This window comes from Cygnus olor, chromosome 2, assembly GCF_009769625.2.
Source record: "Cygnus olor isolate bCygOlo1 chromosome 2, bCygOlo1.pri.v2, whole genome shotgun sequence".
In the NCBI taxonomy this organism is placed as follows: Eukaryota; Metazoa; Chordata; class Aves; order Anseriformes; family Anatidae; genus Cygnus; species Cygnus olor.
The window spans coordinates 130,196,923-130,269,011 of record NC_049170.1 but is presented as its reverse complement, the minus strand read 5'-3'; the positions used below and the strand labels follow the sequence as shown (position 1 = coordinate 130,269,011).

Below are 72,089 nucleotides of genomic sequence, written 5' to 3'. Positions count from 1 at the left end.
ACCATGGGTACAGCAGCAGTTAACCATACAAGCAGAAAAGGCAGGGAAGGCTCTGTTCCAGGGCCAGTGTTTGGCAAGAAGGGCATGTCTTCTGTTTGGGGTTAATTTGAAGTAACCTCTGTTTTTCATAGCTGCATTTGTGCACATGTGAACAAAATTAAAAAGAAATGTAAAGCGATATGTGGAGGTCAAAAGGAGGTTGGAGGCCTGGAGAATGGAAATTATCTAGCACCTCTAAATATGCTCAGGCAGTCTGTCATGTTACAGAACAAGGACTCATTTGTCTTCTGACAGACCAATGTGACCTTTGCAATTTACCCTATGTATTTAATGCTGGAACAGATTCCAGAATAGGAGAAAATGTGTTCTGGAAGGCCAAGGAGAATATTATTAGTTGCTTTGAATTTTTGGAATAAAATACTCTGCGAGCAATATAATAGGATAGCGGTTCTGGGTGTACTCTGCAGAAATATAAATATACAGTATGACACTCTATAAATTTCTGTCTTGTTTATGGTAGGACCAACTGATTGTAATCGGGATTTTGTTGCTGTTCAGGGTGGTAATTATGCATGCTTCTCATGTGAGGTTCCTATTTTGGATGCTGTGAAGTACAAAGACAGTAAATAAAGTAGCAAAGAAAAATTTAAAGAATTCTAAATGAATAATATGGGATGAATGTTTTCTTCAGAAATGCTTAAATCTGGGCTGTATTGAAATCTTGTGTATCTCCTGGCACAGCTGCAGTGACATTTTGTACTTCTGTCGAGTTTGCTCATTTGGCCAAGTGACACACACTTCCGCATTGAGTCCAGGCCCCAGCTGTTCTCTCCTGCCTTGCTGACTACTCTGCCCTTCTCTGGTCAATACTCGGCCCCTGGGGAGCAGCTAGTCACCTCCTGCATGCTCTGTGCCATGGGGAGATCCTCTCACCTCTTCAAGGTATTTTTAAACTTTTTTTTTCCCCCCCCGCTGGTCAGAAAGCTCTTGAGAATGTAAGAAGCAATCATCTGTAGTCCATAAAACATTAACAAGAACATTAATTTCTACATGTTTCTAAACTAAATTCTTTAGCACACTCTGTGCAATCTCTGCTTGTTTATTTAAACTTTTCTGTAAAGTCTGGAAAGAGTTGTGTGGAGCATAGATCTGTTTGCATCATAATATCATCAAATTTTTTTAAGCTTATGTTGGGAAAACATACCATAATACCAACTGAAAATATAAAGCATATAGAGATTGCCTTCAAATAAAAGATAAAAAAGGTAATTCACAGTTCCCCAGTTTTTTCCTAATTATCCTCTTAGATAAAATGTACCTAAAATGTTAAAGATATGGTGGTGAAATGAAAAAGGTGAAAACCATAAAGGATAAATTAAGAGTTAATGAGATGCCTCAGCTACTGACTGTGACAAATTTTCTAGTAAATTAAGAAATCAAAGGGCTTTAAGTTGTCTGAATCCAATTTTTAACTAATAGCAGGTCTGGTGGATGTGAATTCTAATTCAGGAAACCAACACATTTTTTTGTGTTGCTCATGTTTTTGTAAGACACCTGTAGTGATTCTAAGCAGAATTTTCTGTGTGAGAATTGTTGGAAAAATTTGGATTTTGAGGTTATTCCATACTTGGAGAAGTGACATTATTTGACAGAAGTAAAATTGTATCTGTGGACATAAATGGTCAATCCTCATAGTCCACCATGTGGACAAGTAAGATAGACACATCGTTTGTTATCCATGTGGTCAAAAGATGTCCAGACCCTGAAGGCACAACCAGGCTTTAGTGGTCCTGCCCAACCTCCCCCCATGGGCCCAGGAGCCCCATAGGCACCAAATGTTTGTTTGAGCTATATTTTAAGTAAACCTGTGCCTAGTCCTTGTTCTCTGGACAGATGTTGGACTTGCCTCCAGCCCAGTGTTTGGATCCATCTCGTGCAGCTATTGGTGAGAGTCCCTGGACAGACCCGCAGACTCATTCATTATTCTGTCAGGAACTGTTAACCAAAACTCTCCCTGCCACTGTGACCGCAGTCCTATGCAAGCCCCCTGGGACTGCTCCCTGCCTAGGTAGAGCACTGCCCTGTCTGTTGTAAACTGGCAGTGTGCAGTGTATACTTTAATAGCATGTCTCATCTGAGCTTGGCCATCTTCCTCCACTGTGAGTCATCAGTGAGACAGCAGTGACTTGCATGCATGTGTGCTCCTGGAGGATAAACAAACATGTCATGATCTGACCCCAAAAGCTATGTTTTAATGAGCTATTGGAAAGCCAAGGTTTCCTGCTGCAATACATGATATCCTGTATAGCATTCCAATGGGCAGATGTTTGTAAATTTTAGGGGCATAGTCCCAAAGATTGCTTTAACATTAGGAGACTTTTCTTCCTGAGCTTCCTCTGTAGTAAAGGGAGAGGAAGAGAAGTTGCTGGATGGCTAAAATAGGCCTCTGCTCTGCATTGCCCTTTGGAGGATCTTCCCTCTTGACAGTGTTTGCTGGAAGCCAGGACACAAGGTCCTTGAACTGAAGAACTTTTTGAGTCTTACCCTTAGTTGTACCATTAACACACCATATTAGGCCTGGGGTTGAGTGTCTCAGCACCATTTTTTGAATTTCAGTACAGTAATGGCAGACTTTATTCTGTGTTGTGTTCAGTATTGTATTCAGTTTTGGGCCCCTCGCTACAAGAAGGATATTGAGTTGCTCAGGCATATGCAGTTGCTCAGGCAATGAAGCTGGTGAAGGGACTAGAAAACAAGATTCATGAGGAGCAGATGATGGAATAGTTTGTTTAGTCTGCAGAAAAGGAGGCTGAGGGAAGACCTACTCACTCTCTACAGCTTGGCTGCATTAGGGAAAATATTACCAGTAGATCAAGAGAGGTGATCCTTCCACTCTATTCAGCATTGGCAAGGCACTTCTATGAGGAAAGGTCAAGAAAGCTGGGACTGTTCAGCATGAAGAGGGGAGGTTCAGGGAGGATCTCATCAATTTGTATAAATACCTGAAGGGAGGGTGCAAAGAGGATGGAGACATGCCATTTTCAGTGGTGCCAGGACAAGAGGTGATGGGCATGAACTGAAACGCAAGTGGTTCCTTCTAAACACCAGGAAGTACTTCTTTACTGTGCAGGTAACAGAGCACTGGCACAGGTTACCCAGAGAGGTCATGGAGTCTCCTCCTTGGAGATCTTCAAAAACTGCCTGGACAAAGAACTCCCTTCTCCAGCTGTTCCTACTTGAGGAGGGGGTTGGAGCAGATGACCTCCAGAGGTCCCTTCCAACCTAAACTGTTCTGATTCCTTGAACTACCTAAAAAGAGGTTGCGATGAGAAGGGTGTCGGTCTCTTTTCTCAAGTGACAAGTCATAGGACATGAGGAAATGGTGTCAAGTTGTGCCAGGGGAGGTTTAGATTGGACATTAGGAAGAATTTCTTCATGGAGAGGGGTGGTCAAATATTGGAACAGGCTGACCAGGGAAGTGGTGGAGTCCCTATCCCTAGAAGTATTTAAGAGATGTGTGAACATGGCACTAAGGGACATGGTTCAGTGATAGGACTCAGTAGGTCAAGTTAATGGTTGGACATGATGATCTTGAAGGTCTTTTCCAGGATAGATGATCCTATGATTCTATGACTTTTCAGTTACATCCACAAATCATAGTTTGTTTCCATGAGCAGCAGTTATTCACAATCTCTGTAACATAAACAGTGTTCCTAAGAAGCTGTTTACTTCAGGTCATCATAGAAAGGCTACAAGGGTGGATTCAACAGAAATGCTTGCAATGATTGCAGTGCTGCCAGGTCTTGTCCATCTTCAGCATACATTGATGTGAACAAATACATTTTGTGGTTGTTGTGGTTTACCCCCGGAAGCTAAGTGCCACACAGCCACTTGCTCATTCTCCCTGGGAGGGATAGGGGAGAGAATCAGAAAAGTAAGTGTGAGAACTCATGGGTTGGGACAAAGACAGTTCTCTAAGTAAAGCAAAAGCTGCGTGTGCAAGTAAATCAAAACTGTTTCCCATCAGCAGGAAGGTGTTCAGCCACTTCTAGGAAAGCAGGGCTCATCACACATAATAGTTTCTTGGAAAGACAAACTCCATTGCTCTGAACGCTCACCCCCCCCCCCCCCCCCCTTCCTCTTCCTTTACCACAGCTTTTGTTGGTGAGCATGACACCATGTGATATGGGACATCCCCTTAGTCAGTCCGAGTCAGCTGTTCTGGTTCTGTCCCCCTCCAGCTCCTTGTGTACCCCCAGCCTCCTCGCTGGCAGGGCAGAACAAGAAACTGAAAAGTCCTTTACATAGTGCAAGCACTGCTCTGTAACAGCTAAAACATCGGTGTGTTATCACCACTATTTTCAGCAAAAATCCAAAGCACAGCACCATACCAGCTACTAGGAATAAAATTAACTCTATCCTAGCTGAAACCAGGACAGTGGACCACAATTTCTCTGGCAGAGTTAAACTCTTAAAAAGGATGTTAAAACAAATAATGACTCTTGGCATGGTCACAAGCTGCTTGGAGTGTTTTCAGTGCTTTTGAAGATATTTGCTATGTGAGTCTAAGACCTTTGCAAGAAACACTCAAGAGATTTCAGCCACATCAGCAGCAACCAAGGAGAAAGTTTGCTTTCACTGTGATGTTCACAGCTACACATGCATTCAGTATGACTTTAAACAATAAATTAATGTAAATTCCCCTTCTTCTCCTTCCAGGGACATCTCCTGATCTCATGGTGATCACTCACCTGATTTATATCATCATGATTTTGAAGCTGTTCTGAATTTAAATGTAAAAAACAGATTAAAATGTAATCTATATGTAGTTAGGAAAAACTTGTCAAGAAAATATGCAAATAAATTTACTTTGCTTTATGAGGCAATCTATTTATTCACTGACTAGAAAAAATGTATAATTGATATAAAGGGGCCATAGATGGTATTACTTGGAAAACTTAAACAGTAAGTGTGGAGATTATTGGACTGAGTCCAGAAGAGGGCCATGAGGATGATCAGAGGGCTGGAGCACCTCTCCTGTGAAGACAGTTTGAGGGAGCTGGGGTTGTTCAGCCTGGAGAAGAGAAGGCTCTGGGGAGACCTTACAGCGGCCTACCAGTACCTAAGGGGGGCCTGCAAGAAAGCTGGGGAGGGACTCTTTGTCGGGACAAGGGAGAACGGCTTTAAACTGAAAGAGAAGAGATATAGATCATATGTAAGGAAGAAATTCTTTACTCTGAGGGTGGTGAGAAGCTGTCGTGCCCCATTCCTGGAAGTGTTTAAGGCCAGGCTGGATCGGGCTTTGAGCAAGCTGATCTAGTAGGTGGTGTCCCTGCCCGTGGCAGGGGGGTTGGAAGTAGATGGTTTTTTAAGGTCCCTTCCAACCCAAGGCATTCTATGATTCTATGGAGGGTGTCCAAAGAAGGGCTACAAAGCTGGTGAAGGGCCTGGAACACAAGTCTTATGAGGAGTGGCTGAGGGAACTGGGGTTGTTTAGTCTGGAGAAGAGGAAGCTCAGGGGAGACCTTATTGCTCTCTACAACTACCTGAAAGGAAGGTGTGGGAAACTGGGGGTCAGCCTCTTCTCACAGATAACTAGTGATAGGACTAGAGGGAATGGCCTCAAGTTGTGCCAGGGGAGGTTCAGGTTAGAAATTAGAAGACATTTCTTCTCAAAATGGTAGTCAGGCATTGGAACGGGTTGCCCAGGGAGGTGGTGGCGTCACCGTCCCTGGGGGTGTTTAAGGAAAGGTTGGATATGGTGCTTAGGGACACGGTTTAGTGGGTGATATTGGTAGTAGGGGGATGCTTGGACCAGATGATCTTGGAGGTCTTTTCCAACCTTAATTACTCTATGGTTACATATAGATGTTTATAGGAACCTCATGCTCATCACTCTCATGTACCTCAAACTAAACAGCCAAAATCCACTTCTAAGTGTATTGCAACACATTTGTAGCCACGTAACTTTCACACCTTAATAGACTTATGTCCACTGTACAAGGTTTATGCAGACAATTTAGTGAAGACATTTAGCATAGCTAAAATTAGAATTTTGTTCATTAAGTTCATTAAGAAACCTCTTTAGGCAGAGGAGAAAAAAAAATAAATATCAGTAAGACTATCCAGGAAAAGAAATGCACATAATATGTAAGTATTCACCAATGCATTCCATTCAGCAAATCTGTACATGTAGAAGATGTTAGAAAAAAATGGAAGAACCCCACAGACTTAAAAAAAAAAAAAAAAAACTACAAGATAGAAAATTAAATTGCATTGTTGTCTGAGTATTTCAATTTATTGCATCTTCTGGTAATGTTATATATTGATGAAAACACAGGAATATGTTCATAGAAAATGCGCTAAGGGCTCCCTCAGTCTGCATATACAGTGCTGCAGGTTGTCACAGAAGAACGACAACTTTGCTTACCACAAGCCACATGCATAAATCACAGAGTACTGCAGCAGTGAGTGTTTCTTGTTGAATGCTAATGTGTTTTGCTAAGAAGTCATGATATGATATGTGGAATCAAGCTGTATCTTGTAGATAAAAAAAATAATTTTGCATAGTAATTACTTCTTGTGTTACTTTCACTTGAAAGTCACCAAATTGTATTTTGAGAAAACTAACCTTAGTCAGAAGGCCAACAAGCCATCACTGGACATGGGAAGTAGATGGTGTCTATCCATTTTTCATCTATTGTTGTCAAGAGGCAAAGCAGTGCGAAAGGAGATAGAAGAGTTTGTGAATTAAAAAACAATCAAACAGGGAAATTTAAAGTTTGTTTTATGTGAAGAATGGTAGCAAAATAAGTTACTAATTTGGCTTAATGTTTCTCACTTGGTTGTCTCACTTAACTATTGAAGAAAAAAAACATCTTTTGAATGTGTACAATAAATATTGTGCACAAAGGACTGTTTTAAATGAACACACATTACAATACCTGCATTTAGAACTTTCTAAATATTTGTAGAAAATAAAGTGATTAATTTATGGGAATTATTCAATCTGTTAATTATTTTTATTTTTTAATCAAAAGGAATATTAAAATGTGTAGATACTTTGCTGGTATATTTGCATTACTTTGCATTACTAAAGTAATGCAAAATTTAGAAAAATCAAATGAAATGGCATTTAAAACTAAAATGAACACACCTTTCATTTACAAAATGAATAGAAAAATATGAAAGTTATTCTGACATGGTCCAACATTTTTTTCCTCCTTGATTTTGTTTCAAAATGAAACGCTACTAGAACCCATGGCATTTCTCTAGGTATTTTAATTTTGACAGAAAGACATGTATCAGTGGAATTGGATTACGTTCATTACCTTTTCCTGTTACAATTCAGATTACTAGGGTGTGTTCCTGATTGTGCAGCAATGCACCTATTGTATTGTGTATTCATTCATATGTACATTCATATGTATATTTAGAAAGTGCACTTTAGATGATCCTGTGTGAAATTAGAGATCAGAGTTTAAGGCTATTTGTTTTAAATGATTATTTATGTATGGTAAAAAGTATTTACAGTCTTTGTGGTCAATGTTATAGAAACCATTAAATGACAGAGAAATAGAGAAGTTTGAGATTACATCGTTATCCACTATGTTTTCATTCTGAACTGTTTTATGTTGTCTCTGGGGAAGTGTTATCTCAGAGATAAATCTAGGTTATTTAAAAAAAAATAAAGAACAAATACAATAAAAAGATTAAGATCATCGTCTCAATTAGTGGAAAAATATTTTATGTCAGATCACATAGAGTGTGATAAAACACTGATCTGATCCAGTATCTGTCTGCAAACTGAGGCAGAACAGAATGTGTAATGCCTTAAGCAGAAATAACAGATAGATTCTAACACAGCTTTACCAAAAAAAAACCAAAAACCTCCCAAAAAAACCACCACCAACAAAAAATTGTTCTAATGAAAAAAGTTATGTTATAAATAGCTTATGACTAAACATTAAGTATATCTATGTATAGATGGTTTATTTATTTAGTAAAGCAACTAGATAGTGAGCCTATTTTCAAATCTTTTTACTTTACAACTCCATTTTTGTCCCTGAAGCCAGTGTAATTTGAACAGACTGAACTATAATTTTAATTGTAACTGCCTTTTAAGAGGAATTGATTCTTTCTTCCTCTTGCCCTCAACTTGACTTCCAGTGCAGCTACTATGAAATGCCATAATTTATGGAAACTGCTAGTGTGGCCCATTAAATGGTCTGCACCAAACTGTTTGCTAATGACACTGAGCCTTGTTTGCTGTTTTTAATGATTATCTCAAACAGTGTTTGATAGTCTTCTCACATTGATCACAGCATTGTCTCCTTTGTTCTTCTGGCATCAGCTGTGTTTGTCCTCTCTGTGATGCTTTCCTCCAGTGCATATTATGCACTGATGGAAGGTGGTCACCCTTTTCTGGAGTGGAGAATAAATGACCTCTGCTACTCACCTTTTCAGCAATAATCACATTACTTACATCTACATTCATCAGATAGTTTCTCCACAAGATTGACAGTAATTTTTTTTTACATGGAAGAACGAGCACTTCAAATCAGCTCTTGAAATGAGGATCCATATTTAGAAGACCCTGGTTGACTGGATGAGACTCCGGGTGACTGGAAGGGGTGGCAGTTGCAGTTGTATGGACAGTAGGGGAAGTATTGGCCTAGACACGAGGAAACCTCAGGAAGTAGTTTGTGTCAATACTTTACTATTTGGCTTTGTTTGGACCCATCCTTGAAAGAACTCACATGTTAAAGCTCACAAGCTAGTTTCTTCCTTTTTCTTTCTGGTATTTTATATTTTGAAGTTGTTTGCTGCAAGTGCCACGGCTGACAAGCTGCTTAAGTTCATGGTAGGCCTTCTACTCTTTCTTATACATTTTGATGAAGCTGGTGCATTTAGTTTGAAGTTTTTTATTGTTTCTTAGTTTATTGGAGGGTGAGAGAAATGCAATTCAGTTCCATCATTCACAGAAAGAGTGTTTTTGTTTATATGTTTTTTTTTGTTGTTGTTTGTTTGTTTTCCCAACAAATTTATTTCTGGAATCTTCATTGCTTGATTTTAGTAACCAATCTGGAGACTCATCCACAGACACTCCAGATGAAGCTGCATAATGTTTTTGGAAGTCATTTGTCAGCTGTTTTGTTCATAACCCAGTCCCACTGTCTGTGCAGATCCACAACAAGCTTACAAGACTTCCGTGAAACCAATACCCATAGTGCTCAAAAGTATACTGAACTCTTTCAAGAACATAGGCAACATAGTGTACTGAAGAGTTCTCGTTGAGGACATGGCTGCTTAAAAAACATCTTTTGTACTATGATGAACCTATCACTCTGTCGTTCCTATTGACTTCAGTGGAATTCAAGATCAGCTCCTCAGGGAGTGTTTAATACCTCATTTGAATGAGCCTTTCAGATTTAGCAGGGGCACAAGATGACCGAAATTGAGATAGAAGGGCTCTGTCACTTTCTTCTTCCAGAAGTCAGTGGAAGTGGCATTCAATTTTCTTGCTCTCTGCTGCTGGATGCAGAGGTGCAAAGTGACACAGGTAGGGGATATCTTCTATAAAAGGTAGTGTTTAAATATTTTTCTGTACAATATCATACAAATTGATGTAATTGTCTCTTTTTCTAATTGAGATTCATAGATGGTAGTCTTATTGCCAAATGCTTTATGAATTAATTCTGAATAAGCCCTTCCTAGGAAACTGTAATAGATCACAATAGGCAATTTCCTATTATAACTAGTTTTTGCAATAATCTAGGACAAGTGATACATCAGCCTTTTAGAATCTATTTCTAAGTTCATGACGAATAATCCATGTGGTTCTACAAACTGCAACACTCAGTGATATTCAGTAAACAGAGTATGATTATGACACATGTTCTACGTGAGTATCTTGCTGATCTCAGAAGCACAGTAAAGATTTCTATCCTAGTAAGGGCAATTCTTTAGGAGTGAGTTGCTTATCTGGGAGAGATCTGGGGCAGAGCGGGGGAGCTGCAAAGGTGGCAAAAAGAAGGAACAAGTAAGAGAGAAAGGGATAAAAAGGTCTGCAACTCCTGTGTCTGGTGCTGCCTGGTGATATCTGTCAAACAACTTTGAAGGAGGACAATGACCCAAACCTGTTGTTCTGACTACACTGTATGGGTCAAACCTGCTTCCACGTGCCTGGATGACCATGGGTGGGGAATACTTTCACTGACAGCAATAGAAAACCTGGGTGAATGTACTGAATGCCCTTGTGTCAGTGCCTCTTTCAGGCCTGAGAGCACAGGCAACTGCCTGCCACTTCGAAAAACCTTCCTTTTATCTGCCCTGAGTATAGAGAATATATATTATTTAAGGCGTGAACAATTCAAATGAATAGCCTCTTTATGAAACAGAGAATGAAAAGAGGTTAAAGCAATACAATAGCATAGGATATGTAATCCTTCCTCAAAATATGCACATTTAAGATGTATAATGTTGTTTTGTTGCTGTTGTTGTTGTCTGTTGTTGTTGTTGTTTTTCATGGTCCTGTCAAGTATGATATGCAATGAAGCTGAGAACACATCATTCTCTGGAAGTGCCTACTACAGTATCTACTGTTCTTTACAATTGATAGTGATGTTGCTTTTTTTTTTCTTTTTTTCTTTTTTTATTTTCTTTCTTTTCCCCATAGATTCAGACCCTGGTGGTTAAACCTACGTGTACTGAATCACTGCTATGATGGTCTCATGACCTCTATACTTTAAAAGAGTTTATCATTTTTTCCTTTGATGAAACATCTATTAATGGTAATTCTCATCTTCCTCGACAACACTTATCTGTATGATATGCTAATGTTATCCAAGAACACTGTATTCTGAAACATTTAAAGGTAGGTCATGAAATTTACTCCTATTCTAAGAAATGTTTTATTCAGCATTCATCCACATAATTCATTATACTGTTTTGTCCTTTTGAGACAAATCTGATACTGACTATACAATTCATAAATGAGATGTTTTGCAAGTCAGTGGGATAACTGACTGGAAAAAAAAAGTCAAAAATCAAAATGCACACACCCCCTCAACCTCCATATGAGAGAATTATATCAAAAAAAACGTGATTTTATCTATGTTTGATGTTTTATCTTGTGGTTTTTGGTTTTTTTTTTGGCCAGAAAACAACAACAGCAAAAATGCTCCAAGAGAAATATGCACAAACAATGCAAAAGGAGCTTGATCCAAAAATGAATAATTTATTCCCATCAGTCTGTAAATAGAACTGACATCAATATTCACATGATTTTTAAAAAATACTACTACTTTTTTTTTCTCAGTAAACTCCATTTAAATGGCAAGGTAACATACCTCGGAAGTGAAGCAGAAAAAAAACTGTCATGTTGGACTTAGCTGATTTATGAACATATTACTGTTTAAATATGATATACAGAAAGTAAGTTGGCTTTAACTTCCTAAGCTTAAAAAATTGTTATCCAGCCACTGGACAATTATCACTCACTTTTTGGGAAATTAAACAGAACTTTTCTCAGATTCATGATCACTGTGAATATATGCTGCAGTTTCATAACACATCATTGAGATAGTGAAATATCTCAAAAATATTTTACAGAAATGAAATATTATGTTGTTTTTGTTGATAATACTCTTTAAATGATCTTTGCATTTGAAAATAGACTTTTAAAACCTCTTGAAGATCCTAACGATTTGTGATGGAAATGGAAATCACTATTTTGCGATGAGTTGAAGACTGAAGTGATCTGGGAAATGACAGGTCTATGAAGAAGAAATGACTGCCACTGTTTACCAAACATATTTCTGAAGCAAAGGCCTGAATGTTATTGGCCAAGGAAATGAAGGTTTAATAAAAGGTGGCATAGGATATCCCATTGGCAGTAATGGAGACTAAAAAAGCAAAACAAAACAAAACAAAAACACACACAAAAAAACTGGAAGTTTTTTTGTTTGTTAATTTGTTTTTTACCTATGTACATATTTCTACACATGTTTTTGCCTGTGTATGTAAATATTTGTGTGTTTGTATGCATATACATGTACAAACATCAGCTGACTCACAGAAGCAATGTATTGCTTATTTCTTTGGAGTATGGAATCATGGACTGAAATGCAGAATCATAAAAGCATTAATACCTGTTTTAAAGAATCTGGAACTAAAATAAATAAGAAAAACTATGGTACGTTACAATGATGTGTTGTTCCAGGAACAGAACACAAGGAGCTCTTCAGAAGAACGAGTGACTTGCAATTCTCCCCTTTTACTGAGCTGTTTATTTTCACAAAACTTTTAGGAACTTAATTATCTTGTAGACTTCTGTCCTTCTTTCACAATTCATTAAAATTGCCTATTAGATAAAAATGTCAATGGAAGGAACTACTTCTTTAGGAAACCATGCTGAAAAAATGGATTTAAGCTGTCTAATTTGTGCACTTGAGTGGAATAATGAAAGAAAATTGTTGCCAATACAAATTGACAATGTTAAGAATAATGCATTAAAGTGGAAACGTATGGTCCCTGAACAATCAAGACTGTTTTCTAAAATATTTTGAGATTATTTTTTTCTTAGGGATTGGCAGAGAATAATGAAATCAGTAGGGGCAAAGACTTGAGATCTGTGATTATGACCCAACAACAGGTGTATAGGTCGCCCAAAGCTGTGGGTGCCTCATCCCTGAAAGTGTTCAAGTCCAGATTGGATGTAGTGAAAGATGTCCCTGCCCATGACAGGGGGTGTGGACTAGATGATCTTTAAAGGTCCCTTCCAACCCAAACAGTTTTATGATTCTATGATTCTACAGGTGAAAGGGCCTTGTAATCTAGTGCCCTATCTCAAACAAGGTCTATTAATATGATTAAGGAGTGAAGTCCAGGATATCACAAACCTTTCTGTCTGCTCATCTAGCTTCTTACTCCTGCTTTAGCAACGAGATGATGTGATAGAGGGTCTCACAAACAAAAGTTGTGCTGTGTCTCTTTCTTCTGTGCAACAAATGGATATGGGAAGAGCAGGAGAACAAATAAGATAGAAAGCAGATACAAATTATCCATCTCTGTCCACATCTTTCTCCATTCCTGGGAGACAAGAAAAAAACTGAAAGAGCTCCTCAAACTGTTTGTCTTGTTTAGACAGCTCTAGAGTTTGTGAAAGCACTTGAAAATGTACATTTTTGAAAATAACCCATGAACTTGTAAGAAAATTTCTCACTTCACTGACAAACATTCTTTCCTCAGAGCCAGACCTCTTTTCAGGAAATCCACAATTGAAGATGCCAGACAGGAGTGACAGTAGGCTTCCTTCAGCAAGCAATTTCTTTTTGAAATTAAGAAAGTAAAGCATGCTTCATAGAGGTCAGAGTCAACATCGCTCTGGACATAATATCAATTTGTGCTCCATCTTCACAAGGAGAAGAAAGGGAAACATAGTTAAATCCCCCAAGAAGTTAAATTACTTTGGCTGTGACACTCCCAGATGTCGATGCTGCTTGAAGCATAGAACAAGAAAAATATCTTGTGTCATAACAAGAACCAACAGAAAAAATAAATGAAACAAATGCATTGATGTGGAAGCAGCCTTCCAAATTTAAGAACTGTTCCTTTTCTGAGAAAGCTCTTATATCTGAATAGCTTTCCATCTCTTTTTTTTTTAAGTTCTGTCTATTAAAGAAGAATCAAGTGTCTGATCATCTTCTAGGAGCTGGTAACTCTGTGTTTTGTTTTTTTTTTCCTTTTGTGTGTGTGTTTGGTTTTTTTTTGTTTGGTTTTTAAGTTAGTTAAAATGTAAAAGATTCTTCTTATGTGGTGTTTACTTGAAAGTATTTAAGTAGTGTTCTAGTACAGTTTAGCTTTTTTTCTGTAGATTTTAGTGGTTAAAACAATACGCTCAAAATAGTCTTTGGAGATTTACTCAAAATAAAAATCTGTTAATTAATTGAAGTGTAATCTCTCCCTCCCCCTCACCCCCAAGAAATGTGTCTACATTTTGCTGGTTTTAATACATAAATTAATATCCAACCAGGCAATGTCTACTGGCATAAGGGTCAAAATAAACATTATGACAGATCTATAGTGCAAACTCTGGGCACTATTAAAGACTCAGATTTGTCTACAGTAGAAACAAATGTGAATAAATACTGTGCAATGTAGAAAAACAAATGAGAGGTATTGAACAGCATGATTAAAACATTGTAATATGGTCTCCAGATAATTGTTTTAATACCAGTTATTTACTTGGCATCTCAATCTTCCAAAATATAGCAAATTACAAATTCTACGCACCGAGAATAATAAACCAATGAATGTTTCAATGCACACAAATTGTAAAAGACTTCCAAGGAACAAACAAGAGAGCTGACTGTATAATAAGGAAAATGTTAATAAATGAGTATGTTTTTACAATCTCCAACCATTGTATCTCTCCAAATTGGCTTTGCTCTTAACCTTTCAAATTTTATTTATTTATTTATTTATTTGCTTATGGGTAGTAGAGATTTGCCAGTACTTTATTGCTAAGCATCATAAGTCTTTCAACTATCCCAATTGATCCATCTTCATTTTTCATTCTTCACTTAGGTAAGTCAGCATTTGTTCCAGGGTCTGCTCAGGGATTGGGTGTATGAACAGGAAATAATATCACGTTCTGTATTTTGAGTGCGTGAATTATTGTTAGTCCACAAAAGCACAGAGAAAGAGTATTTGAATTAATAATAATAATAATAATAATAATAATTCTTAATAATAATAATAAAATAGGTGCACCTTACCTTTGTTAGTCTAGCTGGGAAAAGCTATAAGCTGGGAGGAGACTTGTGGGTTGTCAGGAGAAAATAAGGAGGATTTGAATGGGTGGTGGGAAAACATGAGACTGAGTCCTTGTCTTGCCAGACGAAAAGATTAATCCACTTTGGCCTGTAAAAATATCCGTTAGCAGTTTTCTATGCTGATTTTGTGTCGTTATTTTGACAAAACTTAATTTAGTAATTCATTCAGCTATCACTTTGAAGTTCAGTTCCTGGACATCAGTCCTACAGTCTTTACTTTTACATTAAGGGGCAGGAATGTGAATGATAAAGTAGTCTTCACCATGACACAGGATGGGTTCTGTGCTGTGTGATGCAGCTTTGAGCAGACTTTTGCACCTGGGAAAAGGTGCATAATGGTTATATTGGAGACAGAGATGAGGCCCATGTTTCCTGTTAATTTTCTTTGTCTTGAAACTGAATCAGTTGTCATATTTTACACTATCGTCTCATTCTTTTCTTTTAATATGTTTAATGATCATTGAAATGTTATAGAGAATTTCCATTCAACAGAACGTTCTCTAGTACTTTCTTGGAAAAAAAAAAAAAAAAAGAAAGAAAAAAAAAAGATCTTATTTCATAAGAAAACATTCAAGGAATAATTCAATTTCCAATATCTTCCATTTCTGTAGCAGTTGTAAAATCCAATTAATTGAAAACACCTTGTTTCAGCTAAACTTCTATTGGAAAAGTTTTCTTAGGAGCTTTGGATCTGTATAAGAACAACGACAATCAACCCATCTTCAGAAGACTATGTATCTGGTCAATGCAGTCACTCAGCAAGCCACAGATAAGGACTCAAGCTTCTGTTTTAAAGAGTCTACCACATTCTGGGGGATGCCCCTGTCCCGATATTATTTTGTGACTTCCCTTGTTCACATTCAAAATATAGTAAAATATTAACAAACAAACAAACAAACAAAAAACAACAGAAGAAATAACTAAAGCCGTAAATGCCATTTCATTAGTTAGGTCACAAAAGAAAAGCCATCCAGCTGAGGTTTCTCAGACCATGTCTATGCCAGTACTTCAAAATGATACAGAAGTGTCTGCATCCGTATTATTAAACACTGTAAAACTGTGTGGCCACCTCCATGGTTTTAACTGGAAAATGGCCCTAACCCATACCACCTCCTAACCTTGACTGGGGAGTTCGGTTTAACATTTAAAAAAAATCAGGTGATTTTGTTCCCTTGCTTAGGGATGTTGCTTATTACTGCTAAATTCCACAAAGAATAAAACTTTCACTGTACAAGAAAACTGCTAATGTCACAAATTTATCAAGCAGAAACTCAGTGAACTGGTGCATGTTTTTCAAAATAAAGTTTCAGCTTTCTTCATTGCATTTCAGTTTATTTCTTTCAGTTTTGAGGCGGCACACACGATACAGTTGAACTAGGGAAGCTGACTGAATATTTTCAATCATTCTGATTAGATTGTAATAGATTTTGCTTCACTGGCCTTTTTGTGTATAGCTTCCATTAAAATCTGAGGATCAAGTGGCTGTGAATGTCTAACATGAATGCTCATAGAAAATACAAACAATATAAAAGAAAAGTGTTTTAATTCATACTTGTAGTAGCGCTTATGTATAAACCAACCAAGAAACAGAAAATATGCAGTCTTTTTTTTTTTCACTTATAATTAAGTAATATTAAAACAGCCAACAGCCAGCTTTTTGTATAATCCATCCCATTTCTTACACAACACTTGTGTTTTGTGTTCAGAAGAGCTACTAAGGAATTTATTTTTGTCATCTCAACATGTTTTGTTGGGAGAAAGAATATTTATGTTTGTCTTTTTTGTCTATGCAAAAAGCCTTGTGGAGGGAGTTCAGAGCTACTGTTTATGTTATTTCTATCTTTTACTGTGTGTTATAACTTCTCTCTTAAAAAGCATCCTTGATTTTTTCCTTTCTATATAGGAAAAGATCATGGCAGCATATTTTTCCCTTGATTGCTACCTACTGATATTTATTATGAACCATGGAGCATGTCTCTCTTCTAAAGTCAGTTGATTCAAACAGGCTTTTGACAAGACTTAAGGACACAATATAGATGTGCAATAGAAAAAACAAACAAACAAACAAAAAAACCACAAACAACCATCACCACCACCACCAAAAAACACTCCACAATCTGCTTGTTACTATTCCATGAGCTAAAGGAGAGAATAAATTATTCATTGTGAATCACTCAGCCTGCCCTGGTAAGCAGACTTCCATAGTGCAACAACTTTAAATGAACTGCTCCTCTTCCCTCCTCCCCAAAATGTCATCAGTTCTTAATGCATAGTGACACTCAATTAACATGATAGGCAAATGACCTAAATGCTGGATGTAGCCCACTGAAGAGAGCACATTTTTTAATGCTCATGAATATTTAATGAATATTTTTTTCCACAATCAAAGTGAAAAGGTCTTCTGAAGTACTATTTTTTTGTTGTTTGAACTTTGTGTTTGAACAGGAAGAAAGAGAGAGAACATGCTCATTGTAAAGCAGTTCAGTGTCTAGGTATTACCTAGAGTATAGCACTACCTACCTGTAAGCAGGTAAAGGGTAAAGATCTCTAGGTTTCTAACTATTCCACAGTGAAGTTGTCTCTCTTTGCAATTAAAAAAAAAAATAAAATCCTAAAAGCTCTTGAATGATGAAAATCATGGGAAAAATACTTGTTTCAAAAAAACATTATTTTGTTTCAATCAGTTGGCTTTTTCAGATGACAAGCTGTTTTGTGAGAAAACATCAGAAGTGCTTAAGATCCCAAGATTAGAAGTCAGTACTATTCCTGTCTGTCTGTCTATCTATCTATCTGTCTCTCTATTTATCTATCTATGTGTTTTGCATACTAAATTCATTGATTTGCAATCTGTCCTCTTTCTTCCTTTTTCTTCCCTGTCCCTGCCTTTCTATCTCACGTCTGCAGTCTTTTTTACTGCCACTTTTCAAATATGAGTGATCATGTTCTTGCATGCTAAGACTTAATAATTTGCCATTACATCTTGCAAACACTGCTTTCACATAACTCATAGTATGCTTAACTCCCCTCTCCCATCATTCCCTATAGGCAAAACCTAAGAGAATCTTTCCACTGACCTTAACAGCTTGTGAAAACAGACCTGGATTTTACAGATCTGAACAGGTTAGTGCAGGACTATTACTCAAGCTGAATATAAATGCCATCAATCAGCTTCATGGTTTTCATCCACTGTAAGTGATTCATCAGGCATTCTTTCTTCCTTTGTGGTCACATTTATTATTCTCTGAAACTCTCCTGGGTAAACTCACCTTGGCCTGTGAGTAAACTTTTGTCATTGAGAAATGTCTTAACTTTTTCTGTTGCAGACCATTTATTTTCTCCATCCATTTTTTTTTTCAGACACACTTTTTCCTAAGCAAGCCTTTTCTAAGGTTTTCTAAGGTAGATTTTTTTGGTAGAATTATGCATGAAAGCAAGTAGCTGACAATTGGCTGTAAGGAAGGATATTCTGGATAGCATACTGAACAGGCACCTGGGAGAAGAGATCCTACTTTCTTCCACAGACTACCCAAGTAGCCCTAAGCCACTCATTTAACAACTTTGTTCATGAGCAAAATGCAAGATGTGATTCCACATCCATTTCTAGCTTGTCTGGATGCTTAGGTGGTCACTATGTTTACATACATTCCCTAATATTCATGTGTTCCCCATAGCTTGGTTTGTACCCTAATATTAATTATAATTACAAATTACAAAGTTTGCTTAAGGTCTTCCAAGTCAGAAATAGATGGGGAATTTGTAGAAAAATGCAAGTGTCCCTCACTGAGGCAACCAAACAGAAGAGAGTGATGTTTGGAACATTAACACAGCAGTGCACAAAACGGATTTCAGGTTTCTCCCCATTGATTTCCTATCAGAAGCCACTAATCCATCCCCAGCTATGGCTGCAATGCCATCACAGGAGTGTGCAGTGACAAGGTCTTGAGCAAAATTTACTATCTACCCTCAACACGAATCCTGTTCTTTCAGAGCTGGCATCCTTGAATTAGATGCCATGTCTTCTCAGTCCTGTTCGACGGACAACATGGCAATTATATGTGGCCTTAATGAACAGTATCAAAAAGTTCCATCAAATGACGTTGTGAATAATTTATTGAGGATAGTCTTTCCCTTGATAACTGCCAGCATTTAGTGTGTTAGAGTATCTATCTAACCATTTTAAATTAATTTGGGCTGACCCTGCGCTCCTTTACACTCCTTCAAGTTCAGGTGATCTGCAAATTTTTCTTTTTTTTAGAGTTTTTACAAATTCAAGGTAACTCCATTTATGCATACAGAAAATTCCACAGCAGTTACTTTCACTTTTATTTTTGGCCAGGAGAAAACAGTTCTTCCCCTCTTGAAGTATTTTCCCCCTTTTGTTTTGCAGAACAATATGTCTTATAGATTGTCAGTTAAATGCTTTAAAAACAAACAAACAAACAGACAAACAAAACTGGCAGAATGAAATGTGCTTACAAGCAGTTTTAGTTATTCATCCATTTTGAAGTCAAGAAGTATAGGTGTGATAATAGCAAAATCTTATTATTTTGAGGCCTCAACCTGTTAGCTACGTTTCTTTTGAAGCAGCACAGAATGCAGTTGGCTTTCTGGGCTGCATTGCCAGCTCTTCACGAGTTTTTCATCAACCAGCATACCCAAGTCTTTCTCCTCAGGGCTTCTCTCAATCCATTCTCTGCCCAGACTGTATTTGTGCTTGGGATTGCCCTGACCCAGGAGCAGGGCCTTGCACTTGGCCTTGTTGAATATCATGAGTTTTGCACAGAACCACTTCTCAAACTTGTCCAGGTCCCTCTGGATGGCATCCCTTCCCTCCAGCATGTCAATCACACCACACAGATTGGAGTCATTGGCAAACTTGCAGAGGGTGCACTTAATCTCACTGTCCATGTCACTGACAAAGATGTTAATCAGCACCAGTCCCAATACCCGTGAGGAACACCAAATTCAAATATGATGGACAGTGGCTTAACAACTCCATCTGCCAGTTGTGCACCTTCAGGTTCCTTAGATGTTCTCAAACCCAATATTTTCATAGAGTGGGCAGTTCTTCATTCTCCCAGTCCCTGCCTTTACCTTCTGGGGCCCAGGCTATGTGGCTAGAGCTCTTGCTCGTGAAGACTGAGGCAAAAAAGTCATTGAGCACCTCAGCCTTTTCCATATTTGTGGTCACCAGATCTCCCATTTCCTTCCGGAGAGGGCCCACGTTTTCTCTAGTCTTCCTTTTATCACCGATATACCTATACAAGTTTTTCTTGTTGCCCTTGACATCCTCGGCCAGATTTAATTCTATCAGGGTTTTAGCTTTCATAACTCCATCCCTGGTTACTTGGACAATTTATCCTTATTCTTTCCAGGCTACCTGTTCTTGCTTCCATCCTCTGTAGGGCTTCCTTTTTGAATTTGGCCAGAAACTCCTTGTTCATCCATGCAGGCCTCCTGGCATTTTTTCCTGTCTTCTTCTTTGTTGGGATGCATCACTCCTGATCTTGGAGGAGGTGGTCCTTGAATATTAACCAGCTTTCTCGGGACCCTCTTCCCTCCAGGACTTTATTCCCTAGTATTCTACCAAGCAGATCCCTGAAGAGGCAAAAGTCTGCTCTCTTGAAGTCCACGGTTGTGAGCTTGCTGTACCCCCTTCTCGCTGCCTGAGGGTTCTTGAACTTTGCCCTCATTTTCACATTTGGTTTTGCCTCTGAGAAACTCTGAGTGAGCTCTAGACCATTGTGTAACCTGTACTGGCATTCCTATATTTCTTAGAGTCTTAAACATACCCATGCTTAAAGATCTACCTGGTGAGTACTCTGGCTGACAGAGTTCTACTTCGTGAGCACTTTTACTCCCTCAGTATGTGTGATAGACAAAGAAATATGCAAATGTTTTTAAGCAATTATTCCTTGGGTATTATGAGAAAAATACAGACCTGAATCAACTACAGAACATCTCTACACAAACAATATATTCTTTGTAAAGATTTTTTTTTTTTTAATCTCGCTTGAGTGATTTTGGGCTTGTGACCAAAATCTTGATGAAATCCTTGTCCTTTTCTCCCCATACGTGTTTTCTTTTCATGGATTCTCTTTTCATCAGCAGATCTATAGCTGCTGACCCAGTAAAAAATAAATTACTTGAATAACTCTCATGATAAATGAAGATTTCTGAGGACAGGTCTAATGACCATTCATTTCAGGGACTATGGTATCCATTCATCCTAGTGGACCTGGATGAAAGATACCCATTACTGAAGTACTGGAAAGCCTTTCATTTTATAAATATGCTAGGGCTGAAGGAATGAATTCTCTGTGCAAACTAGAACATACATGAGATTTCAAAGAGATCCATTTAAAAATTATTAGAGGAATGTATTTGCACGGAAGTGTTATAGTCGTCTGATTAGGTTTGTCTTTGTTTTCTTTGTGATTCTTTCCTCTTCAGCCTTGAAGGTTTCTCCCTTTCATTTTGTTGTTCTGTTCTTTGCAATTGCTATTATTTGTTAACAAATATTATTACCCATTAGGTAACCTCTTTTCAGATCTTGTTTTGTACCTCTGTGAGGGAAGAGTGACAAAAATCAAGCATGAAAGATAACAAAGAGCATGTGGGAACTGGTCTGTACTTATGAGGACAACTCAGTCTAACAACATTACCAAGTTACTGAATAAAACAGTATAGGTTAGGGAACTGGAATGCATCCTCATCACGTCAGAAGTTTGCTGAGTTGCTGTGTTTTAACAGATAAACTCTCCTGATGATAAGACTTCAAATTTACCAATAAAGATTATCATGACTTTTTTTAGATTGTGTTGATTACTGTCACCCTAAGAATGGGATCAATAAGGAGTCTCTGAAGTGTAGACATCAATGTGTGAATTATCCTGTAACTCTTTAGGCATTCTAATTCCCAAATGAAGCTGTCTTTAGCAAGCTGCTCAGTGGAGCAGTGATATCAACAGTAAATGATCTGCATTTAGATCCAGGCAGAGACGGGTTTTGTTTTTGAGTGGAAGTATGCCCAATGAAAATGATCACCTTAAACACAATTGAAACGAGAACATTTGTACATAGTTCAAATGGTTTGCATCAGTTCCAGTGCATTTAACACTTCTGGGTTTTATACTTTGCAATTATTGAGTCAAGATCTGCTTTAAGGTACTTAAGAGTCTTCCTTTATCTTATGGAACAGGCTTAGCAAATATGAGATATCCATGAGAAGGCTATGAGATTGACACACAGTCTGCACTTCTATAGGGCAAACCTTCTTATTGGGATAACCTCCAGTACAATATTCAGACACAGGATCATATGAGAAATGTGTTAGACAAAATAAATAACATCTGCATTTGACTTTACTGAAAGTATCTTTTCTTCGCTTTGTTTGTTTTCCACGGACTTTGGAGTAAATTCAGCAAAATGACCTTTAATCAGCATGTCCTGAAGTAGAATTGCACACCTCTTTCTCCTGCCTTGTTGGAAGGGATGCAAGGGAATTGAAAGACTGCAACACACTACTAGCTAAGCATCAGCGAATATTGACAACATTTGACCCTCCTTTTCTTTAGAACACTATGGGAGTGGAAGGCAAGGGAAAATGCTATTGCTAACTTTGCCCTTTGAGTCTAAAAATAGCTGCCAAAGGAATCCTGGAATTGAATACTGGGCTCCAGGAGATCCCAAAATGAAATTCATCAGCCCAAAATAAGCAATATGTTCCACACCCCAGTCACAGCTGGAACTGTTCTGTATAGTTCTTATTTAAATATTTTTGTAGTGTATTCAGTGTTCTTCTATAATTTATAAAATGCATATATCTGCACTGGAGTTGCAAAGACATGCACACTCAAAGGCAATCCTCTGTTCTAGAAGTGACTTTTAAGAGAGCATAGTGACTTTCTTTCCTCTTTTACAATGTGTAAGACCAGTCCAGAGCCAGGGACATTACCATCTGTTTTGGGAATAATGTTTATTCTTGGGTGATTCTCATATAAGCTGTATAATTTTATAACAAGGTTTTTGCAAGTAGTCCCAATATGCATTATGAAATACATTTACTAATGTGCATTTGATTGGAAAAATGTGTACTAATTTCTAGAACATGGGAAGAAATACTCAGAAAATGGGAAGAATTAATTGGGAAATGTAAATGAGATTAGAATCATTCATGCATCAGTGCCTACATCAAGACTTTTTCTATCTGTTTAATAGTGATGTGTGTTGGTATCAGAAATTTTCCTCCAAAAATTGAATTATTTTTCATAGAAATTTTAAGTTAACTAAAAAAGTTCACTCAAAAGGACATTTGTCGATTGTTTTGACATGAAAAAAAAATGCAATTAAAGCCTTTTTTTTTTTTTTTCATATGCATTGGGCTGGGAAAACAACAAGATTCAGTACTTTAGCAGTGCTTTCTCTTTGGCTCAATGGGGAGTAAACCCCCATAAATACTGTGTTTCACTATTTATTTGTAGGGTTACTGTTATTTAAATACTTGGCCCAGGAATTAATTCCAGTTAATTCCAATTAATTAATTTATTTCTCTCAAGGAGAAGCATGTTTGGTTGGTTGCCATCTAGATTAGACAACCGAAAAGGCAGAAGCTCCTCTGTTAGCTGAGGGCAAGCTTGCAAGAAATATCTTGTCTTTCTCTGTTTTGAGATTTTAACTGGCTCTTATTTCTCCTGCAGATCCTAAGTCCAGTACCCTTTTTCAAAAATAGTACCGTAAAACTTTCATTTCAAAAGGCTATCATTGTGTTGCTGCTGTTTTCCTCTTTGTCTATGTACACAAGTCCCTCTGCCCAAGTGGATTCAGACCACATCTTCCACTTTTCTGGAGAGTGACTGTGCACCAGACTGATGGATATGCCTGCTCAGCTGCAAATGGAATAAAGCAAAAAAGGAGGATGGAGAAAATTTACATTTTGAATATAAGATGGAAATGACTGGGACATGCTTGACATTGGAAATTTTTATACTTTTTTATGACGGAGAGTTAAAACTACATTTTTGCATCACTATTATTTTTTCTAATCCATTATGCTCATAGCTCTTTAAAATTCCTGACTACTTACCCACTTCTGTAAATAACACCATGGCACGACTTCACAGAATATCACACTGGGTTATGAAATTACCTACAAAAAGCAGTACTCAGTGTTAAAAGGGTGATTTGGAATGATGATTCCCTGAATGATGTACAACTCAAGATACATGAGTTTAGGGAGGTTTTTATGCCTTTGTGGTTTTCTTCTGAATCATTGTCATCAAAAGCAAATAGAGGAACAGCTTTTTGTTTGTTCGCTTGCCATAGCTAACACATAATTTATAAAGGAGCCAGACTTACCAGATGTTGAGCTGTTGTTATGTTGTTACTAGGCTTTTCTATATGTTGTGGTGGTTTGGGAAGTTTTTTTATTTGTTCTTTCTTTTTAGCTGATTTTATTTTATTTTATTTTATTTTATTTTATTTTAAATCAGACAAGAATGTGATCATGTTCTGGTACAGTAACATGAAAGGATCTAATGTGTATGCAATAATTGCAGAGTACTAATGATGCTGCTGATATATAATGTGTTTTAACTCAGGCCTATTTGAATTAACATTTATCATTTGAAGCAAAATATGACAAAAAATATGAGACAGGTGAGAACAATATCTTTTTACTGTATAAGATTTTTCATTTTTAGATGGTTACTGCTTGTAAAAACATCTCAAAATATTTTACTTTTTCAAAATACTGCATATGGCTGTATTATGAAGAAGCTAGAGGCCATGACTTATTTAGTCCTTAAAATACGTCCCATAGAGATTTGGGTGATGTCTCTGTTACAGATGCACTCCAGATCATTTGCTAGTGAGTGAAACCTAGAGGAGCCAAAGTTTGTGCTTTGGTCAGAGGAACATCCAGAGGTGATTTAGATAAAACTGGCTGAGAAGAAAAGAAACCTATTGACTTTCCTTTCCCTTTTCTTCTTCTTTCCCTCAGTCCCTTCCCTCACTTTTCTCCATATCAACTTAATGCTAGCTTCAAACTTAGTCTATACTGAGACGTAACATTTTCATGGTTTTGGCCAGGATAGTGTTAATTTTCTTCTTAAAGGCTTGTATAATGCCAGGTTTTGGATTTTTTGCTGAAAATAGTGGTGATAACACACCAATGTTTCAGCTGTTGCAGAGCTGTACTTGCACTGTGTAAAGGACTTTTCAGCTTCTTGTTCTGCCCTGCAAGCAAGGAGGCTGAGGACATCCCACACCACAGAATGTTATATGTTCAGCAATAACAGCTGAGGTAAAGAAGGAGGAAGGGAAGGACATTCAGAGTGATGACATTTGTCTTCCCAAGAAACCATTATGTGTAATGAGCCCTGCTTTCCTAGAAGTGGCTGAATACCTGCCTGCTGATGGGAAGTAGTGAATGAATTCCTTGTTTTGCTTTGCTTGCACATGCAGCTTTTGCTTTACCTAGAGAACTGTCTGTCTCAACTCATGAGTTCTCACAATTTTACCTTTCTTACTCTCTCCCCTATCCCACCTGGGGAGCAGGAGCAAGTGGCTGTATGGTGCTGAGCTGCCTGCCAGGGCTAAAACACAACACTCATTCAGCATAACACTTGTTCTCAAATATAGGCGGTTGTAGCAGATGTTGGGTAGGTCTGTGTGATTTTTGAGGGATCTGGATACAAATCCTTATCTAAGCACATAACAAAATTGTTTAAATGGTTGTGCTTGGGAAGATCTCTCCTATAGACAAGGCAATGACAGGAAGCTGGTGCTGAATGCGGAGCACTTCAGGGATCTTTAGAATAAAGCAGTCCTGCTCTGAAAATGTGGTCACTGGGCTTGAGTTATATCAAAATATTGCCTTTTCAGGAAACAAACTAACAAGCAAACAAACAATGTAAATTAAAAGAAAATCTGTAGCAGCTGAGTAACTGAGGCAATGACCGCATGACCGCATGACCGCAATGACCGCATTAAAAACCCTGTTTACTAGGATTTGTTACTGGCCTCTAAGGAGAGAAAGCACATTCACAGCCATATTTGTACAGATAAAAGAGGCCTGTAAAAAAGGTTAGGATACACGGATCAAGGGGAATTTTAATTACGCCTAGGTTGCCAGAAACCTGAACTTTGGAAGGGAACTAAATACCAGGAAACAAACAAGTCTGGAAAAAACAAAACTGCTTACCCATGACCACTTAAGAGAAAGTGATTGTACTGTAAGGCAGATACAAGACTGGTCTGCTCAACAGAGAATAGCATAAAAATATTTTATGAAGTACACTTCAAGGGAAAGGAGCTCAGATGAAACAACTTGTTTCTAAGATTTTTTTTTTTTTAGAAATTTGCAGGTGACAAGTGATAACTAATAGATATATAGTCAAAGCATGTGTGTTCTTAGAGTCCAGCATTACATCAATTTATCTTTTCCTCCATTTTTTCTTTTTTTTTTTCTTATTTAATTTTGGAGAAATATCCAGAAGCCTGCTTTCAATTCTGTTTATCCCCTGCTTTTGGAAGACTGAATTTTGCTGCTTTAAATGCTGTTTTGTGACTGATGTTCAGAGCCATTTCAAGATGATATCCATCTGATAAGAGATCCTGCTTTTGTTGTACTATTTACAGCTAGGCAGTGATCCATTAAGGCATCTGTTTCTCAGACACCTGATAAGAATTCCACAGTATTGAATGTATCCACTCCCAGGTGAAGAAAGAGAAAGACAAATGATACCAGGAAAATAAGAGATCTAAAGACAAAAGAAAGATACAGCTGACCACATAACTTATCATTTGACCTGAAAAAGGAAAATTGAAAGGTATGAGGCTGCAGGAAAAAAAAAAAAAAAAATGCTTACCAGTACTTTATTTTTGCAAGATTCAGTTATTCTCATAGATCTCTTAATCATTAAAATAAATATGTCAGATTTTCTTGTGTTTTTCGATCAGACTTCTAAGGATATATCCGTAGAAGAAATACAGTGGCAAAGTCGTGCAGAAAGACATTGTACAGCTCTTTCCGGAAATACAATTTTCCTAGTATTTATTGTCTGTAAGGTAACCTTTAATCCTAACTTAAAATAAATAAGAATTAAGACTTCAAAAATACTTTTAGAACTCTGCAGATGCATGACTCTGTCTTCTACACTGCTTCAAACAGTTCAGACAAAACCCTTTTCCTGGCCGTTGTTCTGGAGTTCTGAAAATCACTGCACAGGGGCTGGTCACTGGGCTTTGCAATATCATTTGCAGGATCTAAATTTGCAACATAGTGTGAGTATGCCACCAGATTTTCATGTCCATAAATTCACTTTTATCTTAAGCAGTTTTGTCAGAAGCACATAAAAATCCTTTCATATTCAGACCCACACTAATTCCAGAGCTTTAGTATTTGAACCTTCTTTCAAAAAGTGTCTCAAGTAAAAAAAAAAAAAAAAAAAAAGAGGTCCAGGACACTAATTCAGTACCAGACTTATGTTAACAAAGATGACTTGAGTGGCAAAATTAGGTCTTTAAAATTCTGAAGCATAGGACACTTCATACTGTGACAAATAAGAATTAACAAGAATTGTCTTCACAGAATAAACAGCAAGTTCACATCCTGAGCAGATAGGAGAGCATACCAGAGAGAAAAACACTAGCTTTAGGATACTCCAATACCTGATAAATGTATAAATCATTCCCCAATTCTCTCTATGTCCATCCATTCAGAATTTCCCTTTAATCAACCTCAAACTTAAGACAAGACCCTTTACTGTTAAAATCAATGGAAGTTTTATCAGGAGAGCTTATCTTGCCTTTAGGCTTTCATTTGATTTCTTTCTTTTTGTCTGTCTCATGTTTTGTCTTAAAGCACTCAGTGTCAGTGCAACACCAGCCTATCCATTCAAAAGTATTCTTTATATAGTCTGGTGTTATAGGTTTTGGAATTTAGAAACTATGAACATTAGGCTGATGCTACTGCAAAAGTAAGCCAAAAAGAGAGCATCTATTGCATGAAAATGTTTTCAACAACAATGGCATTTTCATTTCTACTGCATGACTAATATGAGGATTTCAGGATACTTCTACTTTGGATAAAAGGGGAGTCATGATTATTGCTGCATGGCATGGCAAATGTATTTCCATAACCAGGCTCTACCATGTATGCATAAGTCTTGAATTTGAGCATAGGAAAGTAAATAAAGTGTAGAAAATATTCTATTTACTTATAAAAGAGCCATAGGTTGCAAAGATACTATATATATATATAGTTCAGGAAAGATGCAGGAGAAATAGTAGAGAGCTAATGGCCCATTAGTCTCACAAATACAGTGAGATTCTAGGTGCCTGACAAAGCACTACTAAAAATTCAGGAATTTGAACCTGTCCTAAGATGCAAGACCTTTCAAAATAGATTCTCAAATAATCATACTTCAGAACTTTTGTGGATCTAGTCCACTGACAGAAAATGGAAGCAACTTTGGAGGTTCTTGACTCAGCAGGGCTCAAAAAAATGACTCAAATAATCATTGTCACTGCTGGGTAATGGTCAGACCTGCTTCCAACCCTGCATGCTGCTCCCACATCATCACAGGAGGGTGCAGAGTCTTACTTTATGCAAAGCTGATGTCCTGGTTTCAGGTAGGACAGAGTTAATTTTCCTCCTAGTAGCTGGCAGGGTGCTATGTTTTGGATTAGGATGAGAAGAGCACTGATAACATGCTGATGTTTCAATTGTTGTAGAGCAGTGCTTACACCAGGCCAAGGACTTTTCAGCTTCTCGCTCTGTCCTGCTAGTGAGCAGGCTAGGGATGCAGCAGGAGCTGGGAGGGGACAGACCCAGGACAGCTGACCCAAACTGGCCAAAGGGGTATTCCATACCATCTGACGTCATGCTGAACAATATATAGGGGTGGCTAGCTGGGGTGGAGGGGGGGGCCGGCTGCTCGGGGATAGGCTGGGCATCGGTCAACGGGTGGTGAGCAATTGCATTGTGCATCACTTATTACGTACACAATATTACTATTAATACTATTATTATTATTATTATTATTATTATTATTATTATTATTATTATTATTATTATTATTGTTATTATTTTCCCTGTCTTAATAAACTGTCTTTATCTCAACTCACAGACTTCACTTTCCCGTTTCTCTCCCCCACCCCGGAGAGGGAGGGGGGAGGGTGAGCGAACGGCTGTGTGGTGTTTAGCTGCCAGCCGGGCTAAACCACAACAGCTGAAGAAATAAAAAAAGTTGGTGCAACTTGAAAAATGAGGCAGAGGTTTGCATGTAAAGATACCAAATACATAGAGAGATGCATTTATTTGAAGCAGGACTGCTATGAATGTAAATGGTGTGAATTTGCATAGCTAGTAACTCAATTTTATAGAGCTGTAAGCTGGAGAAAAATGTAACAGAAAAGTTAATGGAAGCATTTAATAAAGGACAATGAGCAAGCACCATAAATCTAAGCAGGAATGGACATTAGAGAAATGTATGCAGCAACTCACTTAGTACAGGAAGGATTCCTTAAGACTGCAGGACATTTAGCATAATGCTATTATGCATAAAATGGCCCATAAACATCCTAACAAATCATCAGCAGGTTTATTTTAACCTTCATTGCAAGACAGTGTTAAAAACTTTGTTAGGATTTGCAAGGATTCTGGGAGCCTAAAGCAGATGTTTGTGTTAGATGCACATGTCCTATTGTCTTTTGTAAGGAAAAACACCAGCAGGGAAAAGTTCATCTGTGATCTCCAGCTATTTATGATGAAGTGGTCTCTTGTATTTCTTTCACATGTGGAAGAGGTGTTTGTAGCTCTTGTGTAGGTATGCTTTTTGCCATTCCTTCAGAGAAGAGGGAGGTGGCAGAGGGAGATCTGACCTCAGTCATAGCGACCATGTAGCTTCCTAGAAGATGTTTCACTGACAGCTTTGAAAACTGATGATGGAAATATAGCCCTCTTATGGCAACCTTTTAGAATTTCAGGATAACTGCGGTATAAGGATGAAGAGCTTGCACAAAGAGCAAGGCCAGGAGTTGTGCTGGTAGTCCCTTTACCCATGAACACATATAGCAAAGGTTTTAAGATGAGACCTTTATCTCAAGTCAAGGCAATTTCCTGTGTTTTCCCTCACTTCAGGAACACTTGTCCAAAAGAGGTTCTGTACATGGGACATTTCAGCTGTTCGAAGATCAGCCCTTGTCTGTTGCTTCATAAAGCTTTGGAGGAGACCATTAATGGGTTTTTAAAATAAGCTGTCCAGGCAGTAAGCAATTTTATTAGCTGGGGACTTCATTCATCCTTCAAAAGACTAGAACTCCTATTGACTTGGGCTTCTACCTGACTAAAAATTAAGCTTTGAATTCTGACTACACTTCACAAATAATAATTGCATAAATCAAAAAGGGAGTAAAATGATATTTACAAAAATCTGCAGTATGTGCAAAGTTTCATCCCTCCCTGTGATTTTAAATGTACACACACATTTAGAGAGGCCAAACACACAGACACACACATGGAGAGAAGAAAACCATCCTTAGTAATTTTCTGTAGTCATTGACCAAGTACAGGAAACTCTTTTTATGGTTTTAAATGTTTCTAGGGTCTAACATCTACCTAGGGAGGTATCTATATCTATATAGCTGTTAAATGACAGAAATACACTTAGGTAAAATGTAGTATAGGACTGCTGTGAGAGAACAGTAAGTTCTGATGGAAAAACCTTCATTCCAGACTTCACAAAGGAGTTATTTGTCATTATATGTTATAGCTCTGTTAATACTGGAAAGTACATGTACGTGAATTGCTACTCCTGTATGATATCTCACTGACTTCAGAGAATATCAGAGAAAATAGGTTTGGAGTGAGGTCAGCGTGCCAGTGAGTCTCCCTCTTGCCCAAAAAGAGAAGCGGCCATACTGTAAACAAACAGATTTTGTCTAACCTGCCAGTTCTTTAACCCATCTGGACAATCTACCTCAGTTCTTAATAACCCTTATTGGTAGAAACTTTCTTCCTACATTTATGTTTCCCTTGGTATTAATCAAGTCTATCACTTCTTTCAACACTGCATATGGAAAGTTATGCTTTTCATACTTGCAGCTCTTTTTATTTATTGTCTTAGGGTTATCATACAAAAGCAAATTGACCCACATCTTTCATTTCAGAGCATTATTTCCTTATGGAAATTGTGAGTACCATCTTCCTCATTACCTTCCTCTGAATTCCTCCAAATGACATATCAGGGGAGCCTTGGGCTTCATGCGGTGGACACCCATGTCTGCTCATGGCCCAACAGAATCAGCACAGAGCTCAGAGTAGATCAGCTCACAAAATCTACTTCTTTTTCACAAAGGTAGGATGCAGCCTTCATAATTTTAATAATGTGGGGTTTTAAAACTATTTGCCATCTTTTATGATAATATCCTGTGCATATCAGGTCACCCTGTGGGTAGAAATAATGAGGTTAAATTAGGATGATGCCTTGTTATAAGCAGACGTGTAAAAAACACTTCAGGAGGCATGGCAAGCACATGCAGTATTATCTGCCAAAGGATTTTTTTTGAAGAAAGAAAGACAAAAAGGCAAGAAGACAACAAAAAGAAAGACAAAAAATTATTCTGTGAACATTAATTAACAACTATCAACATTTTTTTGTTTAATCGTGGTTGCATTAGAGATTCTTTCTCAGTCAGCTAGATATTGACTGGGCATTGTGAATAATTGTTACTATTGAGTAATGTGGGTTAGAGGTGCAGATGCAAATAAGCAATTCGTTGTTAAATTATATTTTTTTTCAAAATAAAGACTTGTTATGTAATATCCAAGAAACATCCTGTAATTTCAATATTTATTTACCATTGGTAGGGAATATTTTCTTGCCATATTCATAAGGGTAATATAGGATATGTGAATACTGTGAATATTTTGCTATGTCCAATGTTTCAGCACTGTGAGCCTAGAGACAATGGCTGATATCACTGAAGTAGACTTGATCTTGAACAACAGGTATAATTACCCCATGGTACAGCATGGATGTGAATGAGGTTAGAAAGCTTATCCATTTACATATGCTACTCTTCGGGACAAGAAATGAAAGGGAATTGTCTAAGTATTGATAAGCTGGAAACTTGTTTGCTGATATTATGTCAGACATTTATTTTGTAATGAAGGAGTTGGATTTTCTAGTGATTGAAAATGGTACAACACCATCAAAGTCTGTAAGGGAGAGGTCTTACATGGCAACAAGGAATTTCTCCCTGTATTTTCAAACTGGGCATGTTCCAAAACTGCTAGGTTTTGATTCTGAATATGCCGGATAAGATAGGGCACTCGGGCACTCAGTTCTTCTGAACTCTTAATATCTTTTCACTGCTCAAGGTGAGCTCATATCCTGTCATCATGCTTGGTTCAGTGCTGTGGTATCAGGCAAACTACACAAACAAATAAATAAAGAGAGAGAGAAAGAGGTATTTCAAAGAGAAAATATGAAATGCATTTTCTTCCTGGTCATAAAATGTAATGTCATTGTTTCTTCTGTGTTCCCTATCTTATAAAGGCTAATATGCTTATTTTGTTGCCAAGAGAAGCATTATGTGCAGAAGACACATTCAGTTTTTAAAAACTGAATATTTATTGTCATTCTGTTTTAGCAGCTATATGTGCATTAAAATCTTTATTATTTCTATTAGCAGAATTCTGATAATGCACTTCAGAAAACATTGTTTAATTAGGCATCAAGTTTGGCTGACAGTTATACAGGTGATTTTCATTGTGTTGTGTGTATAATAAGGGAGTTCTCCTCTTGACAATGCATATCTCTGACAATGGAGGAATCTATGTACCCAAACATATTTTCTACAGTGATGTTGAAAGATTGGAGGTAAGTGAAATGATTGTTGGTTTTACAAGACATTGAGTCACCAGATATCTTTGCAATAGTATGTTCTATCCAGATGAAAAACACTGGAATGAGCTAATATTCTACAGCCAGTATTGTTATAAGATGATCTTTTAATAAGACATCAAAAAAGAAACCAGCTTTTTATAGTTATTCAGACAAATTCATAATCCTTTGGGAGCAAAAAGTAAAAATAAAAAAAAATATATAACAAAAAGTTGTGATTCTGTTATGAATATAAACATCTTTCTTATAACCATGATATCTTGCTACATCTAGACAGCAGTCAGTTTGCAAATCAACATATAAGTAGGGAGAAAGATTGGGAGAAGCAAAGTAGGCTGAGATATTGATTTGCTGGCTGTCTGAGATGACCAAATATGCCTTTCCATAATGTAACTTCCCATAAATTGATCATAAAACTTGATCTTAAAATCTCTCTTTATCCCCATTCACTGTTCCTACATAGAAAAGTATTTACATAACTAAATTCAACAACAAAGTTCACATTGCTGTTAAGACTTCTACATTTGGATTGCCTGAATTATATCTTCAAATTTTCAGTGTTTTCCTATCTATCTGTCTTTTAATTGTTTTTCATCTTGTGAATAGCCATGAAATGGCCTTATTTTTAACCCATATCTGTGCTTCTCTCTCCCTTTTTTTTTTTTTTTTGTAGTGTTTATGTATTGCTCTTCACCATTAGCATTTGAAGATTTTTCAGCATTAACTTTTAAATGAAATCATAGGTCATTTATCTTTGAATGCATGCTGAGAAGTAATCAATTTTAACATAACTTTATTGATGGTTCTTTGAAAATCTTCCAGAAAAACTCTTTACCTTGTTCTGTAGTTCATTATGATTGGATTAATTTATTCTAAAAATATTTCCTTGGGTTCTACAAAAGCTGCATTATCATGGCCGGCATCTTACTATCCTTCATTGGCAATGATAATAAAAAAGGATAATGTTGCTCATGAAAATACTACAGCCATTAACACAATTAATTATTCAGATAAGTACAACTGAGTCATTAATAAGACTCTATCATGACGTCCAATACAACCCACAAAATAGGAACATTCTGTCTTATATTCCCATGCAGATTCAACAGACTGAAGCCTTGTTTGTAATAATTAACAAAGAACAATATTGAACACAACAACTGCTTAATTATGAAATAAAAATGATTTCAAATTAAGAGAGTCAATCCAACTTCTGAAACAGGCTAACGTGGTAAAATATTTTATTCTTTTTGAATTATTTTCTTTATAACTTCTATTAATCCCATAGCAGAAAAATCCCCAGAAGAAAGACAGACCCTTATTAGTTTCAGGTTAAGCTTTCATGTGTTAGAGGATGAATACCAATGAACTTTTAAGGAGATAATTAAAATAATCAATATGCCAAAGCAAATGTATGCAGGATAGCTGCAAATGGTTTATTAGAATAACACTGCTATTGTATTTATAAACCTACAGACATCTTTGAGAGGATGAACGTGTGTCAGATGTGAAAAAAAGCTAAATTGTTTAATATTTTAAGTATTTAATGAAAGCTTTCATCTGAAACAGGCTGTCTAAATTATTTATTGAAAATCTAATTAGTAAGTTTATCTCTTGGAGTTTGGATTTACTCTTTCTGAAGTGACTGATACATATCTCATACAACAGGATATCAGAAGAATTCCAAAGACTGCAGAAATTGCTAGGACGTGTTAAAATAGCAATTTGATCTGTCCATGTAATAACAACTGTACAATTTCATCTCATTTACATTAAACAGAAAGCATTAAATGTAGTATTTTAAGAGACCAAAAAAATTTCTCATCTTCCATGAAAGCCCATATTTTTGCAGTTCATGAAGGACAAAGTGTCTCCACAAAACCAAAACTATGGGCTGCTGACATGATTTCCTTCTTTATTTATCAACATTTTGATATCAAGTAGTGTTTCTGTGACTCAAATTTTTTGGAAAAAGTTTTTCGTTTTCTGAAAGCATGAATTAATGCAGAGAAATACAGCAATGGAGAACTTTCACTGGTGATGGAATCAGTTTTCTAAAAGGTACTGCAGTGTGTGTAATGCCAGTAGAAGAGAGAGTAAAACTGTTATTAGTCATAATACCTGGAAACATCAAGTGTTGCCTGATAGAGGATTAGACCTGAGCTTAAAGAAGGTTATTTTCCTCATGAAAACTAAACTCAATATTTTGTCGTTTCCATTCTCTTTTTTTTTTTTACTTCATGGGGAAAAAATATGTATATGTTTACGTGTACATGTGCTCATGTGTGAGAGAGAAAGGGAAAAGGAGAAAAAAGTCTAAAAAAGGCAAAAATTAGTTGGAACAAACTAGTTGTCTGTATTTGTCAGAAGTAGTGAGTTCTGGGAAAGAATCTGGAAAAGCATAAGTGGTCAACAGGATTTTTTCTCTACATTCATGTGGATGCATCATTTAAAGCATTAATTACCATCAAGAAAATAAAACAATAGGAAGAGAATAATGACTGAACACGATTAAAGCACTGAGTCATAGTCAAGCATCATTAACACTGACAGATCACTGGTTCAAGAAAATATTGAATTTCCAAGATATCTAGAGAGGCAGACATATTATTTACAAAAGAGATTTTTTTTTCCTATTAGGTGTTCACATATTGTAAGACTATAATGTCTTCCCTTAGCAAACTGTATATTTCACAGTGAATTTCTTTGAAAAATGAAATACGTCATGGAATAAAATAAAATCCTCAAAAAATCTGAACTGGATTTTCCCAGTAGTTGCAGAAAGCTGTTTTACTAGCCTAGATTAAACAACTGTAAAGAACAATCAGTAGTTTGCATCTAAATACATACATCTCTCAAAGAATATAAATCCAAGGGTTTTGAAACATAAACTCAGAGTGATCTGTGAAGGGAGGTATCGGCTAGGGGCTTAGGTCTCTGTGGTTTCTCAGGCAGGAAACTCAGATGGAAACACATTGCACTATTCTGAAATCAAGCAGCACTTGCAAGAGGTTATCTGAGAAGGAAGGTAGCTGGGAGTAAAAGCAGGGAATGGCCTTATATCCCTTGCCTGTTTAATACTGGTCTCCTTAGATGTTAGCATCTCCTAATCCTCAGCATTGCTAAATGGGGTGTGGGGTAGCTAATGTACGGTGGTTGGAAAGGGAAAATAGTTTCTAGTGCTCCAGCACCTAACCCCTTTTCATGCCTGTGCTCCCACAGCTCAGGAGAGGAGCACAGGAGATGTCTGTGTTTCTGGAGGCCATGCCTGTGTGCAGCTGGTCTGAGAAGGGAATGGAGCACATGCCACTGCGGTACAGAAGGTTGGAGAGGACAAGGCAGACCCTGTAGCACTTACAGGAAGTATAACTGTGTCATAACCTAGAGATTTTTCAGAGAGAATATATATACTTTTAAAAGCAAGATTCGAAAAGATTAACAGAGTAAGAATGTGCTCTCTGCATGCTAATGCCAATGGGCTGTGTTACAGACCAGGATTTGTTTTTATTTCCCTGTTGTTAGCTATTGCAGGTGTTTTGTTATGCCTGCATTTTCATATCCTGCCTTTAATATCATTTATCTGTTTGGATTTTTTTCTCTTTTTTTTTTTTTTTTTTTTTATATTAGTCCCAGGAAATGCATTAACTGCCCTGCTGGTTTAATATTTTCTCCTTGCTTCAGGAAGATGGTTTTCAATATTTTTTGCAAAGATTAAAACATTCAGTCAAAGTGCTTGCCTTTCTTGTATTTATTAAAGGACAGTATTTATCTTGCCTGTACAGTGCTGACATTTTTTTTTCCTAGAAATACATCTTCCATTTGGGAAATCTTAAATTCTAGTACAGTAAATGCAATAACAGCAACCACAGAACATAAGCAAGACAGACAGATACAAAGTAAGGGAAAGCTAGAAGAAGCCAGGTATTGTTTTATCTTATGGAGACATGTTGGGGTTATTAACAGCTTCCAAATCCCACTGAAAACTCATTATGTCCAGTTAGTTATAGTGCAGCTCTCTCTCCATTCTCTCCAGTAACGCAGAAAGCCAGGTAGTAAAGGATCCGTCCTTCCATGTGCTGGGGAAGTGTCAGCAAGAAAGCAAGAGGGCTGATGGTTATTAGCAATAGTGTTACCGTTTAAGAATTCAAGAGGCTCTCTGAGGAGCTGAACCTGTGTCAAATGTGAAAGGAAAGGGTTTTGTGAAATAATTTCATCCTTATAATGAAATCGCTGACATGAAATCTCCCACTTGCTGAATTATTTAGAGGACGAAAAAATAATAAGTAAATTTCTCTCTCAGAATCTGCTTTTGTCTTTTCTAAAATAATTGCTTCAGTATCTTCTGCTCACATATATTTCTCTGAAGACTTTTTACATCTATAAATTCCAGGTGGACTTTCATCTAGTACAGACTTTTAACAGTTTCTTTTAAAATAAATCCTACAGTAGGAAACAATGAAGATAAGTAGCTTGTTTATTAAGCTTGCTGTACAACACCCAGTAGCTGCAACTAAAGAATCTTTTGGGGCATGAAGACCTGCTAGGAGATCTCACATTCAGAAGCATGGGGTTTCACCCAGAGATCTCTCCCAAATTTACATAGGCTGAGTAGACCTTGCTAAATGTCTTTCAAATGAGATGCAAAAGTTCAGGTCCTGACTAGAGTGGGTTAAAATGTCTAAGCAGTGTTCATGCTCTTAAATGCCAGTTTATCTTTTGGATACTTTTTTCACTTGTTCAGACTTTGTTGGAATGCTGTTTGCAAACTGAATTTCTTTGTGGAGACATGGTTAGCACACAGGCACAAACTGCAGAAGGCTTCTCCTCTGCACCTCTCCAGGTTGGGGAACTGAGATCACCGTAGATGTATATGCTGAAGTTCAACTGCTTTCCAGAAACACCTATTACTGCAACAGTCCTTCTACACATAACATAACATGAAGGGTAACAATCACTTCTGCCAATATGCCTCTGTTACTATTGATGGGATATTTGACTTCTGTTTGTGTTCAGACATCAGTGTTTTTGACTCATTGAGTTCTTTGCAATTTTCCTTTACACTGTTATGCTAACACACTTAATCTGTGAGGTATTGCAGAAAAAATCTTTTCTAATATGGTTTTCCATCTCCTGTGCATCGTTAAACCTTCAGTTCCCCTCAAAACTCTCAACTTTTTCACTTCACGCCCTAATTATTCATCTTAGCAGTCTGCTGTTTTTTACTCAGTCTCTGAACAATGTGATTGCACTTCTAACTCATATGGTGTTATTTCTTTTCTCTAATGGTTATTCACAGAATTTTCAATGGAACTACAATAAATAATGACCATTAAATGCTTTTGGAAATATACTGGAGGTACAGCTATTTACATAGGATTGCATATTCACAGAAGTTGAAAGCTAACTATCTTGCTCTTTTATAGTATGCTTATTTTCTTCCTTCATTAGAATGCAAGTATAGTGATTATACTGTGGGATAATCTTGTAGAAATGTTGTCGGAACTGGAATAAGTGAGCTTCATCTCTCGATGATAGTGAAGTCTCATTAAACCCTTTTTATTTCTGAGACAGTTAGTAAGGGCACTGTTTAACAGTGCTGGAGACCATGATCACACTTTCTATTTCATAGGATATTTGTAAATCCATGATGTGTCTTTTAGACACAAATGAGGAATTCATGGTTTAAAATAGCTGACAATTGGCTGGTTCAATTGCTATCTTAGAGATGATACCATAGACACTGAAGTATGTGCTCAGGTTTAAGTACAAGCATGACTATATTGGTTTCAAAAGGAGTATTATGAGGATTAGATACACATTTATTTAGTGCAATGAAAAGGGCAAGGAGATTTTAATCCCCCCTTCAAGCATCTTCCCATGCCTGTTTCTCTAGATAAAGCTAGTATCAATGAGGGGAAAAAAAAATGTGCACTTTTAAATTATAGGTTTGCTTTTTAATGAGGGAAAGAATGGGGTACAAAGCAGCATTCCAAAGAGAAGGCCATAGCAGAATAAACAGTTAACAACAGCATACATGTAGACTGAAAATGGTTCCAGTGCTCAACAGAAGGGCTGATATTGAAAGGAAGATAGACAGAAATTATAAAAAATGGACATTCTCTTCAATTAGCCTAGCCTGAAAATAAGCTGTAGAAGTTCTTGATGGAATTAGGACCAAAAATTATCCAGTCTTGGTTAAAAACATCACTGATGGTTCTGCAATTGACTTTCCTTCAAAGGTTAGGGAAAAAAATCTTTTCAGATGGAGATTTATAAATTCAGAGAAGAGATTTAGAATGAAACTGGATTTGGCGACCCAGGTTGCCCTTCCCAGTCCTGTTTTGGTTTAGAGCTTCTTCTGTATTTATATTTATTTCCTTCTGGTTTAAACAGATATTTACCCTCCCAACAAATATTTCTTCTTTGTTCTGTGGAATTAAGGAAAATTACTTGAGTTCATTTCTTTAATTTTCATGTCTTAGATGAGGGGCACATGTAAACTCTGAAAAGTCCTCAGTATGTTCATGAATCTAAAAGGCTTTTGTAGAATTGGGAGAGCATTTCTTTTTCTATTTCTTCCTCAGGTGCTGCTTGAAAATTATGATTTACAAAAATCAAGTCTAAATTTGGACAGTTTTTCTCTTGTTATTTATCTATTGCGCTATGAACATAAAGGAGTATTTATGAACAGTCTCTTTACATCAGTGTGCAGCCTCTCATCACCACTAGGCTTTATCACAATGTTTGAGGCAGTGAAGGTTGTTCAGCTAGGTCAGTATATGTTTTGTGATTAATTGCCTCTTTTACATCTAAGTGATATAACAGGGTAATCCAGCATAGCAGTTACCTCAGAGAAGACCATTTCTTGATTTAATCATAGAATTTTATCATAAAATCATAGAATCACAGAATGGTTTGGGTTGGAATGGACCTTAATGATCCCCTAGTTCCACCTCCCCTGCCATGGGCTGGGACATCTCTCACCACACCAGTTTGCTCAAAACCCCATCCAACCTGGCCTTGAACACCTCCAGGGGTGGGGCATCCACAGCTTCTCTGGGCAACCTGTGCCAGTGCCTCACCACCCTCTGAGTGAAGAATTTCTTCCCTACATCTAATCTAAATCTTCCCTCTTTTAGTTTAAAGCCATTCCCCCTTGTCCTATCACTACACTCCCTGACACAGAGTCCCTCCTCAACTTTCCTGTAGGCCCCCTTTACGTACTGGAAGGCTGCTGTAAGGTCTTCCTGGAGCCTTCTTTTTCAGATTTTTAGTTACTCATTTCTTATAGTTCAGAAGCTTGTACAAAGAAAAGTCCTCTACACTGAGAACAGCTGATAGACTGGAGGAAATTACAGTTTGTTTACCCACATGTTTATCTGCAGTCCATGAGGACTTCCAGGAGAGCATCTTCCCTCACCCTCACATTGGTTCTGGAGCACCACCTATTTGTTTAAAAACCATCTTCTATTTGAGGCTGCATCATGGCTAAATGTTAGTCTGAGGTGCACTTTTTTTTTTTTTTTTTTATTTCCTGGTCAGTACTCTTGACTGCACTTCACTTAGGCCAGTAGGGAAAGGCCCTTTCAAACTCTGTACAAACCAACGAGTTCAGAAATTCCCATTTCTTCTGCTTCTTCTGCTTTTCATCTGCTGCTTTTATTCCTTGGACTTACACAACTGACTGGGGCATGCATAAACCATGACAGTAAGCTTTTGATTATAGGCTTTGACACCTCTGTTGACAAACAGTTCTGATCTTGCTGCTGTGTCATCATTCATAAGAATGTGGTAGTTAAAATCTACTATGTGTTGCCATATTTCAGTCTCATCTACTTGACTCTCCAGGACTTTTTTACAGCAGTATTACTTTTGAAGCTATCTTTCACAGTACTTGCTGACAGAAATTACACGGATTTTTGGGACACAAGTAGTGCTCTCACCACAAATGAAGAGGAAATTCTTCCTGTTTAGACCTGCACAAGTCAAAGGTAAAAATATAAGAACAGTATTCACTAAGGACTCAAGTCCTCCTTGTAAGCACCCTGCTTGCACTGATGTATAGAAGAGGAGATCATACAGTCTTTGGTTAACTTCATCCAAAACCTCTTCAATGATAATTGTAAAATGATTTGGAAAATTTCTTCATCTGTAAGTAAGTGTCCCCCCATTGTAAACCATCATTACAATCATTCCTGGGTGACACTCATAGTGTTATGCTAGGCTGATTCCCCAAACTGGAGGAGGCAAGACACCAATCTACTTTCTGGTTTTAAAAGGTGGTCCTTTTGGTGCAATACTGACATTTTTGGTGCAATACTGACATGTGCAGTACTACAATACTGGTGTCTGTCTTTGGTACCTCTGTATCTATTAGCTGCACAGAGAACACATGGACAGATGGACAGAAGACATGTTATCCAACAATTTTTTGTGATTACTAAATCAATAGGATTTAATAGAGAAAGAAATGGTGTTGAAGCGAATGATAAATGGTGAAATGCTACACATAACATTTTCCTGTATTTTACACATGAAACGTGCACACCGTCATTCTGGAGTTCGTTAGTGGATGATATCAGATTTGAATTTTTATGATAACTTAACAGGCTCTCTTAAACATCATATAAAAACCACAAAGCTACGTTGTCTGCTTAGTTGTTGTCTTTTTCTGGCATACTGACATCTCTAAAATCATACATAACATATTGATAGATTTACTGTTCATTATAGCCTAAACTACACAATAGTCAGTCTGTGATATTCAGGAGTTTAAAATCAAGTTTGACATTCTCTTCAGTATTAATGCATCACATCAGGTGGCACAACTGCTTGTATGAAATTTACATTTATAGGTTTATACTAAAGCTCAGCAGTCAATACAGTTTGAGTCTATGATGCAGAGCATTACTCAGCTGTTCTCTGGTGCTTCACTGTTAATTCTCTGCTTAACACATACCATATATGTTACAGCAGCTGTAGAGGTAACTTACTAAGCTTTTTTTATTCTAACCTAATCCTTCACCTTCAATTATTTTACTTTTCTTAATATTGTCCTTTAAGCTTAGACTTCCAAGTCTTAATGAGCTTTTTGTTGCAGTAATTCGGACTTTCAAAGGTTCTGCTATTTTTTAATGCAAGTAAGAAAAAGAATGGACATTCATCTAATTTGAAAAAATATGCCATTATTGAATAAATTCTTACAATGCCTTGCCAGAACACTGATGCAGAGGTCATTTAGATGAATAATGTTGTTTCTCAAAGATGCTAAACAATTCAGGGGCTCCATTAGATTCCAGAAAGAGTCTGCACCAAAGGTCTCTCACCTGATTATGAGAGATGCATTATTTCCATGGGCAAAAAGAGGCAGCAATGTAAGTGTGGACTAAGAGGGAAGAATTTTACACTGTTGAAGATAGTAGACAAAAAAAAAATATTTAGGTACACCTGCTTTGTCAGTTCAACACAAAATGGCAGGAGAACTGGAAACCTTCAAATGACAGGTTCTATCGACCAAAGCAATGTCATAATCTCATTAATAGGAATGGCATGGGAAGATGCAAAGCTGCCCAGGGGCTTCTAACTGTTCTAGTGATATTCATTCACCCTTTATTTAACACCACCATTAGAAAGCCTAATGGACTGTTTATATCACACCATGAGACATATGGCAAGATCTTTAGTAATTGCAGTGTGATATATAGTAATGGGGAATCGTTTGCTCAGTGCTACCTACAATAAGGCCACTGCTAAATACTTATTTACTGCATGATCCAGTTATAACAGCAGAGGAGATAGGCTGCCAGAAGTAAATGTTAGGGTGGGAACAGGCTTTCCTGAGGCCCTAGAAATGGAAACACTAGCTGCTTCTTTTATTTTGAGATATTTTTATTTATTTATTTATTTACACAGCACGTTGAGTTATTTGATAATATCAGCCTGAGGCTATGCTTAGATCATATTTCTTCAGAAAATTGTCTGGAAGGTTATGCCAGACAGCAGTGCCATTAAATATATATTACAAATGCTCCAACAGATTAGGTAATTAATTGCAATTCATTTCTATAAGAGAGGCCATTTGATATTACTATTTTTCTTATGGAAGATTAGGTTTGATGATGTTGTATTATGATATTCCTTCTGAGCCATTAAGACCTATTATTGTCTTTGGAGAAAACATACTTAAAAGCAGCGTATTTTTTATCATGTTTCAAATATGTTTCTGAAGTAGTAAAGACATTAGCAATGTTAAATTTGCTATTGTTTCTTCTGGAAACCAAATACCAAATTTGCATGACTGAAGGTAAATCAATAAAACCATTGCATGGGAATTTATTTAAAAAAGAAAACACTCTTTCCCCTCCAAAAGCCCCATTTCTATCAGGGTAACCTTTGTGCTTCTCTAGAGTATGAGTACATCATAGGTTTTAACTGACCATTTATTTTGCTGTAGCACTGCAATACTAACCAGCAAAATAAGAAGGTCATCTAAACCCCACAACTAGCTACAATTATTAACACCGAAATAGCAGTTAAGATTTGTTTTCTGGCTTTTGTAATGACTTGAAATAATGATGTCTACATAAGAGAACAAAGCTCCATAAGGGCTTTGTGAGACCCATCTCTGCTGGGGGGCTGCAAGGGTGTGTTTCTGCAGGAGAAGCTCTGGGGCTGTTTATTCTGCAGGGTGCAAAAGCAGCTGTATTGCTCTGGGGAAGACCAAGGTAGGTTGCCTGCACTGATGGCTGGTGAGTTAGAAGACCACACCCTGACAGAGGAGCAGCCCAGATTTTTTTTTTTTCTTAAATTAGTTGATGACATTTCCTATCTGCTGAGAAATGGAGAAAAGTAGAATTTTGAACATTATCTTCAAATTATCCTTAATATGATAAGGTAATATCTGTACAGAACAATAGGTTGTCTTTAGATGCCATGCTTTGGTATCAGTGAAGGCTACAACCTGTTGAACCCGATTTTTCTTTCAGAGGAATTTAATAACATTTGTTGCCCTAAGTTTTCAACTAATAGATATTCAAGTCATAAATAATGAAAAAGTCACATATACTTACAGATTCCTGAAGTATAGCATCCGTAGGGATTTTACCTAGGAATGAAGGACAGCAAGGCAATGAAAATGATTTGCTTGAAGGTGAAAAATACACTTTTTTAGTAATCAATGAACAGGAGTAATCAATATCAAATTTAAAGAAGAAAAATCAATAGCACTCAGAACACGTTTCTCTTTCTGCATAGGTTATTCTACTATAATGCTTCCTTATCTTGTGGCTTGGAAAATTCCAGTATATCTGCATATAAATTTTCTTCCATTAGTGGGGTCCAATTGCCTTTTCCAGACATATTATTAGGAGACTTTTGAATAGTGAACAAAGATGGGAAAAATCATACACCTTTGTCTCCATTTCTATCACAAAATTTAGAGGCCTGCCTGTTCATGTTTTTTTTTTTTTTTAGTAGCAGACATGCTCCATAGCAATAGTTACTCCAGCTCTTCATAAAAGGGTAGTATAAATGTTCTTTTGCTTAGTTCCTTTTTACTCAAATAATGTTACATCAGAATGCCACAATGTGGCATCAAAATGAAAATTACTTATTTTGAAAATGTTATGACAAAAATAAAAACTGCTAAATTGATGGACAAGAAAATGATACTGATAAAGTAATTTGCTAAGTTTTGTTAAAAACAAAAAATAGAATCCAGCAGTATTATATGGTGTAGTTAAACTGCAGAGTTAGAGAAGCATCTTATAATGCCGAATTGCTGAGCAATAAAATAAGATGAAAAGCAAAACGCTTCATAAAGAAGAAAACTAGTCCTAACTGTATATAGGAAAGGAGGGAAATTGAAAATGGAAACCAAATTAACCAGATTTTTCTTAAATGATCTTCAAAACTGTAAGTCAGTTTTGGAGTTTGGGGTTTAAAAAAGCTTAAATGACCAGGGCTAGTTCTCAAGAATTAGATCAACCATCTCATGCCTCAGTACCTCTCTTCTTGTCTGCCTTTATAAATGCTTCAGATCATCACTGACAGCCAGTTATGGTCATATAAAAATACCCCAGGACTGAGGCAGTAGATATATAGAACACTGGCTGCATTGAGGAAATGGTCTGTGTCAACATTTTATTCTGGCAGTAGATAAGAGTGATGTATGCAGGTTGCTAGACCTTGGTGACTGATGCTTTGTAAATTCATGTTGTATATCATCCCATGGAATTTGTCTGTGTGACCAAGTTTAAAGATTCTCTCCTCCTTTGCCTAATTAATTTCTCCTGAATGTTGACTGATGTATAGGAATATTTTCAATGAATATGTTTAATATGTTAATATGTTCAGAGCTTCTCTAAGAATTTAGTCACATTTGCAACACAGTCCAATGGTACTGAGCAAATGGAGACAACTCTTTGGGTTTTCTGAACTTTCTTTGCTAGAGTTCATCAACACAGTGAAAATGCCATTGTGGGTCTAATTAACATGAACTGAAATTAATTGAGTACCTTAAAAAACGGTTGCAATTGTGATATATTTCCCTTCCATAAAGACAACATTGTGTGCGGTTTTGTCTTTATAAATGCTTTACTCTGCAGCATTTCATGTTCTTGACAACTGAAGGGGCAGAGGGTGAATAATGAAAAGCAAATTCAGATTACTACTACCAGACAGTGACAGAATCATTCCATCCCAAGGTTAAACTAAAATTCAAACCACATCACTAAAGGTCCACACTTAGGACAATTTGTTTTCATCACCATGCTTGTCTTCCCAGTGAAATGTCTGGTAAAGCATAATTACATGAAGGCAAGAAACTTCTCAGCCTTCTGGATAGACAGTTCTCAGAAACGTAATGCTAGTCAGGGTAAAGTGGGTCAATTATTCATAAAGTGTATAGTTCTCCTAAGAAACCTCCAGAAAAGATCTAGAATTTCATTTCTAATATCTGAAATGAAACCAGGAACTGAAAAGACTCAAACATTTTCAAAAGATGGGATTTATTCAGAAAAATGTCATTTGACAAATAAAAAAAAATTAACCTAAACATTTTGATATACACTTTACAGCATATGTCTAAAGAGCAAAAATACTGAAATGAATGTTGAGAATCAGGGAAGTGTGTGAAAATATAGTACTACAAAGTGAGAAGTATTTTGAAGGATTTGTATTTAATCAATCTGAAAAACTACCTTTGAAGCCCGTTGCTGTGCAAATAATAGCTGCTAACCTACCCTTACCATAAACATTAATCTATCTGCTGATTCATTATTGTTTTTATTATGCCCACTCTTCTCCTGCTGTTTGACCATGCTAGATCTCAATTCTCAGTTGTAAAGTGCAGTTAATAATAGATTTTTTCTTTCCTCTGCCTTTATTCTGTCTCATCCTTTAAGGTTTCAGTTCTCTAAGAGTCTGGCTCATACTGTGCGATCAATACTTTGGATTCCAAACTGTAGCTTTTGGGTGTTTACTTCCGTGCCTGATAACTGTGGATAAGTGGATAACTATATGCTTACCAAAGCAAGGCAACCTACCTATCTGTAATACGACAGTCTCACTGACCAAGTTCCTCTCATGTCTTGCATTTGCCCAGTGCATGACTGACAGTAGAAGTAAATGTGTCTGTGCTTCACAGTTCATAACTACACAGATAACTCTCTCCTCTCACTGTGCAGCATATTAGCATATTGGAAAAGAGGGATGAAATTTTCTAGCCTCACCAAATTTTTGATGAATACTACTCCGATTATGAAAGTGATGAGACATTTTGGGGGATAGGGTGTTCCTGATTCTTCCTTCAGGTTGCCTCTTCTGTCAGACAAGCTGGGATTTTGTGCACCTTCATGCACTTTTGCTGGAAGTCACAAAAAGTTTTGGAGATGGTTCTGGAGCAAATGGAAATAGTGAACTGTAGTTACATGGGAAACAACAAAATCAATGGCTGAATAGGGTAATGTACACCTGTATTACTGATATTAATGAGAGCACCTAATCAGATTGTAGCTGGAACATATCTGAAGTCATGTTCCCATGCTGACCACTGAATATGTCCAGCCATCTCTTCTGTAGCTGCTATATAGGTCCAAAAATTAGTATGGATATATAGCTTCTGGTGTCTGTTGTCTGCTGCTGCTTTATATGTCTTCCTCACTATGGCCACTGTTGTTACTTGTCAGTAAGTAACAACAACTACATGAGAGTTAGCAGGATCAGTAATTATATTTGTTTGCTAATATTCTTCATGCTTTACATGTGATCAGGATGTTGTATTCTTTCCAAAACTGCACCTTACTATAATTAATCTTGCCTTTGCCAACTCAAGATATCTGCAATGGACTTTACACAAAATCAACTATTGACTCACCTGGAAAAGGTCCAATTTACATTCTTATGAGAAGGAAGTTGATTCCAGAGACACTTGATTGTAAGTTATCGTAACTAGGTAAGTAAAAGTAAATTGAAGAGCATTTATTTGTAAGTACTGAATATTTATAACAGTATTAGGCTGTAATAGTGCATTTCCTCTAAAACATATAAGACTATCATTAATAATTAAAGTAGTAATCCCTCTTTTCATTTAAAAGAGGCACCTTTTTCATTAAAAAGTCATGTTACTTTTCCTTTTTCAAAGGAATATTTGAAAATGTGAATCAAAGACAGTAAATGGGATGTCACTTCCCTGAGTCTACAGAGAATGAAATAGTAGCCCTGACATCAACTACATTCCCCAGGCAGCTCAGTATAATATGAACTGCAATACACTTTTCAAGGAAATACAACAGGGGGGACAGTGTGTGTGTTTGTCAGTATGGAGTGCAGCAGGCCTTGCTCTCCCACACAGCCAGTGCAACTCACCTGCTAAAGCTTCTGTGGCCTATCTGTTACCATCTGTACCTCTATGGGATAGCATGCAACAATTCAGTTGTTCAGAAAGGTAGATGGATGGCTTGCTGCTCCATTTGTTGACAAAGCAGTCCCATGGGGGTGTTCTTCATCTGACCAGCAGAGAGAGTTACAAGAACCAATAAACACTTTTATCTTTAGAATATGTCACAGGAGAGCATGTGGCTTCTTTGTGGCTCTAAACAGAAAGTTGTACCACACACCCAGGCAGGATAAAACAGCCCAAAAGGCAAAGGAACCTCTGCATGACAAAACTTCTATCACTGATCAGGAGAACTGAGAAATACAGAAAGAAAAGTATTTCATAACATGTCAGAGCTTATTAAGAAGGTACTTATCAAGACAATGTGTTAGGATTGTGCCAAACCACATGGATAATAGATATGTTCATTTATATGCTTGTCTAAAGTCCAAATTCTTGTCTGAGTAGGGACAAGCTTCAAGGTCAGAACCTGGGCTGGGAAACCACTAGAAGACAAAAAAGCCTATGACATGAATTATGCTCCCTTATCCCCAAATTGTCACAGATTTTTTTTTTAATTGCTGTAATTATAATTTGTTTATACTACTTTTATATTTGAAATAGACTATTATTATCACTGCATTCAAAACTAGGTATAAGTGTTATGCAAGACATACCCTGGAATAAGTGAGTCATGTTGACATTTCAAAGTATCATAGACCCTAGTATTTAGCAGAAACAAAGGCAAGTGTAAACTTGTATCCCAAGCAAGGCAGCAAATATAGAATTCTTTAAGTAGAATTGTGCAAAATAGATTATTTATTTATTTATTTATTTAATTTGTGTTTTGACACAGAAAAGTCTGAGTCCTATGTGCATTGATTTTATGACTAGAGTTGGATGGGATAAGTAGTAGCCCAAAGATGATACCATCTGCAGCCAGGGTAGATGGGCTATGACATCACAAGAGTAATACTAGCAATGAGTGAAGTAGAACAGAACAGCTTTTCTTGCAGAAAGCAATTTATCTGCAGCTTTCATGATGCTGACAACCTTGGACTGGCTTGCAGGTTAGGTGTACATCCAAACTCGACTTCTTAACAGAGCTCTTTAGACTGAGGCACATGTGAGTGGAAAAGGGATGACTTGCTGAGTCTAACTTGGCCTGACAGTAGAGTTTTAGGTGAATACTCCCCTCTCTGTCTTCTCTCTTACTCTACTCATAGTTGCTCAGGTTTTCTGGTTTCACAGCGGCTGCTGACTGTATGGTAAGTAATAAAGAATGTTTAGAAGGGTTCAAATTTAGTTGTTCAGATTTAGAGATTGTTTGCTCAGTGAGGAACTGAATCATTCTATTTGATTTAGAAAAGATTCCTCACATAGACTGAATTAGACTATTTCTGCCATTAGAGTCCAGCACATAAAATGTTCCTCCTTCTAATCCCCAATTTATTTGTGCACATGAATTCTACACATAAGTTGTTAAAATGAGAATTATACATAAAGTCTTTGTCTGCTACTTATGGGGTGTCCTCTAACTGTGAGTAAAACTTATTTATCCCTAGTTGGATTGTAACAATAAATGTGAGTCAAATAAACCATTCTGCAAAAAGTGGCGGTGCAGCTGTGACTAGTAGAATGCAGAAGACATATTTGCATATTTATAGGGATCATTACTTCTTGCTTATGATGGTTCAAAATTTCTGGTTGCATGTAGAACAGTACAAAATCAGTAGCATACTTCATAAGCCAATGAGTTAGACCATAGCAACCACAAAAAACAAATGCCTCTCTCTGCCAAAGAGACATTACATTAAACTTATAGCAACCTGATGACATTGTGCAGAATGCACCAGCCACGTTATGATGGAATTACATCTAGTGCTCAAGATGCAAGAACAAATACAGTTTTGCCAGGAGAGGTAACACAGCTATTTGACCAGAAAACTGAATTGTATCAGCTAATTAATACTCATGCTCATTTATGTCACCTGTCCACAAGCATACTGATAGGGTGTTTACATTAACATTTGCTGAAATGACATAAAACAGACTGCAGGAAAAGCTGTGGAAAAGAGTCTGGTGAAATGATGGGAATGCTAAGGAGGTTGACTGATTTTGTGTGCAGTAAACTGTGCTGCTCCAGCCTGTAGAAAAGCAAATGTTGGACTGAGGACTTGGGCAAAGAATAAAACCCAATGGCCTGAGAAGTCTGCAACAGATTCCAGGAGTTGAGAGACAAGAGAAGATGTACACAGGTTGACCTCAGCTACATTAATAAATATACTTTTGTGTTAGTTCTGTTGTAAGGAATGATTGGCATTCTTGTACATTATTTATTTGCATCTGACAGAGGATATCAAAAATTTAGTTTTAAAAGCTATACTTATTATTATTGGTACATTATTCAGTCTGGATTTATGATATGTGTGGGTAGTATTTTCACTTCGTTTTTAATGCACTTTTAGCATCATTGGAGATTCACATACTTCTTCCTAGAAAAACAAAGTAGGATTTTCCTTTTCCTTCTGTATTTTGTTATGTCTATCTCTGTACTAAACATGGTCGAAAGAAGACCGCTAGCTTACCCTCTTTAATGTGATCTATAGTTATTAGAGCATATTGTTTTCTTCTGTATAAACCTTATTCCTTACTCAGTCAATTCACCTGTAGCACTGTAACAGCTTTTCACAAACTTTGTTGTCTTCATAAGGCCTGTACACTTTAAAATGCAATTCAAATTCTTAAGTACACACCTAATATGCAGTCTAAATTACATTTTTAAGAGAAATGTTACACTTCTATGTTAAAGAAGGACGTGCTCAGAGTTTTATTTTAGGATTTGAAATGAATACAGATCATTCATTTTCAAGTTCAGCATAATAGTACTGAACAGTGACTTTTAAGTGTTTATTATTGCACTTTCACCTAGCCATAGGCTTTTTAGATCTTCCTGACTCTTTAGTAAGTTTTGAATTCACCAGTAGGTTTCTTAGTCTTAGCTCCTTGAATGGAAATAAGGGGAAGAGAGAGACAAGATGATAGGTCCTTCACTTCATTCAGAGAGTCTCTCTAAATTAATAATATAATACCTAAATTTCACAGTTTCTGAATAGTTGCACTCCTTCTGTGGGTTCTCAAAAAAATATGATTAACATTTCCCAGAGAAATTCATGAAAAGCTCTCTGCATCAAATATATTTATCATAGGAGATGTGCAGAAAGAAAGGTAGTGCCTTTGTGAAAGTAAAACCCAATTAATAGCAAAAAATCAAGAACACACAATTTTGCAGTTAACATACAGCTTTGTTTCAATTGCATCACACGTGTAACAGGAAGAAGCACTCGTTGAATAAGCAAGAACATGGGAAAGACAGAGGTTGGGTCCATCCTTTAAAACACCTTCAATGACCAATGAAAATAATCCTTATTCATGGGGGAAGGTGAAATGGGGCATGTGGGAAGAGTGGCCTCCTTAACACACTGCGATGTTTCTTCTTGCACTTAATTCTATGGACTCATAAATTTAATTTAATTACAGGGAGGAGGGGAGCAAAAAAGCTCTATGATGTATAGGGTAGATCCTTTTTTCCTTTTTTTTTTTTTTCCTCCTTACTATAAGAGCTTCTGTCTTAGAGTGCATTATTCCATACACTTCAGAAGACAATCAAAACAACTTCATGAAATGAAACTTCAGAAAATATCTTACCACGTTCAAATGTGACAAATTTTAAGCAGGGTATTCATGTGGCTCTCCTCTGTTTCTCAGTGGTGACAGTCTTTTAATATTTAAGGTTATGATGTGCTTTGTGATTGATATTTAACAGCACAGGGCATGTTCTTGGAACTGTATGTTAGTCATCTGTGCTTTTGGTTATCATGAGTCACATTTTCATAGCAATTTAATTGTAAGTTATTTCTTCGAAGAATATGAATGTTACTCAAGCTTTTGTTTTTCCACTGTCTCTGCAGGGCTGACACAAGTATCCTGATGACATTTCTTATATCTTCATTTTCTTCCAGTAGAGGCAAACTAGTTTCTTTCTAGGGAATAATTTCAGGATCTAGATGGAAAATCTTATGAAATGTATTGCTGTTGCTTTTTCTGTCCTCTCAATGCACTACAATATTTGACAGAACAGTTAAGTCACAAATTTGATTTAAACTGAGATCAGAGAGTTAGCTTGTCACGTAAGTGTTGTACAAGTGCCATCCAGGCAAGAAAACATTAGTTGTTAATTTCCTAGGAAATAACTTTGTAGTAAGTCAGCTTCGTATTAGGTGTATGAGGAAGCCTGCATAATAATGTCATCTCTTTGCAGTTAACTGCTGTTTACTCTGCCATGAACCTCAATCCAGTTTCAAGTACAGATCCACTGAAATTTTGGAAGATGTTGCTTGGCTCCATGCTCAATTCAAGAGTGAGTTAAAAGTAATTCTGTGGATGCCTTGCATGCTACAAGGCAGTGATATTTTTCCCTGTCAGTATTATTTTCCAACCAGTGTGGCAGGTATCTAAAATTCATAAGTTTGTTGTTTTTTTGTTTGTTTGTTTGTTTTTTCTGGCATGGAAAGACATTAAAAATGTGACAAAGTTGGATTAAGACCCTAATTTAGATATTATTTTTTATTAACTTGCCCAGAGAAGTCCAGCAAAATGAAAAACCTGTTGCAGAGTTTATATGCTCCGACCAAAGCATAGTTACTGGGACTGGGAAATTGCATGAAAGCATACATTCATTAGCCAACTTGAACATACAGAAATCTTAAGGAGTGAAAGAAGCCCATCACATTTCTATATATCATCTTCCTTCTGTTATTGACAGTCTTGTGTCAGCTTTTCTTGATAAATGCTGTGTCTTCATGAGTTGAACTGCAAAACTGCATGTCAAATGAGGATGTTTTTCTGTCACCATTCAGATTTTATTATTTATGAATCTTCTAAAATTGCATATTTTTGTTTTCTTTTTATGCAACATTTAAATGCCTTCTCATTATAAATATAAGTTGTATTAAGGAGACTGTTTTGATAACTTCAGTTTTTTTCATTTGTGTATAAACCAAGCAGATATGGCCTGCATTGGCCACAGCAAACTGAACTGTTAAGGAAAGTGTATTAAACAAAGCCCACAAAGAAAGAAACACTGGATTTTTTGATAATCCATGTTATTTAGGCTCAAGCGAAACATATTTGTGCCTTCACAAGATATTTAAAATGTTGTATTTGTTTTGGCTTGAATTATCCACACTGGCTTCTACACTCCAAAAGCCAAAGGAATTGGATTTTGTACTTTTGCAGGATAGAAGATACTGGGTTCACCACTTTACTTCAAATAGGAGAGTAGTCATGTACCTCATATCTCCATCTACTCAATGTTTAGGCTAGAAAAGGTACTACCGCTTTTCCATGCATTTCTCTGATAGGGCCTTTGGATCCAAGCTGGTCAATGGGATTTTGACATGCATTATGCAAACTAATTTTTCTCTTATATCTTATATTCATTTCACTGTTCATTGGAACATATTATGCAGCCCCTATGTCTTTCAGAAAACTCTTGATTTCAGTTCACTGAGTAGGTTAGATAGAGCCTTGAGTTTCCCAAACCTTTGTAACAGTAGATCCAGTTCTAAATCTTCTCTAAATAAAGCTACAAACAAGCCAGCATGATGTGTGAGTTCATTGGTGCATTGTGGGGATTTTTTTTTGTGTCAAAAACACAGACCTGTGTAATGCCCAGAGACAGGGAAATAAGACAGCCCTTTCCAAGCTCCTCAGATGCCATCTCAACTTTGGAAAATGCAGTAACTCATCAGGAATTACAGAAACTACCAATAGGGAAACATCAATTAGGTCATATCATTGCTAAGCGTATTTTATAACCCACTGATGGGTGTCTTGTCACTTCAGAGGAGTGGAAAATGCTCTGTGTTTGTCGCACATTAGATTTTCCCTTTCTATACATTTAATACCCTTTCCTCTGCTTTTTCGGTTGACTGCAGAGCTGGCTTAAAGCTTCTCACCGGACTAGCCAAAATGGAGGTCTGCTGCCTCAAGGACTGGAATAAAGGCAGGAGCATGCTGACACAGGAATGAGAAGTTTTTCTCTCACCTTCTTCTCTCCATCCCTATACTTTCCAGAACTATAAGCATTATATTTCATCTGGTCTACAAACATGTCCTAGATCTGGTCTTCCTAGATTTGATCTCCCTGCTCACTCTCTGCAGCCAAGAGAATACCAAGCCTTTGTCATCAGAGAGCTCAAGATTGACAACTCACTACCCCAGGGACCCCTACCAACCAACCAGCTATCATCTATCTGGGGAAATCTTGCTTTTCAGTACCTGATTTTGATGTCCTGTCAAAAAGCTGTTTATGGCATTTTTATTTCCTCTGAAAGGTATCACCTAAAACTATTATTTCCTTCCCACCCCAAGACATTTTCAATGTCTACAGTGGCAGCTTCCCAAAAAAAACCCTCCTTACCAAGAGCTTCGGACTGCCTTCTTTTCAGACTCCAAGAATGAAATCCTGCCTTGCATCTTGCTTTTACAAGCACCAAGACTCTGCCCCTTATCTCTTGCCCAGCACACATTACCCAGATGCCTGGCTACCTCTCTCTCTTGCTGCTTCATGCATCCTATCCAATCACTTGGTCTCTGCAGAAGTGACTGGAAACAAGGAGAAGACGGCAGCAGTGGACCTGCCTCCTCTTGGTTCCACCTGTGCTCTGATTCTGCTCCTTGAATTTGCTGGATTCCCTGGGGAGGTCTATGGGCCTCTAGCTTGCTGTAATAACACAGCTGGTCTTTAGTGCTCGGCAACGAGTGCTGCACAACACCAGCAAGGGATTTTAAGATTGAGCTGTGTTTAAAAACTTCTAATGGATAATTTGTTAGATACTACAACACACTGTGCCCTGAAGTAAGAGAAATATCACCCTTTTGAATCTAGTTTTGACAAAAAAAAAATATATTATGAAGGTAAGCTCTGAGTGGTTTCCATGACTACCATCTACTGTACATCAGTATTCTCTGTGACCAGCATTTTAAAAGGCCCAGGGTGAGTCCTCAGTCCATAGATTCTCACCTGTGACATATTGTGTGTCACATTTTAGAAGCCATTTCAGCTGCTGACTGTGACATTGAGATTTGTTATTATAATATATTGAATAAATTAAATTCCAAACAAATGTTATACTTGGATTGCAGTGCAGTCAGCTGAACACTGAAGTTAGAAAATGTCACAGTAAAGAATGTGTGATCCCATCTGCCTTTCTTTCTAGTATAGGTAATAAACAGTTTTTTAACAATACAGCTTTTAATGATTATGATGTGTGCTCAGAGGAAGGCGCTGTAGTACATTGTTCTTGTAAAGTTAGGTATGCACATTTTCTTATGAGTTACAATATAGACTCTTAATCATAACAGTTGAATCAATCTCTGGTGATCTTTTCCCATAAAATTCGGTCAATATGAACATCTGAAGACTGTTGTCAGTATCTAGGTATCACATGTTTTGTCATCACACACCTCCATTCCCTTGGTGAGACAGTGACTACTTTATTTCTTAGAGTCTGAACTACTAGAACCTTTAAAATTTATTCATTTGTTTTTCTGTTGGCAAATGTTTTGAAATGAAAAAGAGCAAGTGATATATTTCTTAAAGTTTTCTTGTCTTATGGTGAATGATGAAGATCATTTTGTTGAAGAGTAAGTGGGCTACCCTCTCCATTAAATGCTGACTGAATAGTTGGTTCACCAAATCAGTTCTGGTGCAATCCTCCAGAGCAACAAGATGAATTCAGGTTAGCATTTATGCGCATGTTCAAAATTGTGTCCCTTTACAACTAGGAAAAATAACTCTTTTTCTCCCAGTCTTACTATCTGTCCAGTTTTGAGGAGGTCTCTAATGTTCCTCTGGTATTTTGCTGTGCTTCCACAAGCAGAAAGAAGAGTCTTAATGCTTACTGCTTGTTCTAAGTAGCTGGTCATTATGAATCCACTGGAGATTCAATACAACAGAACCACGTATAATGAATTTGCTCAATATTCAGTGATGTCTGAAGCAAGTGTTGGGCAGTTGTGTGGCACTGGCTGAGCCATAATAAGAAAATTATTTAGGTGAAATGTTGCACAGTAATGAACTTTATATCAGACAAATCAGATGTTAATGTTAACAGGATTTTTTTTTTTTTTTTTTTTAAATATTAAAGTCTGCAATAAACCGCCTCATTTCTTTTTCAGTTTTGAAGATCTTTCCCATCATGGAAACATCACATTTACATTGCTTTGACCTTTGTATGTCAATTAGTTTTTACCACTTTTTCTCTTATTAAGTTGTGTGTAATGCTTCCAGTTCATGAAAAAATGGGGGGCAATGTCATCTTAAATGACTTGAAAAAGTTTTTACCTGTGATTGGACACAGTGTGCATTCACAGACGATATTACTCCCCAGCTTTTAATATCCCAGTACTCTTAAGTTTTCTGTGCACTTACTCTTGTGTAAAGGACTACCTTTAACTATTTCACTCTTCTCTATCATGTACTAAACCCCTCGTTCCTGAAGTGCATTTATAGTGTACAACACCCAACTTATTCCACACGAAGAAGAACTAATAAGAATATGATGAACCTATCCACGTGGGCAAGTGATAAAATCAGTAATTATGTTAATTACTTTAAGGAATTGTAACTCAAAATATTTGGCAGATTTTTATTTTTTTTCCAGACATCTGCAAATCAATAAAATGGGAGAAAAGAAGAGATTCAGTGCCATGACCAAGGCCATGTTTTCCCTGTCAGATATGCTTTGTGCCAGCACTGGCTCCTGAGGGCCCCAAGAAGAGGCAAGGATATGTGTCCTGTTTCTTTTACCAACACTGGTTGACTTGAACTTTTACCCATTGTAACAGCTGCTGAAAGCTGCAATAGCTTTCTGTCTTCTGCTACAGTATTTGGAAGGAAAGGGCAACAACAACAACAAAAAAGTTAGTTCCCTGGTCAAGGAATATACCACATGCATGAGGCCGGTTTGCTGCCACTCTCTTCTCCCATTACATGCATGCAGAGAAAATCATTAAAAGGACGCCCATCTTCCTCAGAAAGATTTAACACAGCTAAGCTCATTGAGACAAAATAACGTAGAGCTTTGTTAAAAATCACAAGGATGACTTGAGGGCTACAAGTTGTCAGATGTAATGATTATGAACGAACAAGTTTGCCCAGAGCCTGTAAACCCACAGCAGAAGCTTTTTGGTCTTACTCACCGTAAGGTTCCAGGCAGTTGCAATTCATCCAGGCCAGCATTTCTGACAGGCAGCCAGATACCTTCACACTTGCACTCTGAGAGGCATTCAAAGGCTGAATGCTAAGCAGTGAGTATCATCGTTCCACAGTGCATTTGACACCAACATCCCCAGTGAAAACACTCAGCTTTGAATAGGAATAAAGCAATAGACAGGGATGTGGAGAGCAGTTCAGTTAATTGCTTTGATCAAGACAGAATCTGTCTACTCACAGGAACAGATGCAAAGACTGACATAGTAATGGAGGTGGGAAACTGCCTTTATTTTGTTACAAGCACACCAGCAGTCTGTAACCCTGACAGTTCTGCAGCTATCCTTGGCTGAAGCTTTTGTATCAGCCAGAGCTAAGGGTCATCTAGATGTGTTTGCTAAAATGGATTTATCAGCCTCCACAAGTAGTTGTGGGTCTTGTCAGATCTACTGGTGAACAAGTGTCCACAGACTACCGTGTTACTATTTGTTTAATTGATTGTATCTGGGAGCACTTTTCTCAGCTACTAAAAATTAGAATCATATCATCATAGAATTATCTCATTTGGTGTTACTACATGCAGTGGTAGTGTTTAGATAGACACTTTAGAGACAAGTCTATCATTTTCTTTTCCAGAGTCTCAGATGAAAAATCAGAAAATACTAATTATTTTTTTTGTTGTTGTTGTTGTGGCTTTTTATGTTTCCACAAGTAGTAGACACTCTTAGATACCAACCAGAGAACTCGCATCTTCAGCTCATATAACAGATGTTTAAAAATGCTAGGAAGCTGACTGCCACTTAGAGAAAATGCAAGAACTTTGCTCATTTATATCCACCTGAAGGAAAAATAAATAAAAATAAAAGGTACATTTCTCAGCTATGAAAAAATGAAAATGAAAGGCACAGGTCCTACTGGAAGTCTTTCAACTCTATGCATGTTTCTCAGATGCTTCTAAAGACCTTTTTATTTTTATAAAATCTGTCTAAATAAGTCACTAAAGAAATGAAAATAAATAAATAAGTCAGTGGCTAAACAGATTTTAGCCGTCAGAGGGGATTCATGGAAATTAATGTTATCTATGGGATAGCAAGTAAAATAACTGCAAGAACGTGTGTATGCATAACACATGTATGACTGTCTATACATACACACATATATGTAACACGTATAAAAGAACATCTTTTAGGGGAAGTAGAATTTTGAATACCTCTGTTATTAGTTACATGCTATTTTACATAGAGAGATGAAGACACTGAAGCTAATAGCATGCTCCCCATTGAGCTCAGTGGACTCTAGATCAGGATCTAAATTATTGTAGTGCTGCTTTTTTCCCTACATATTCTGTGAGCAGTAACTCAGACAGGACATTTGTCCAATAAATTTCAGAAAGAAATAGATAACAAATATTATGCAAAGCAAAACAGAGGCAATAGCTATTTTAGTACTGTTATCAAGGCAAAATGTAAGGTTGTTAATGTATCTGACTAGGTTTTATCATGCTTGATAGTAATAATTTACTTTCAATAGACTTAATGGCCTAAGGTATTATACTATTATCATGTCAGTGCTGTATTAAGAGAGAATGCTAGTTTTAGTGCTAGCAGCAGTTTAGTTAGGAGAGTTTCTTCAAAGACCATTATGTTGTAAACTATAGAAATTGCTGTAACATTTTTATTTATAAGGGCATAAGAAGAAAGAACTTATCTAGTGTGTTAACAGCCATTGTCCTAATTCATGGTCTCTAACGTAATAACACTGAATATTATAGTGAGTGGAAGAAGATTAGCTTTGAAATGAGGAAGAATAAGAATTTATTTTAGATAGAGAGGAAGAAAGTAGAAAACTGAAGGCAGATTGTCTAGAAATCGCTGGCAAGTTCTTTTACAAATATGCTGAAAGTTTTCGTTTTAATTTTTAAACAAAGTGATTTTTGTGTGTATTTATTTTGTATTTCAATCTGAGAAATGTATTAACTACATGATACACAGTATGATTTATGTTGAAGATAAGGAGTTTTGTTTATAAGCCACTGTGCACACTCACATGAGGCCAATACTAAAAAGAAATTTGCATGGGCTAATTTTGTGTGAGCTGCTGGCTGCCTTGCAGGGAAGTGTTAAACCTTTTAAAAGGCTGACATTCTGCATTACTGTCCAGCAGCAGTGGCGGGGGATGTTGTCAGTATGGGCTTCCTAATAGACAGAACTGGATGCAGAACCAGATGTGGCCTCCTAGTAATTAGGAGGACAACAAAACAGTGCAAAGCAGCATTTCCTATCATGTGACTAGTGCATGTGGCACACAGGATAATGCTAATAGGGAGCTACTGTCCCCATAGCTCTTCTTATAAATTTGTTTCTGCTCACAGACAGACCTTCTCCTTACGTTAAATTTACTTCCCTTGGGTCACTCTGGGATCTGTCATGCAGGTTCCTATCAGGCATCAAGTGTCTAATTAAATCAACTATATCAATTTCTAAGGCTATTGCTAGACATTTTCTGTCAGCATTGAGCACTTATAAGAAGGATCCCAAGAGCTTAATCATCTCACATACAAAAATCAATGATTTAAAATGTATAAAAGTAAAATCAGCAAGAGCTTATTTAAGTATATAGTTTTTATTCACTTCTTATGGAGACTTTTAAAATTCACATGGAGAAATTTCCATATTTAAACTGGAGAACTATCAGCTCTTCAGCTTCTTCTTGCTACTATAGGAGAGGTGATAGGGTATGGCTTAATATTGTCTTATTTTAGCTTCATATCATCTGACAGCCCTCCTAGTCTGCAAGGCTTGATAGCATCATCTTTCTATAAATACATATTCCCTGGGAATCTATTGGGATGGGACTCAGGTGCTCTATCTCCTTCAATTATATTGCTTGATACAGTATGTCTGTGCACTGCCTGCAACTGCTGAGGTACCTGCAACGTCTTCTCACCTCCAGAGAGGATCAATGTCCTGCAGATGGTGTCTTCAGGCTGTGTAAGGACCAGGTGCATGGGAACAAAGTTAAAAGTCACAGGTGATGACCAGAGTGATGGGAGTTGCAGCATAGGGTGGGGAAATCTGTTGTGGAACATTGACATTAAAAACCTCCTGTTGTAGGTTCAGAGATGAACCTTGAAATTAGCTTGCTACAGACATGTAACCTGGTGTCTTATCTTTGGGTGGTTGAGCTCATACAGACCTGTTACTGACTCACTTATCTTTATGAAAAGAGTCTTTTTGGTTTTAGCAAGGCTTCATATAAACAATTAAACGGAGGTATTTATGCATAGTATAGATTAGTGTCCTTTGGGGTTGACATGTTTTAGAATAGTCTCAGTAAAGTCAGTAGAGATAGTATATGCATAAAATTTTGGAGATATAGATATGTCTACATATTGGTCAAGTATAAAAATATTAAAAATATCCTGATCTACCTTTCAATCTGATTTTAATGATTTTCAGTTAAACCTATAGCATGACGTGTTTTAGATGTAAGTTATCTTGAAGTAGTAAGATAATTGAAGTGAATGAGGAAAAATGTACTTTATTTATTTTTTGTGTACGTTAAACCTCTTACTGTTGCATTTAGCACAGAGAAAATAAGCTATCTGCCTCCAACGTAAAGTAATTTGCCCTACTGGAGTGATAGAGATATTCCCAAAGGTAAGCTACCACTCTGAAAAAAAGAAAACAGCATTAGACATTTAAGGCTTCAATGGTTAAAACATTTACCTCATAAATATTAAAGCCAAGCCGAAGCTTCTAACTCTCCCACTCCTGTAAAGGATGGTGTTCAATCACAGCGAAGTGGAGAGGGTGTCGGTGAAGATGCTGGAAAGGATCAATACAGTTCCCTAGCAACAGGGCTACGTGCCTGGGGTTCCTGCATCCACAGGGACCTCCTGACCCACTAAATCAAGGCAGCAGCTTTGCCTCTGCTTTCATCGTGTAAGTTAGAGCAAACATTTCCACTGCTCTGTATTTCTCAGATCAACCCATAGATAAGAGAAATGAGTAGCAGTGGGGTGGGAGGAAGCTAATTATATCACTCTTAAAAAGACGAGCACGTTGTCTGTTAAGATAATCCTTGGGAGAGAGGTAGCTTTGTGAAAGGGAAGAAACCTCAAATTCTGTGATACAGCTATTGCTTTCTAATATCAAATGATGGACCTAATGTTAGTTTTATTATAGAGCAATCACAGCCCGTAGTCATGGAGTATAGCTTCTGAAGAGAGGTTATATTAATTGTGTTCACAGAGCTGCATAATTATTCTCATCTGATGGAAAATACAGACAGTGAAAAAGCATACACAGTTTTTTTGTTTTGCTATCCTTTTAACATTGTTGAACTTCATAGTTAAATTGTGGGTGAGTGGTAGCTTAAAAATAACTTAATTTCCTATTATGAAACAGCATTTTTAGCATTCTTCCATTCTCCATGAGAAAGCACTGACTCAGTATGCATGTGTCTTTTTTTTTTTTTTTTTTTCACTCCTTCCCATGTGCTCAAAGCCAATGTGGGGTTCATGTGAAATATCTGTTTTGGTTACAAATTTGGTTCCCTAACCAAAAAGGACACCAAGAGAGGAGAAGCATACAGTTAAGTGTCAACTAACTTAAAGTCAGAAGCTTCCTGAGTTCATTATTTTCCTCAGCACATTGCAGGAAGAAATGGGCCACATACATTTTCTATCAGGATAATAAACATTTTACTATGGTTATCATAGAAGTATGCATTATTCTTGATGCCTTTGACAATGTTTAATGTGACTGCATAATTATTCTTCACACATAGTATCATGAGTATATTGTCTGTATGTTTTGAGTGCTTCTTGCTTTCTCTCTCCTCCTTAAAGAAAAAACAAACAAACAAACCAAACAAACAATCAAAACTCTTCCAGTGTTAGATACTTCAACAGCCTGTATGACCTCTACATGAATTGAGTAGGCCTAACAGTGACAGAGATGCTAGATAGTGAAAAGAGCTAATTTATTCAGCAAGGCTCCTTGACACTAAATTCAGTTTTCAAAATGCTATGAATTGCTTGTGAGTTGAGACTTGTTTTTGTCCTGACATTAGATTTTTCTTTGTTGTGATATATATGAAAAACAATAGATAACATTGGGATCATTAATTGATTCCTTTGACTGGTTATAAGGATGATCTTATACAGACTCCTTTGAGCCAACCAACTTCACAGGATAATTGTATAAAAATATTCATATTGCTTAGAAGTTCTTCAAAATCTGGTGAAACAATGCACTGTAGATATATCATTCATTCAGAGTATTGCCTAAATCAAACTAGTTAATATATACAGAGTTCTCATTTTCCCAGCACTGAAGTAATTCACTGTAGTATATTAAAAGCGAAAAAGACCGAAGGTTGTAGTGGCAGTGTTGATTATCCCCATGTTAATTGAATTGTACACGTATAACTGAGAGCAGAATCAAGTGTTCATTCACAGAGGAAGACAAATTTTTAATCTTCTGAAGTCTGTGGCCATAGGCCATTAATTTTAGAAGGAAGTCTCAGGCTAGCACCCCTGTTGAGAGGCTAAATGAGGGTAACAGCAGTTGAAATAAAAGACCAAAATCTAATGATCCCTGAGTTTCCACATTTAAGTATATATTAAATTACTGTTGTAATGGCCTGGGCTAGTAACAGTACCCCATGTATAATTATTTTTTAAATTGGTAATTAATACCCAGACTCATTAATTACTGTGCAATCTGTGTAGTATAGAGCATGCACACTTCACATTTATCTTTTACTGTGTTAGAGGGCAATCCCTCCTCTTTTAAGAGAGACGAAGGCCAAAGCAGCATCACTCATTACCCTTCCTGTTTCCATGTGTGCTGCATTACTGTGAATCACCAGACCAGCATCACCCCACAGTGCTGCAAGGCAGACGTTGTCCCTTCTGTCCTCTCTGTTATCCAAAGAATGAGGTTTTATGCTTTGGTTCATGGCTGCAGGATGATTTTTGTCACAGAGTTTTATTGTTGTAAAGGTTGATATAAAGAAGCTCCTTAAAGCTCTGATCTGTCACTAGCCTGTACAATGACCCCCTGGTATCACCTTGGTAGGACGAGTCCTAAAAGTATCCTAAAGGACAGTAGCCTTGGCCTTAGGAAAATTTGGCGTTATCAAACTCCCCACCTTAACAAAGGGACAGGCTAGAAACAATTATAAAAGGATTATAGCTTGTCTGTTCCTCACCATGGGATCACTCCAAAGATGTCTGACATTGTTCTAAGTTATGGTGATGGAAAAAAGGGTTTTCTCTCAGTTTCTACCAGACAGGAAAAAAAAAATGAGACAGGAAAATGACCTTTTCCTCCATTTTAGTCATGTTCCAGATAGTCTTGTCTGGACACCCATGTCACACTCTGGATAAGGGCTCCTTATCATGGTCTATGCTCTACACATAGCCATCAGCTATGGCCCAAAAAGAAAAGCAAGACCATTTCTTATACAACTTTATCTGAAAAAATATATACTCTGTGATAGGGAAAGGCATCTGTTTTGACAGCTAAGCATCTTGACAGATCCAGAGTGAAAGATGGAAAAACCTTCCATGCCTCCAAAAAGCTACAAGAGTAATTGAACAATTTGTGCTCACTGAGGTGTGGAGGGCACAGCTAGGGAGCGCTGGCACAATTCTTTAGGGCTTGACAGCTTCTCAGGAAGAGTCTATTTTTTAGTAAGTTGCTCATTAATCAGGATTCTCTGTAACACTTGGGATAGGCCCAGGGCATTAATCAATTATCTTTTTTTGGTAGGAAGCTAGCAAATTGAAACCCTGATGATCCCATACTAGGACCGGGTTTTGTATTTGATGGGGTGGGAGGCACTGCATGGGTGGTATATGCAGTTAAACTAAATGTTTTTTTGAGGATAACAAACAGTCAATAGCCAATAAAACATTATGGACTGCCTATTCAGAAAAAAATAATACCTAAATAATGGCTCATTAAAGTACTTCAGAGCCTAATACAGTTCCAAGGAGTCAAAGGAAAAAGGGAAATGAGGCACCTTCCTAGGGTATCTCAGTGCTCTCCCAAGATCAGAATCAGCTGCCAATATCGCATCAGCAGAAAACCATAGCCATGGATGGGGACTGACCAGGAGTTTCCTCTGTCACACAGCATCTCCTGGGTGCCACCTGTGAGCAAGAGACCTCAGCCTGGTTCCCCTGCAGCAGCCCCAACTCCCTCTGCCAGCTGAGCGGCCTAGGCCCCAGGCACCCCTCCTTTTAATCCTCCCTTTAGACTACGGTGCTGAAAAGAACAGATTTGTAAGAGTGTCTGAAAGAAAATGAGCAGGGCTCAGTAATTCACTGATGACAGTCTCTTTGGTGTTTGTATTTTATTCAATGACTTCCCTTCCAGTATGTGTAAGCAGACCCTCCTGAAGCTACTAGTGCTCTAAACCCTCAAGGGACCATCTTCATACAGTGAGCTATAAAGCCTTTGAGATATATGAATGCAACTGTAAAACAAATGCTTCCCAAAACCTTGGACATATCCAAGAGTAGAGGCAGCAATTTTATCTGTGTTTGCTAGACCCCATAAATCCTGATTATATGGTCAAGCCATCATTTATCTTTTCCTATCAACAATTTATGTGCTTAGGAAATAAAATGTAATGAGAGATGTAAGCTTGATTTTACTGAATATCCTGGGGTCCTATATTAGAAATTAAGCACTGCTATTATTTTCATATGTCAGCATTGCATATTTTTATATCATTAATCTATTACTTTTTTTTTTTTTTTTTTTTGTAATTGTAATTTTAATTGGTAGAGATCTTCATTTTTTTTCAAGACTGTAAAGCATATTTTTTCACTGAAGGCCTATGTTGTTTTAATTCTGAATCCATGCTGGTTATGTAAAAAGCTGGTCGCTGACATTTCTAAATACAGGGCTCAGCTTATTTGCTCAAAACTGGAATAAACATTTTCATATATGAGTAAATTCCCATGAACTCTTGGGTTAGAGACTCAAACATCCTCGTATGACTAGTACAAGGTATCATTAATAACTAGTGAGCAAGATCTGTTGTATTCATCTCTTCTGGAGTTTTGTTGATGGATCAACAAATTCTACATTTTCCTATTCCACTGCTGTAAAAAAAATCTAGAACCATTCCACACAAACTGTCCAGTCTTGTCTTTGTTTGTTTTCATAACCAAGTGACCTACTCCATTGATAAGAAAATGAAAAACAGGTTTCCTCATTTAAGGCCTTGCTTGTCTCAGGTTAAGATTTTTGGGAAGCACGATATAATTTCCACTCCATTAAGATGTTTGTGGATTCATGCAGCTTCAGGCAACTTCAATGAATTCTGTAGGGAGTGAAAGTCAGCCACAGCATAAAGACATGTCATTATACGATCAGATGGAAATAGTGCAAATTAATGTACTTATAAAAACAAACAACAAAAAACTGCTAAGGAGGTAGAGATGATAATAGGTGCACTTGATAAAGAAAAATGTTAATAGAATATATAGAAAGAAAATTTAAACTTTTATAGTATATTTCTTCAAACTCATCTTGGTCAGGGACTGGGCAAAGAGTTTTCCTCCTGTTTCAAGAAGAAAATGTTCTGCTTGTGTAATTTATTTTTGGTTAGACTTCAGCTAGCTGAACAGTAAGTAATAAAAGCAGGACTTTCCTCATATTGTGTTTGGTGACAACTAATGTATTTTCAGGTATTTCACCATCTTGTGCATGATGAAGCTGTCCGTGTTTTCCTTAATTAGGGAATTAGTTTTGACCTAGACATCTACACACCTATGAAATTCTAAGTAAGATTTTGATAACTCTTTGTATGTACAGCACAGAGGTTCTCGTATAACACTTGGAAATCCATTTCAGAGGTACGGACATAAATGGGACATCTCTGAAGTAATCTAGTTTGTTTTTTTGTCTTTGACAAAATACTTTGATTTCATTCAGAAGATATTTGTTTTCATCTGTTAAGTACCATGGCTATATAATACATTAATTGGAGTGGAATGTGTTTAGGTAGATGATATGGGAGATTTGACTCTGAGGCATGGAGTATATTTCAGGAGGATATGTGTTGGTTTTGGCTACTTTGTCATCAAAAGTTTTTTATAAAACTCTTAAAAAAAACATTTTATAATGTCAATTGTTCATAAAGGTGTTTTAAGTATGGAACTGAAGAAATTGCAAATGTGTCATACAGTAATTCAGTAGCATAAAGTATCTCAAGTGAATCACTGAACACATGCAATCAAACAAATAAATTGAAATTTGGAGGCTATGAAAGAGGCTGTTAATGTAAAATGTTTCACAGCTTTATCCAAGATGACACCATTAGTACCTGTTGGTAATTTTCTTTTACAAATCCAAGGAACGTTCACTATGAACAGTACAGGAAACCACCGATGCTTTACTTTTGAAGAGTGTTCTTTAAGTCTTGTAATAATTTTAACTTTACATTCTAAGTTTGTGATAAAATGAATGCTTTCTGTACCACAATGTGGTGGTCACAAATTCACCAGCAAAAGTGGCAAAGCTTACCTAGGTGCTCTAACATCTAAGTTCAGTCAGCAATGTCTTCCTCTCTATGCCCAATTACAACTGTTTCAGGCTTGTCAGACTTATCCCAGCTCCTTACATAATACATTAATTTATTATTATCATATGGATTATGTATAGGTAGCTATAAAACAGCAATTGTTTTCAGAGGTAACATATAAAATAATGTAGAAGAATATAAAGTGTTACTTATCTAAATGGTAATAAAAGACTTCTTGTGGAAACCCCTACATATGGCCTGAATTTACAATGCACAAGATCAGAAAACAGATGAGCACAGTGCTGATTTGTTGTAATGGTACCATCCTCTAGAAGAAGCAAAGCGCTGATAAGAATGAAAAAAATATTAAAGGACATTGCTTATTTCACATGAGATCCAGTATTACCTTATAAGAAGTAATGTATTTAGCATTTCAAATAGATTACAGAAATGTAAGTAAAAATACAGATTAGGGCCAATAGTCTTCATGGTCAGGTTAAGATTGTTCCTGATCTTCTCTTTTCATTATCTACCTGAATTATTTCACAGCTTTGCTCTAGAGATGATAATTCAGTCCTTTTAGCATTGGTCACCTGTCAATAAATTAGGGGAGTGAGATAATGTTGGAACCAAATGACTGTAGACTTCCCCATTAAAGAAAGAATGACTTTTCATTATTTATTTTTTTTGCTCTAAGGGCAGACAATGTTACCACTATGTCCTATGATTATCATCCTATAATCATCTGTGCTCTTAAATCTGTGTCATAAATCCAATTTATATGTATGGATTCATACAGCGTAAGATTTCAGTGGGACTGTAAGCAGTGGCAAAGAACAAAGAATGCAGCCTTCTATTTTAAGAAATCTTGATTTATTATAAATACAACTTCCATTTAAAAATCAAGAGCATTTTTTCTCCCATCTACTTTGCAATCAATCAGTTGCAAAATCTAAAATCTAAATCAGTTGCACAGACTACTCTGACCTAGAGATTTTACAACATAAAGCACAAATAAATTTGTTACTCGAATTACATTAACTTCTAGAGTCGTTAACTGGGCTGAGGTAATTCTAGATAGTGGACATACATGTTTTAAGAGATGTTTCCCAACAACCTTAACGACATGAACTAAGATCTTATACAGTCTGGTTACTCTTCACCTTGGTATTCCTATCACTGCAAGGTTACATCCCAGGCTAAGGAATATAAAGGAAAGGCTTATTATTTTTATTCTTGTTGTCTATATTTTCCATGCCATTTCCTGGGTTTGTCCAGGCCTTGAGGAATTCTGTGCCAGAAACAAACTTTTTCATCAAACGTAGTAATTTTTATAACTTTCTTCATAGCTTTTAAATTAAATAACCGTTATTGGCCTGTAAAAACATGAGGGAGTAATTGTGAAAAATAAACTTAGCAAAATGTTTTTGTTGACTATGGCAATGTGTAAATTTGTTTTTCGTATGTGATTTATAAGTGGTGGAAACCAACATTCTGGACTTCCGCTAATTTAACCTATGAAATGGGCCAAAAAGGGTGAGCCAGCATGTACAGCAGTGAACCTTGACTTTCCTTGTGTTTATTTTTAAGTGACTTAAATCACAGTGAGTGTCAAATTCTTTCTTTCTTATGGAACAGTTCAGGAAGGTTTCAGCAAAGTTCTCACCTAAAGTCTTTCAGTAGGGATAAATCAACACATACTTCATGCTTTGATGTAACATTAAATGCAAATTTTCTGGAAACTCACAGTAGCTGTCAACTGTTAATCATTTACAATACTGTCAGTCCAAAAATACACCCACTCCTGCACACATGCTCTTGTGATATTAAAAACAGGGAGAAAAAAATCAACAAAAATGAAGAGAAATTTGGTTTTCTACATCTATCACAGATCTAGTGGAGCTTTCTCCTTTTTCTTCTTTCCTGACTTTGCACTACCAACTATTTAAATTTCATGTTTTCCTTGTACAGTAAAAAGATGTAAATTTAAGCATGCATTTCTATCCTTACTGAAGGTGCTAACTAAAAGGCAGACAATATCAGTAAATGTCACAAAATGTCTTTACTTAAAAGCTACTACCTGGGAACAAGCAATTAAATGCTATTTAGAACTGGTTGAATATTCATCATTTTTATCTTCCTCATACTGAGACATATAGCTATTTCTGTCCTAGGTTTCAGAGAAATGACTTTAGAAACAGGAATAACCAGATACGTTTATGCCTTATTTTAAAAGCGCTACTAGGATTAATTGCCATGAGAGCAATACCATCTGTCAGTGTCCCATAACAACATATCATGAGAGCATCCAATTAACAAATTCAGGATGCAGTTTAATTAATCAAATGTAAAGCTTCAGATTTAAGACGCCTTATTTCTCTACTCACTTCAATAATCCCTTATTTCATTTAATATGGAATCATCTCAGCCCTCTTTTTTTTTTTTTTTTTATGTTTTCATTAGCTCACCTAGAGTTTGCATCTCCAAGATGCAATTTGAAAACAATATTTTTCCATGGTTTTATGCACTTTGCCTATTACATATATCAAGAGCTAATTTAGAGCTATGGCAAATACTCTTTTAATTCAAAGTAGTACCTAACTAAAAAGATTAATTATATATTTGACCTTCACAACTGAAAGATCAGAATATTTCTGGCTACTGCTGCCTAGGCTTTTTTCACTTATAGGTTCCAATGACAGCAAATAGCATTAAGCACAGAAATAAAGTTCAGTAGTCATCTTTATTCCACAAGAAACCGTCTGGGGGACCTGTATGTTTGCATATGTACATTCGTGATTTAGTGAATGTCCATAATATTGTGGTGGAAGAGGATATTTTGAAAATTGTTTTTTAAGCTTGGATTATTTATCATTTTGTAGTAGAAGATGTTGTTTCATAACATTTGACAAATAACTTAGTTCATAAATAAATTTTATTCCTATAAAGCAGACACAATTTGACAGACTATTTCCAAAGCACTTATTATTACTAGTGGTGATGGAGGAAATTTTAGATATGCTCAGTTATTTGAACCTGCAAGAATGAATTTATAGGTTCTCCTTTTGTTCAAATGGTCAGTAGCAGATACTAATTCTGTCTCATTGTTTAACCCTGCTCATATCTGAATGATCACAGTGGAAAATATTTTTTTCTGAGAATGTCATGCAAGTATAGATATAGCATTTTATGACATCTGTTTTGAATGGACCAGTGGAGATTCATTGTGAGGTAATGACCAGTAAGCACAGAATCACAGTCTAGCCCCCAAAGCCGGATGGTATATTTTTGAGTATTATGGGGAAAGTCTTGCATTTTCATTTTTGTTTACATTGAAAATTGCTCTTCTTTTTCATCGTTTGATAAATCCATAAATAAATAAATAAATACAGAACAAGAAATATAGAGATTAAAATGACCTCTTGATATTTGCAGCTGTCATTCATCACTCTTTATCTATTATTCCTAAATGTTATTTATCTGTCTTAGCAACCATGATGGAATATGGGTTGTTTACATTGCATCCTGAAATTAGGGCTATCGAGACAACAGTCATTTTAAAGGTCCTTTGACCCCTTCTGAATATGTACCAATTGCTGGGTCAGTATTCAAAACAAAACAAAACAAAACAAACAAACGAACAGAAAGAAAAAAAACAAAACACACCTTAAAATGATGCTGAAACGGTTTTCATAACCCTGAATGTTGGCACGATAACATCAGTAACTGAACACCTAAATCTTATTTCCACGCTCTCCCATATATACATGTTCTTCGAACCTTTCTGTGACAGTGGCTGTGAGTAGTAATGAAATTACAGGCTATTCCATACACCAGCTTGTTTAAGACAAAAGCCAAGAGTGGTGAATGACTGTGGGGAGAGCTGACCTAAATTCAGTTCTGTGATCAATATTACAAATCAGGGTTGGTTTAGGAAAAAAAAAAAAAAAGCTACAGATGTTTAAGAAATAGAGCTCATTGTTAAGAAAGAATTAACTGCAGTTCTGTTTCTTCCCTGATGTTTCAGAGCAGGCTTTTCAGTACAGAGAATGATACCTTCTATTTCTTGCTATTCCATGCAAATCCTCAGTTATCAGTGAGCCTCAGCTCTTGACCACTGTTCCCTTTATCCTGAAACATAAAGATCAGATTCTCAAAGATGATTCCTTAACTTTTGAATGCAAAATTGTATTTTTCCCTATGTTATTGAAAAAGACTTATTCCAATGGGAACACATTAAAAGTAGCTGGCAGGAGAACAGCGGGATCAGGCCTAGAAATTGCCCAGCTGTTTATAAACACATGAAAAAATGAATACAAGCTATCCTTTCAATTACAGAAAAGAGCAAGCTTTTTTTTTTTTTTTTTTTTTTTTTTTCCCCTATTCAACTTTTTCTCACAAGTTTTTAAATAACTACAAGCTGATAGTGCACGTTAAAGTGGTCTGGTACTCACACCTGCATCACCAGTCTTTCTCCTCTTCTCTCTCCTGTATTAGGAAGGGTCTATATTCAGGTTTTCTCAGAAAATTTTGTATTCACTTATCACAGTGTAAAATCTATTCTACAGTTCTTTGATATTTCTCATAAGACTAGCTATAGGAAACAATGGGGAATTTTAAAGGTCCTTTTTTTTTTTTTTTTTTTTTTTTTGAATGGTAAAGAAAACTTACCAAAAATGATAAGCCACCTGAGTAAGGCAAAGAGATTAATTTACAAAGTAATGTATTTGTGGCAATTAGCTGCCTCAAGAGGGCATTCAGGTATGGCTGCAACCTAAAATCAGTCACTCAGTTGCTGTGCAGTCCCATAGGACCTGTCACACTTAGGGCTGTGGAGAAGTGTTTATGCTCTTGTCCACATGGAATTACTGATGTTCATATGTCAAATCATTCATGTGCCACATACAGTCCTGTAGCACCCAACCTGCACAAAACACCACCAGGGGTGACACTTTTGGGATAGGAAAACATGTTCCATTTTTTTCCAGTGGCTGGGAGGGAAGTGGGAAAATTGATCTGAGGTCTACCACTCGGATACAGATCACAAACTATCATCCCATCCAGTGTCTCCTGGAAATTCAGCCTGATATACCTAAACCAGAGGAGCTCTGCAGTCTACTTTAGTGTGAGGACCATCACAGCTACTCTGTCCAGTCTCTGAGGGATTTTCAGGTGAAGACCTGGTCTGACATGAAATCTGAGGGACAGTATCTGAGTGGTAGCATCAATAATTCAGAGAAGTTCTGGCTCCACATTCCTTTTTGTGCTTGAAAAAGTCAAGCCATTGTGACACAAAGAGAACAGAGGGCAAGTAAAGCAAATACAAGTCCCCTTGTCAGGGAAGAACAGACTTCCTGCAGTCTGTTCCTGCTCGTCTAGTAGCATAAGAGATATTACCTTCACCCTGTCTTCACATGTTCAAGCTGACAAATACTCAGCTTCTCTATCTCCTCTTGCCTCCTCCTCCTCTCTTCAGAGCCCATTGCTTGCACGTCACAGACCTCCCTCCGCAGGCCCAGCACAGACCAGGAGCTCCTTCTCTGCCATGGAGAGGCAGGGCACTCCACCTCACCTCCTGAAGGACTTATTCTTGTATTATCCTATAGGGCAGAACATACTGGGCAAATGTACAGTTGTCT

General features: G+C 36.9%; 1 long non-coding RNA gene across 1 annotated transcript; it reads right to left on the bottom strand.

Annotated features, from left to right (window-relative positions):
* Positions 1-30,860: 30,860 nt before the first annotated feature.
* Positions 30,861-47,748, bottom strand: LOC121064511. The gene is made up of 4 exons (XR_005816530.1): positions 47,615-47,748; positions 47,124-47,197; positions 43,819-43,853; positions 30,861-31,288 (listed from the first exon to the last, which is right to left on the bottom strand). It is a non-coding gene; the product is annotated as an uncharacterized LOC121064511 (long non-coding RNA).
* Positions 47,749-72,089: the final 24,341 nt, after the last annotated feature.